The sequence below is a fragment of the Podarcis vaucheri genome (assembly GCF_965113315.1).
Source record: "Podarcis vaucheri genome assembly, chromosome: 5".
Lineage (NCBI taxonomy): Eukaryota > Metazoa > Chordata > Lepidosauria > Squamata > Lacertidae > Podarcis > Podarcis vaucheri.
The window spans coordinates 92,410,806-92,482,894 of NC_138763.1; positions in this window are offsets into that span (position 1 = coordinate 92,410,806).

Consider the following 72,089-nt stretch of genomic DNA (forward strand, 5'->3'; position numbering starts at 1 on the left):
TTGCAAATTCTCCCCTGAAAGGTTTGGCGGTGGAAACAGAAGGCTTTTTATCATAGGACATGAAATCAGCCCTCGACAACTTAACCTGTGGAAAAAAAAATTTCTAAGCCCCGGGGTCACAACTTCAGCAAAAATCTGAAATTCTCCAATTCAATCAAAAATGGTGCCAAACTGTTGCACATTCTTCCTGGAAAGGTTTGGCGGTGGAAATAGACGGCTTTTTATCATAGGACATGAAATCAGCCCTCGACAACTTAACCTGTGGGGAAAAAAATTTCTAACCCCCGGGGTAACAACTTCAGCAAAAATCTGAAATTCTCCAATTCACTCAAAAATGGTGCCAAAGTTTTGCAAATACTCCCCTGAACGTTTTGGCGGTGGAAACAGAAGGCTTTTTATCATAGGACATGAAATCAGCCCTCGACAAATTAACCTGTGGGGAAAAAAAATTTCTAAGCCCCGGGGTCACAACTTCAGCAAAAATCTGAAATTCTCAAATTCAATCAAAAATGGTGCCAAAGTTTTGCAAATACTCCCCTGAAAGGTTTGGCGGTGGAAACAGAAGGCTTTTTATCATAGAACATGAAATCAGCCCTCGACAACTTAACCTGTGGGGAAAAAAAATTCTAAGCCCCGGGGTCACAATTTCAGCAAAAATCTGAAATTCTCCAATTCACTCAAAAATGGTGCCAAACTGTTGCACATTCATCCTGGGTAGGTTTGGCGGTGGAAACAGACGGCTTTTTATCATAGGACACGAAATCAGCCCTCGACAACTTAACCTGTGAAAAAAAAAATTCTAAGCCCCGGGGTCACAATTTCAGCAAAAATCTGAAATTCTCCAATTCACTCAAAAATCGTGCTAAACTATTGCAAATTCTCCCCTGAAAGTTTTGACGTTGGAAACAGAAGGCTTTATATCATAGGCCAAGAAATTAACCCTCGACAACTTAGCCCGAGAAAAAAAAAATTCTAAACCCCGGCCGGGGTCACAACTTCAGCAAAAATCTGAAATTCTCCAATTCACTCAAAAATACTGCCAAAGTTTTGCAAATACTCTCCTGAAAGTTTTGTCGGTGGAAACAGAAGGCTTTTTATCATAGGACATGAAATCAGCCCTCGACAACTTAACCTGTGGGGAAAAAAATTTCTAAGCCCCGGGGTCACAATTTCAGCAAAAATCTGAAATTCTCCAATTCACTCAAAAATGGTGCTAAACTGTTGCACATTCTTCCTGGAAAGGTTTGGCAGTGGAAACAGATGGCTTTTTATCATAGGACATGAAATCAGCCCTCAACAACTTAACCTGTGAAAAAAAAAATTTCTAAGCCCCGGGGTCACAACTTCAGCAAAAATCTGAAATTCTCCAATTCACTCAAAAATACTGCCAAAGTTTTGCAAATACTGCCAAAGTTTTGCAAATACAAAGTTTTGGCGGTGGAAACAGAAGGCTTTTTATCATAGGACATGAAATCAGCCCTCGACAACTTAACCTGTGGGGAAAAAAATTTCTAAGCCCCGGGGTCACAATTTCTGCAAAAATCTGAAATTCTCCAATTCACTCAAAAATGGTGCTAAACTGTTGCACATTCTTCCTGGAAAGGTTTGGCAGTGGAAACAGATGGCTTTTTATCATAGGACATGAAATCAGCCCTCGACAACTTAACCTGTGAAAAAAAAAATTTCTAAGCCCCGGGGTCACAACGTCAGCAAAAATCTGAAATTCTCCAATTCACTCAAAAATGGTGCCAAAGTTTTGCAAATACTCCCCTAAAAGTTTTGGCGGTGGAAACAGAAGGCTTTTTATCATAGGATATGAAATCAGCCCTCGACAACTTAACCTGTGAAAAAAAAAATTCTAAGCCCCGGGGTCACAACTTCAGCAAAAATCTGAAATTCTCCAATTCACTCAAAAATGGTGCCAAAGTTTTGCAAATACTCCCTGAAAGGTTTGGCGGTGGAAACAGAAGGCTTTTTATCATAGGCCAAGAAATCAACCCTCGACAACTTAACCTGTGAAAAAAAAAAATTCTAAGCCCCGGGGTCACAACTTCAGCAAAAATCTGAAATTCTCCAATTCACTCAAAGATGGTGCCAAAGTTTTGCAAATACTCCCTGAAAGGTTTGGCGGTGGAAACAGAAGGCTTTTTATCATAGGCCAAGAAATCAACCCTTGACAACTTAACCTGTGGGAAAAAAAATTTCTAAGCCCCGGGGTCACAATTTCAGCAAAAATCTGAAATTCTCCAATTTACTCAAAAATGGCGCTAAACTGTTGCAAATTCTCCCCTGAAAGGATTGGCGGTGGAAACAGAAGGCTTTTTATCATAGGCCAAGAAATCAGCCCTCGACAACTTAACCTGTGAAAAAAAAAATTTCTAAGCCCCGGGGTCACAACGTCAGCAGAAATCTGAAATTCTCCAATTCACTCAAAAATGGTGCCAAAGTTTTGCAAATACTCCCCTGAAAGTTTTGGCGGTGGAAACAGAAGGCTTTTTATCATAGGACATGAAATCAGCCCTCGACAAATTAACCTGTGGGGAAAAAAAAATTCTAAGCCCCGGGGTCACAACTTCAGCAAAAATCTGAAATTCTCAAAATCACTCAAAAATGGTGCCAAAGTTTTGCAAATACTCCCCTGAAAGGTTTGGCGGTGGAAACAGAAGGCTTTTTATCATAGGACATGAAATCAGCCCTCGACAACTTAACCTGTGAAAAAAAAAATTTCTAAGCCCCGGGGTCACAATTTCAGCAAAAATCTGAAATTCTCCAATTCACTCAAAAATGGTGCTAAACTGTTGCACATTCTTCCTGGAAAGGTTTGGCAGTGGAAACAGATGGCTTTTTATCATAGGACATGAAATCAGCCCTCGACAACTTAACCTGTGAAAAAAAAAAATTCTAAGCCCCGGGGTCACAACTTCAGCAAATATCTGAAATTCTCCAATTCACTCAAAAATGGTGCTAAACTGTTGCAAATTTTCCCCTGAAAGGTTTGGCGGTGGAAACAGAAGGCTTTTTATCATAGGACATGAAATCAGCCCTCGACAACTTAACCTGTGGAAAAAAAAATTTCTAAGCCCCGGGGTCACAACTTCAGCAAAAATCTGAAATTCTCCAATTCAATCAAAAATGGTGCCAAAGTTTTGCAAATACTCCCCTGAAAGGTTTGGCGGTGGAAACAGAAGGCTTTTTATCATAGGACATGAAATCAGCCCTCGACAACTTAACCTGTGAAAAAAAAAATTTCTAAGCCCCGGGGTCACAATTTCAGCAAAAATCTGAAATTCTCCAATTCACTCAAAAATGGTGCTAAACTGTTGCACATTCTTCCTGGAAAGGTTTGGCGGTGGAAACAGACGGCTTTTTATCATAGGACATGAAATCAGCCCTCGACAACTTAACCTGTGGGGAAAAAAATTTCTAAGCCCCGGGGTCACAATTTCAGCAAAAATCTGAAATTCTCCAATTCACTCAAAAATGGTGCTAAACTGTTGCACATTCTTCCTGGAAAGGTTTGGCGGTGGAAACAGACGGCTTTTTATCATAAGACATGAAATCAGCCCTCGACAACTTAACCTGTGGAAAAAAAAAATTTCTAAGCCCCGGGGTCACAATTTCAGCAAAAATCTGAAATTCTCCAATTCACTCAAAAATGGTGCTAAACTGTTGCACATTCTTCCTGGAAAGGTTTGGCGGTGGAAACAGACGGCTTTTTATCATAGGACATGAAATCAGCCCTCGACAACTTAACCTGTGGAAAAAAAAATTCTAAGCCCCGGGGTCTCAATTTCAGCAAAAATCTAAAATTCTCCAATTCACTCAAAAATGGTGCTAAACTGTTGTAAATTCTCCCCTGAAAGTTTTGGCGGTGGAAACAGAAGGCTTTATATCATAGGCCAAGAAATCAACCCTCGACAACTTAGCCCGAGAAAAAAAAAATTTCTAGGCCCCGGGGTCACAACTTCAGCAAAAATCTGAAATTCTCCAATTCACTCAAAAATACTGCCAAAGTTTTGCAAATACTCTCCTGAAAGTTTTGGCGGTGGAAACAGAAGGCTTTTTATCATAGGAAATGAAATCAGCCCTCGACAACTTAACCTGTGGGGAAAAAAATTTCTAAGCCCCGGGGTCACAATTTCAGCAAAAATCTGAAATTCTCCAATTCACTCAAAAATGGTGCTAAACTGTTGCACATTCTTCCTGGAAAGGTTTGGCAGTGGAAACAGATGGCTTTTTATCATAGGACATGAAATCAGCCCTCGACAACTTAACCTGTGAAAAAAAAAATTTCTAAGCCCCGGGGTCACAATTTCAGCAGAAATCTGAAATTCTCCAATTCACTCAAAAATGGTGCTAAACTGTTGCACATTCTTCCTGGAAAGGTTTGGCGGTGGAAACAGACGGCTTTTTATCATAGGACATGAAATCAGCCCTCGACAACTTAACCTGTGGGGAAAAAAATTTCTAAGCCCCGGGGTCACAATTTCAGCAAAAATCTGAAATTCTCCAATTCACTCAAAAATGGTGCTAAACTGTTGCACATTCTTCCTGGAAAGGTTTGGCGGTGGAAACAGACGGCTTTTTATCATAAGACATGAAATCAGCCCTCGACAACTTAACCTGTGGAAAAAAAAAATTCTAAGCCCCGGGGTCACAATTTCAGCAAAAATCTGAAATTCTCCAATTCACTCAAAAATGGTGCTAAACTGTTGCACATTCTTCCTGGAAAGGTTTGGCGGTGGAAACAGACGGCTTTTTATCATAGGACATGAAATCAGCCCTCGACAACTTAACCTGTGAAAAAAAAAATTCTAAGCCCCGGGGTCTCAATTTCAGCAAAAATCTAAAATTCTCCAATTCACTCAAAAATGGTGCTAAACTGTTGTAAATTCTCCCCTGAAAGTTTTGGCGGTGGAAACAGAAGGCTTTATATCATAGGCCAAGAAATCAACCCTCGACAACTTAGCCCGAGAAAAAAAAAAATTCTAGGCCCCGGGGTCACAACTTCAGCAAAAATCTGAAATTCTCCAATTCACTCAAAAATACTGCCAAAGTTTTGCAAATACTCTCCTGAAAGTTTTGGCGGTGGAAACAGAAGGCTTTTTATCATAGGACATGAAATCATCCCTCGACAACTTAACCTGTGGGGAAAAAAATTTCTAAGCCCCGGGGTCACAATTTCAGCAAAAATCTGAAATTCTCCAATTCACTCAAAAATGGTGCTAAACTGTTGCACATTCTTCCTGGAAAGGTTTGGCAGTGGAAACAGATGGCTTTTTATCATAGGACATGAAATCAGCCCTCGACAACTTAACCTGTGAAAAAAAAAATTTCTAAGCCCCGGGGTCACAATTTCAGCAGAAATCTGAAATTCTCCAATTCACTCAAAAATGGTGCTAAACTGTTGCACATTCTTCCTGGAAAGGTTTGGCGGTGGAAACAGACGGCTTTTTATCATAGGACATGAAATCAGCCCTCGACAACTTAACCTGTGAAAAAAAAAATTCTAAGCCCCGGGGTCACAATTTCAGCAAAAATCTGAAATTCTCCAATTCACTCAAAAATGGTGCTAAACTGTTGTAAATTCTCCCCTGAAAGTTTTGGCGGTGGAAACAGAAGGCTTTATATCATAGGCCAAGAAATTAGCCCTCGACAAATTAACCTGTGGGAAAAAAAAATTTCTAAGCCCCGGGGTCACAACTTCAGCAAAAATCTGAAATTCTCAAATTCAATCAAAAATGGTGCCAAAGTTTTGCAAATACTCCCCTGAAAGGTTTGGCGGTGGAAACAGAAGGCTTTTTATCATAGGACATGAAATCAGCCCTCGACAACTTAGCCTGTGAAAAAAAAAATTTCTAAGCCCCGGGGTCACAACTTCAGCAAAAATCTGAAATTCTCCAATTCACTCAAAGATGGTGCCAAAGTTTTGCAAATACTCCCTGAAAGGTTTGGCGGTGGAAACAGACGGCTTTTTATCATAGGACATGAAATCAGCCCTCGACAACTTAACCTGTGGGGGAAAAAATTTCTAAGCCCCGGGGTCACAATTTCAGCAAAAATCTGAAATTCTCCAATTCACTCAAAAATGGTGCTATACTGTTGTAAATTCTCCCCTGAAAGTTTTGGCGGTGGAAACAGAAGGCTTTATATCATAGGCCAAGAAATCAACCCTCGACAACTTAGCCCGAGAAGAAAAAAATTTCTAAGCCCCGGGGTCACAACTTCAGCAAAAATCTGAAATTCTCCAATTCACTCAAAAATACTGCCAAAGTTTTGCAAATACTCTCCTGAAAGTTTTGGCGGTGGAAACAGAAGGCTTTTTATCATAGGACATGAAATCAGCCCTCGACAACTTAACCTGTGGGGAAAAAAATTTCTAAGCCCCGGGGTCACAATTTCAGCAAAAAGCAGAAATTCTCCAATTCACTCAAAAATGGTGCTAAACTGTTGCACATTTTTCCTGGAAAGGTTTGGCAGTGGAAACAGATGGCTTTTTATCATAGGACATGAAATCAGCCCTCGACAACTTAACCTGTGAAAAAAAAATTTCTAAGCCCCGGGGTCACAACTTCAGCAAATATCTGAAATTCTCCAATTCACTCAAAAATGGTGCTAAACTGTTGCAAATTCTCCCCTGAAAGGTTTGGCGGTGGAAACAGAAGGCTTTTTATCATAGGACATGAAATCAGCCCTCGACAACTTAACCTGTGAAAAAAAAAATTCTAAGCCCCGGGGTCACAACGTCAGCAAAAATCTGAAATTCTCCAATTCACTCAAAAATGGTGCCAAAGTTTTGCAAATACTCCCCTGAAAGTTTTGGCGGTGGAAACAGAAGGCTTTTTATCATAGGACATGAAATCAGCCCTCGACAACTTAACCTGTGAAAAAAAAAATTTCTAAGCCCCGGGGTCACAATTTCAGCAAAAATCTGAAATTCTCCAATTTACTCAAAAATGGTGCTAAACTGTTGCACATTCTTACTGGAAAGGTTTGGCGGTGGAAACAGACGGCTTTTTATCATAGGCCAAGAAATCAGCCCTCAACAACTTAACCTGTGAAAAAAAAAAAATTCTAAGCCCCGGGGTCACAATTTCAGCAAAAATCTGAAATTCTACAATTCACTCAAAAATGGTGCTAAACTGTTGCACATTCTTACTGGAAAGGTTTGGCGGTGGAAACAGACGGCTTTTTATCATAGGACATGAAATCAGCCCTCGACAACTTAACCTGTGAAAAAAAAATTTCTAAGCCCCGGGGTCACAACTTCAGCAAAAATCTGAAATTCTCCAATTCACTCAAAGATGGTGCCAAAGTTTTGCAAATACTCCCTGAAAGGTTTGGCGGTGGAAACAGAAGGCTTTTTATCATAGGCCAAGAAATCAACCCTCGACAACTTAACCTGTGGGAAAAAAAATTTCTAAGCCCCGGGGTCACAATTTCAGCAAAAATCTGAAATTCTCCAATTTACTCAAAAATGGTGCTAAACTGTTGCAAATTCTCCCCTGAAAGGATTGGCGGTGGAAACAGAAGGCTTTTTATCATAGTCCAAGAAATCAGCCCTCAACAACTTAACCTGTGAAAAAAAAAATTTCTAAGCCCCGGGGTCACAACTTCAGCAAATATCTGAAATTCTCCAATTCACTCAAAAATTGTGCTAAACTGTTGCAAATTCTCCCCTGAAAGGTTTGGCGGTGGAAACAGAAGGCTTTTTATCAAAAGACATGAAATCAGCCCTCGACAACTTAACCTGTGAAAAAAAAAATTTCTAAGCCCCGGGGTCACAACGTCAGCAAAAATCTGAAATTCTCCAATTCACTCAAAAATGGTGCCAAAGTTTTGCAAATACTCCCCTGAAAGTTTTGGCGGTGGAAACAGAAGGCTTTTTATCATAGGACATGAAATCAGCCCTCGACAAATTAACCTGTGGGAAAAAAAAAATTCTAAGCCCCGGGGTCACAATTTCAGCAAAAATCTGAAATTCTCCAATTCACTCAAAAATGGTGATAAACTGTTGCACATTCTTCCTGGAAAGGTTTGGCGGTGGAAACAGATGGCTTTTTATCATAGGACATGAAATCAGCCCTCGACAACTTAACCTGTGGGGAAAAAAATTTCTAAGCCCCGGGGTCGCAACTTCAGCAAAAATCTGAAATTCTCCATTTCACTCAAAGACGGTGCTAAACTGTTGCAAATTCTCCCCTGAAAGGTTTGGCGGTGGAAACAGAAGGCTTTTTATCATAGGACATGAAATCAGCCCTCGACAACTTAACCTGTGGAAAAAAAAATTTCTAAGCCCCGGGGTCACAACTTCAGCAAAAATCTGAAATTCTCCAATTCAATCAAAAATGGTGCCAAAGTTTTGCAAATACTCCCCTGAAAGGTTTGGCGGTGGAAACAGAAGGCTTTTTATCATAGGACATGAAATCAGCCCTCGACAACTTAACCTGTGAAAAAAAAAATTTCTAAGCCCCGGGGTCACAATTTCAGCAAAAATCTGAAATTCTCCAATTCACTCAAAAATGGTGCTAAACTGTTGCACATTCTTCCTGGAAAGGTTTGGCGGTGGAAATAGACGGCTTTTTATCATAGGACATGAAATCAGCCCTCGACAACTTAACCTGTGGGGAAAAAAATTTCTAAGCCCCGGGGTAACAACTTCAGCAAAAATCTGAAATTCTCCAATTCACTCAAAAATGGTGCCAAAGTTTTGCAAATACTCCCCTGAACGTTTTGGCGGTGGAAACAGAAGGCTTTTTATCATAGGACATGAAATCAGCCCTCGACAAATTAACCTGTGGGGAAAAAAAATTTCTAAGCCCCGGGGTCACAACTTCAGCAAAAATCTGAAATTCTCAAATTCAATCAAAAATGGTGCCAAAGTTTTGCAAATACTCCCCTGAAAGGTTTGGCGGTGGAAACAGAAGGCTTTTTATCATAGGACATGAAATCAGCCCTCGACAACTTAACCTGTGAAAAAAAAAATTTCTAAGCCCCGGGGTCACAATTTCAGCAAAAATCTGAAATTCTCCAATTCACTCAAAAATGGTGCTAAACTGTTGCACATTCATCCTGGGTAGGTTTGGCGGTGGAAACAGACGGCTTTTTATCATAGGACACGAAATCAGCCCTCGACAACTTAACCTGTGAAAAAAAAAATTCTAAGCCCCGGGGTCACAATTTCAGCAAAAATCTGAAATTCTCCAATTCACTCAAAAATCGTGCTAAACTATTGCAAATTCTCCCCTGAAAGTTTTGACGTTGGAAACAGAAGGCTTTATATCATAGGCCAAGAAATTAACCCTCGACAACTTAGCCCGAGAAAAAAAAAATTCTAAACCCCGGGGTCACAACTTCAGCAAAAATCTGAAATTCTCCAATTCACTCAAAAATACTGCCAAAGTTATGAAAATACTCTCCTGAAAGTTTTGTCGGTGGAAACAGAAGGCTTTTTATCATAGGACATGAAATCAGCCCTCGACAACTTAACCTGTGGGGAAAAAAATTTCTAAGCCCCGGGGTCACAATTTCAGCAAAAATCTGAAATTCTCCAATTCACTCAAAAATGGTGCTAAACTGTTGCACATTCTTCCTGGAAAGGTTTGGCAGTGGAAACAGATGGCTTTTTATCATAGGACATGAAATCAGCCCTCAACAACTTAACCTGTGAAAAAAAAAATTTCTAAGCCCCGGGGTCACAACTTCAGCAAAAATCTGAAATTCTCCAATTCACTCAAAAATACTGCCAAAGTTTTGCAAATACTGCCAAAGTTTTGCAAATACAAAGTTTTGGCGGTGGAAACAGAAGGCTTTTTATCATAGGACATGAAATCAGCCCTCGACAACTTAACCTGTGGGGAAAAAAATTTCTAAGCCCCGGGGTCACAACGTCAGCAAAAATCTGAAATTCTCCAATTCACTCAAAAATGGTGCCAAAGTTTTGCAAATACTCCCCTGAAAGTTTTGGCGGTGGAAACAGAAGGCTTTTTATCATAGGATATGAAATCAGCCCTCGACAACTTAACCTGTGAAAAAAAAAATTCTAAGCCCCGGGGTCACAACTTCAGCAAAAATCTGAAATTCTCCAATTCACTCAAAGATGGTGCCAAAGTTTTGCAAATACTCCCTGAAAGGTTTGGCGGTGGAAACAGAAGGCTTTTTATCATAGGCCAAGAAATCAACCCTCGACAACTTAACCTGTGGGAAAAAAAATTTCTAAGCCCCGGGGTCACAATTTCAGCAAAAATCTGAAATTCTCCAATTCACTCAAAAATGGCGCTAAACTGTTGCAAATTCTCCCCTGAAAGGATTGGCGGTGGAAACAGAAGGCTTTTTATCATAGGCCAAGAAATCAGCCCCCGACAACTTAACCTGTGAAAAAAAAAATTTCTAAGCCCCGGGGTCACAACTTCAGCAAATATCTGAAATTCTCCAATTCACTCAAAAATGGTGCTAAACTGTTGCAAATTCTCCCCTGAAAGGTTTGGCGGTGGAAACAGAAGGCTTTTTATCATAGGACATGAAATCAGCCCTCGACAACTTAACCTGTGAAAAAAAAAATTTCTAAGCCCCGCGGTCACAACGTCAGCAGAAATCTGAAATTCTCAAATTCACTCAAAAATGGTGCCAAAGTTTTGCAAATACTCCCCTGAAAGTTTTGGCGGTGGAAACAGAAGGCTTTTTATCATAGGACATGAAATCAGCCCTCGACAAATTAACCTGTGGGGAAAAAAAAATTCTAAGCCCCGGGGTCACAACTTCAGCAAAAATCTGAAATTCTCAAAATCAATCAAAAATGGTGCCAAAGTTTTGCAAATACTCCCCTGAAAGGTTTGGCGGTGGAAACAGAAGGCTTTTTATCATAGGACATGAAATCAGCCCTCGACAATTTAACCTGTGAAAAAAAAAATTTCTAAGCCCCGGGGTCACAATTTCAGCAAAAATCTGAAATTCTCCAATTCACTCAAAAATGGTGCTAAACTGTTGCACATTCTTCCTGGAAAGGTTTGGCAGTGGAAACAGATGGCTTTTTATCATAGGACATGAAATCAGCCCTCGACAACTTAACCTGTGAAAAAAAAAATTTCTAAGCCCCGGGGTCACAACTTCAGCAAATATCTGAAATTCTCCAATTCACTCAAAAATGGTGCTAAACTGTTGCAAATTCTCCCCTGAAAGGTTTGGCGGTGGAAACAGAAGGCTTTTTATCATAGGACATGAAATCAGCCCTCGACAACTTAACCTGTGGAAAAAAAAATTTCTAAGCCCCGGGGTCACAACTTCAGCAAAAATCTGAAATTCTCCAATTCAATCAAAAATGGTGCCAAAGTTTTGCAAATACTCCCCTGAAAGGTTTGGCGGTGGAAACAGAAGGCTTTTTATCATAGGACATGAAATCAACCCTCGACAACTTAGCCCGAGAAAAAAAAAATTTCTAGGCCCCGGGGTCACAACTTCAGCAAAAATATGAAATTCTCCAATTCACTCAAAAATACTGCCAAAGTTTTGCAAATACTCTCCTGAAAGTTTTGGCGGTGGAAACAGAAGGCTTTTTATCATAGGACATGAAATCAGCCCTCGACAACTTAACCTGTGGGGAAAAAAATTTCTAAGCCCCGAGGTCACAATTTCAGCAAAAATCTGAAATTCTCCAATTCACTCAAAAATGGTGCTAAACTGTTGCACATTCTTCCTGGAAAGGTTTGGCAGTGGAAACAGATGGCTTTTTATCATAGGACATGAAATCAGCCCTCGACAACTTAACCTGTGAAAAAAAAAAAATTCTAAGCCCCGGGGTCACAACTTCAGCAAAAATCTGAAATTCTCCAATTCACTCAAAGATGGTGCCAAAGTTTTGCAAATACTCCCTGAAAGGTTTGGCGGTGGAAACAGAAGGCTTTTTATCATAGGATATGAAATCAGCCCTCGACAACTTAACCTGTGAAAAAAAAAAATTCTAAGCCCCGGGGTCACAACTTCAGCAAAAATCTGAAATTCTCCAATTCACTCAAAGATGGTGCCAAAGTTTTGCAAATACTCCCTGAAAGGTTTGGCGGTGGAAACAGAAGGCTTTTTATCATAGGCCAAGAAATCAACCCTTGACAACTTAACCTGTGGGAAAAAAAATTTCTAAGCCCCGGGGTCACAATTTCAGCAAAAATCTGAAATTCTCCAATTTACTCAAAAATGGCGCTAAACTGTTGCAAATTCTCCCCTGAAAGGATTGGCGGTGGAAACAGAAGGCTTTTTATCATAGGCCAAGAAATCAGCCCTCGACAACTTAACCTGTGAAAAAAAAAATTTCTAAGCCCCGGGGTCACAACGTCAGCAGAAATCTGAAATTCTCCAATTCACTCAAAAATGGTGCCAAAGTTTTGCAAATACTCCCCTGAAAGTTTTGGCGGTGGAAACAGAAGGCTTTTTATCATAGGACATGAAATCAGCCCTCGACAAATTAACCTGTGGGAAAAAAAAATTTCTAAGCCCCGGGGTCACAACTTCAGCAAAAATCTGAAATTCTCAAAATCAATCAAAAATGGTGCCAAAGTTTTGCAAATACTCCCCTGAAAGGTTTGGCGGTGGAAACAGAAGGCTTTTTATCATAGGACATGAAATCAGCCCTCGACAACTTAACCTGTGAAAAAAAAAATTTCTAAGCCCCGGGGTCACAATTTCAGCAAAAATCTGAAATTCTCCAATTCACTCAAAAATGGTGCTAAACTGTTGCACATTCTTCCTGGAAAGGTTTGGCAGTGGAAACAGATGGCTTTTTATCATAGGACATGAAATCAGCCCTCGACAACTTAACCTGTGAAAAAAAAAAATTCTAAGCCCCGGGGTCACAACTTCAGCAAATATCTGAAATTCTCCAATTCACTCAAAAATGGTGCTAAACTGTTGCAAATTTTCCCCTGAAAGGTTTGGCGGTGGAAACAGAAGGCTTTTTATCATAGGACATGAAATCAGCCCTCGACAACTTAACCTGTGGAAAAAAAAATTTCTAAGCCCCGGGGTCACAACTTCAGCAAAAATCTGAAATTCTCCAATTCACTCAAAAATGGTGCCAAAGTTTTGCAAATACTCCCCTGAAAGGTTTGGCGGTGGAAACAGAAGGCTTTTTATCATAGGACATGAAATCAGCCCTCGACAACTTAACCTGTGAAAAAAAAAATTTCTAAGCCCCGGGGTCATAATTTCAGCAAAAATCTGAAATTCTCCAATTCACTCAAAAATGGTGCTAAACTGTTGCACATTCTTCCTGGAAAGGTTTGGCGGTGGAAACAGACGGCTTTTTATCATAGGACATGAAATCAGCCCTCGACAACTTAACCTGTGGGGAAAAAAATTTCTAAGCCCCGGGGTCACAATTTCAGCAAAAATCTGAAATTCTCCAATTCACTCAAAAATGGTGCTAAACTGTTGCACATTCTTCCTGGAAAGGTTTGGCGGTGGAAACAGACGGCTTTTTATCATAAGACATGAAATCAGCCCTCGACAACTTAACCTGTGGAAAAAAAAATTTCTAAGCCCCGGGGTCACAATTTCAGCAAAAATCTGAAATTCTCCAATTCACTCAAAAATGGTGCTAAACTGTTGCACATTCTTCCTGGAAAGGTTTGGCGGTGGAAACAGACGGCTTTTTATCATAGGACATGAAATCAGCCCTCGACAACTTAACCTGTGGAAAAAAAAATTCTAAGCCCCGGGGTCTCAATTTCAGCAAAAATCTAAAATTCTCCAATTCACTCAAAAATGGTGCTAAACTGTTGTAAATTCTCCCCTGAAAGTTTTGGCGGTGGAAACAGAAGGCTTTATATCATAGGCCAAGAAATCAACCCTCGACAACTTAGCCCGAGAAAAAAAAATTTCTAAGCCCCGGGGTCACAACTTCAGCAAAAATCTGAAATTCTCCAATTCACTCAAAAATACTGCCAAAGTTTTGCAAATACTCTCCTGAAAGTTTTGGCGGTGGAAACAGAAGGCTTTTTATCATAGGAAATGAAATCAGCCCTCGACAACTTAACCTGTGGGGAAAAAAATTTCTAAGCCCCGGGGTCACAATTTCAGCAGAAATCTGAAATTCTCCAATTCACTCAAAAATGGTGCTAAACTGTTGCACATTCTTCCTGGAAAGGTTTGGCGGTGGAAACAGACGGCTTTTTATCATAGGACATGAAATCAGCCCTCGACAACTTAACCTGTGGGGAAAAAAATTTCTAAGCCCCGGGGTCACAATTTCAGCAAAAATCTGAAATTCTCCAATTCACTCAAAAATGGTGCTAAACTGTTGCACATTCTTCCTGGAAAGGTTTGGCGGTGGAAACAGACGGCTTTTTATCATAAGACATGAAATCAGCCCTCGACAACTTAACCTGTGGAAAAAAAAATTTCTAAGCCCCGGGGTCACAATTTCAGCAAAAATCTGAAATTCTCCAATTCACTCAAAAATGGTGCTAAACTGTTGCACATTCTTCCTGGAAAGGTTTGGCGGTGGAAACAGACGGCTTTTTATCATAGGACATGAAATCAGCCCTCGACAACTTAACCTGTGAAAAAAAAAATTCTAAGCCCCGGGGTCTCAATTTCAGCAAAAATCTAAAATTCTCCAATTCACTCAAAAATGGTGCTAAACTGTTGTAAATTCTCCCCTGAAAGTTTTGGCGGTGGAAACAGAAGGCTTTATATCATAGGCCAAGAAATCAACCCTCGACAACTTAGCCCGAGAAAAAAAAAATTTCTAGGCCCCGGGGTCACAACTTCAGCAAAAATCTGAAATTCTCCAATTCACTCAAAAATACTGCCAAAGTTTTGCAAATACTCTCCTGAAAGTTTTGGCGGTGGAAACAGAAGGCTTTTTATCATAGGACATGAAATCATCCCTCGACAACTTAACCTGTGGGGAAAAAAATTTCTAAGCCCCGGGGTCACAATTTCAGCAAAAATCTGAAATTCTCCAATTCACTCAAAAATGGTGCTAAACTGTTGCACATTCTTCCTGGAAAGGTTTGGCAGTGGAAACAGATGGCTTTTTATCATAGGACATGAAATCAGCCCTCGACAACTTAACCTGTGAAAAAAAAAATTTCTAAGCCCCGGGGTCACAATTTCAGCAGAAATCTGAAATTCTCCAATTCACTCAAAAATGGTGCTAAACTGTTGCACATTCTTCCTGGAAAGGTTTGGCGGTGGAAACAGACGGCTTTTTATCATAGGACATGAAATCAGCCCTCGACAACTTAACCTGTGAAAAAAAAAATTCTAAGCCCCGGGGTCACAATTTCAGCAAAAATCTGAAATTCTCCAATTCACTCAAAAATGGTGCTAAACTGTTGTAAATTCTCCCCTGAAAGTTTTGGCGGTGGAAACAGAAGGCTTTATATCATAGGCCAAGAAATTAGCCCTCGACAAATTAACCTGTGGGAAAAAAAAATTTCTAAGCCCCGGGGTCACAACTTCAGCAAAAATCTGAAATTCTCAAATTCAATCAAAAATGGTGCCAAAGTTTTGCAAATACTCCCCTGAAAGGTTTGGCGGTGGAAACAGAAGGCTTTTTATCATAGGACATGAAATCAGCCCTCGACAACTTAACCTGTGAAAAAAAAAATTTCTAAGCCCCGGGGTCACAACTTCAGCAAAAATCTGAAATTCTCCAATTCACTCAAAAATGGTGCTAAACTGTTGTAAATTCTCCCCTGAAAGTTTTGGCGTTGGAAACAGAAGGCTTTATATCATAGGCCAAGAAATCAACCCTCGACAACTTAGCCCGAGAAAAAAAAAATTTCTAAGCCCCGGGGTCACAACTTCAGCAAAAATCTGAAATTCTCCAATTCACTCAAAAATACTGCCAAAGTTTTGCAAATACTCTCCTGAAAGTTTTGGCGGTGGAAACAGAAGGCTTTTTATCATAGGACATGAAATCAGCCCTCGACAACTTAACCTGTGGGGAAAAAAATTTCTAAGCCCCGGGGTCACAATTTCAGCAAAAATCTGAAATTCTCCAATTCACTCAAAAATGGTGCTAAACTGTTGCACATTCTTCCTGGAAAGGTTTGGCAGTGGAAACAGATGGCTTTTTATCATAGGACATGAAATCAGCCCTCGACAACTTAACCTGTGAAAAAAAAAATTTCTAAGCCCCGGGGTCACAACTTCAGCAAATATCTGAAATTCTCCAATTCACTCAAAAATGGTGCTAAACTGTTGCAAATTCTCCCCTGAAAGGTTTGCCGGTGGAAACAGAAGGCTTTTTATCATAGGACATGAAATCAGCCCTCGACAACTTAACTTGTGAAAAAAAAAATTTCTAAGCCCCGGGGTCACAACGTCAGCAAAAATCTGAAATTCTCCAATTCACTCAAAAATGGTGCCAAAGTTTTGCAAATACTCCCCTGAAAGTTTTGGCGGTGGAAACAGAAGGCTTTTTATCATAGGATATGAAATCAGCCCTCGACAACTTAACCTGTGAAAAAAAAAATTCTAAGCCCCGGGGTCACAACTTCAGCAAAAATCTGAAATTCTCCAATTCACTCAAAGATGGTGCCAAAGTTTTGCAAATACTCCCTGAAAGGTTTGCCGGTGGAAACAGAAGGCTTTTTATCATAGGCCAAGAAATCAGCCCTCGACAACTTAACCTGTGAAAAAAAAAATTTCTAAGCCCCGGGGTCACAACTTCAGCAAATATCTGAAATTCTCCAATTCACTCAAAAATGGTGCTAAACTGTTGCAAATTCTCCCCTGAAAGGTTTGGCGGTGGAAACAGAAGGCTTTTTATCATAGGACATGAAATCAGCCCTCGACAACTTAACCTGTGAAAAAAAAAATTTCTAAGCCCCGGGGTCACAACGTCAGCAGAAATCTGAAATTCTCCAATTCACTCAAAAATGGTGCCAAAGTTTTGCAAATACTCCCCTGAAAGTTTTGGCGGTGGAAACAGAAGGCTTTTTATCATAGGACATGAAATCAGCCCTCGACAAATTAATCTGTGGGAAAAAAAAATTTCTAAGCCCCGGGGTCACAACTTCAGCAAAAATCTGAAATTCTCAAAATCAATCAAAAATGGTGCCAAAGTTTTGCAAATACTCCCCTGAAAGGTTTGGCGGTGGAAACAGAAGGCTTTTTATCATAGGACATGAAATCAGCCCTCGACAACTTAACCTGTGAAAAAAAAAATTTCTAAGCCCCGGGGTCACAACTTCAGCAAAAATCTGAAATTCTCCAATTCACTCAAAAATACTGCCAAAGTTTTGCAAATACTGCCAAAGTTTTGCAAATACAAAGTTTTGGCGGTGGAAACAGAAGGCTTTTTATCATAGGACATGAAATCAGCCCTCGACAACTTAACCTGTGGGGAAAAAAATTTCTAAGCCCCGGGGTCACAATTTCTGCAAAAATCTGAAATTCTCCAATTCACTCAAAAATGGTGCTAAACTGTTGCACATTCTTCCTGGAAAGGTTTGGCAGTGGAAACAGATGGCTTTTTATCATAGGACATGAAATCAGCCCTCGACAACTTAACCTGTGAAAAAAAAAATTTCTAAGCCCCGGGGTCACAACTTCAGCAAATATCTGAAATTCTCCAATTCACTCAAAAATGGTGCTAAACTGTTGCAAATTCTCCCCTGAAAGGTTTGGCGGTGGAAACAGAAGGCTTTTTATCATAGGACATGAAATCAGCCCTCGACAACTTAACTTGTGAAAAAAAAAATTTCTAAGCCCCGGGGTCACAACGTCAGCAGAAATCTGAAATTCTCCAATTCACTCAAAAATGGTGCCAAAGTTTTGCAAATACTCCCCTGAAAGTTTTGGCGGTGGAAACAGAAGGCTTTTTATCATAGGACATGAAATCAGCCCTCGACAAATTAACCTGTGGGAAAAAAAAATTTCTAAGCCCCGGGGTCACAACTTCAGCAAAAATCTGAAATTCTCCAATTCACTCAAAGATGGTGCCAAAGTTTTGCAAATACTCCCCTGAAAGGTTTGGCGGTGGAAACAGAAGGCTTTTTATCATAGGACATGAAATCAGCCCTCGACAACTTAACCTGTGAAAAAAAAAATTTCTAAGCCCCGGGGTCACAATTTCAGCAAAAATCTGAAATTCTCCAATTCACTCAAAAATGGTGCCAAAGTTTTTCAAATACTCCCCTGAAAGTTTTGGCGGTGGAAACAGAAGGCTTTTTATCATAGGATATGAAATCAGCCCTCGACAACTTAACCTGTGAAAAAAAAAATTCTAAGCCCCGGGGTCACAACTTCAGCAAAAATCTGAAATTCTCCAATTCACTCAAAGATGGTGCCAAAGTTTTGCAAATACTCCCTGAAAGGTTTGGCGGTGGAAACAGAAGGCTTTTTATCATAGGCCAAGAAATCAACCCTCGACAACTTAACCTGTGGGGAAAAAAATTTCTAAGCCCCGGGGTCACAATTTCAGCAAAAATCTGAAATTCTCCAATTCACTCAAAAATGGTGCTAAACTGTTGCACATTCTTCCTGGAAAGGTTTGGCGGTGGAAACAGACGGCTTTTTATCATAGGACATGAAATCAGCCCTCGACAACTTAACCTGTGAAAAAAAAAATTCTAAGCCCCGGGGTCTCAATTTCAGCAAAAATCTAAAATTCTCCAATTCACTCAAAAATGGTGCTAAACTGTTGTAAATTCTCCCCTGAAAGTTTTGGCGGTGGAAACAGAAGGCTTTATATCATAGGCCAAGAAATCAACCCTCGACAACTTAGCCCGAGAAAAAAAAAATTTCTAAGCCCCGGGGTCACAACTTCAGCAAAAATCTGAAATTCTCCAAATCACTCAAAAATGGTGCTAAACTGTTGCAAATTCTCCCCTGCAAGGTTTGGCGGTGGAAACAGAAGGCTTTTTATCATAGGACATGAAATCAGCCCTTGACAACTTAACTTGTGGGAAAAAAAATTTCTAAGCCCCGGGGTCACAATTTCAGCAAAAATCTGAAATTCTCCAATTCACTCAAAAATGGTGCTAAACTGTTGCAAATTCTCCCCTGAAAGGATTGGCGGTGGAAACAGAAGGCTTTTTATCATAGGCCAAGAAATCAACGCTAGACAACTTAACCTGTGGGGAAAAAAATTTCTAAGCCCCGGGGTCACAATTTCAGCAAAAATCTGAAATTCTCCAATTCACTCAAAGATGGTGCCAAAGTTTAGCAAATACTCCCCTGAAAGGTTTGGCGGTGGAAACAGAAGGCTTTTTATCATAGAACATGAAATCAGCCCTCGACAACTTAACCTGTGGGGAAAAAAATTTCTAAGCCCCGCGTCACAACTTCAGCAAAAATCTGAAATTCTCCAATTCAATCAAAAATGGTGCCAAAGTTTTGCAAATACTCCCCTGAAAGGTTTGGCGGTGGAAACAGAAGGCTTTTTATCATAGGACATGAAATCAGACCTCGACAACTTAACCTGTGGGGATAAAAATTTCTAAGCCCCGGGGTCACAATTTCAGCAAAAATCTGAAATTCTCCAATTCACTCAAAAATGGTGCTAAACTGTTGCACATTCTTCCTGGAAAGGTTTGGCAGTGGAAACAGATGGCTTTTTATCATAGGACATGAAATCAGCCCTCGACAACTTAACCTGTGAAAAAAAAAATTTCTAAGCCCCGGGGTCACAATTTCAGCAAAAATCTGAAATTCTCCAATTCACTCATAAATGGTGCCAAAGTTTTGCAAATACTCCCCTGAAAGGTTTGGCGGTGGAAACAGAAGGCTTTTTATCATAGGCTAAGAAATCAACCCTCGACAACTTAACCTGTGAAAAAAAAATTTTCTAAGCCCCGGAGTCACAACGTCAGCAAAAATCTGAAATTCTCCAATTCACTCAAAAATGGTGCCAAAGTTTTGCAAATACTCCCCTGAACGGTTTGGCGGTGGAAACAGAAGGCTTTTTATCATAGGACATGAAATCAGCCCTCGACAACTTAACCTGTGGGGAAAAAAATTTCTAAGCCCCGGGGTCACAATTTCAACAAAAATCTGAAATTCTCCAATTCACTCATAAATGGTGCCAAAGTTTTGCAAATACTCCCCTGAAAGGTTTGGCGGTGGAAACAGAAGGCTTTTTATCATAGGACATGAAATCAGCCCTCGACAACTTAACCTGTGGGGAAAAAAATTTCTAAGCCCCGCGTCACAACTTCAGCAAAAATCTGAAATTCTCCAATTCAATCAAAAATGGTGCCAAAGTTTTGCAAATACTCCCCTTAAAGGTTTGGCGGTGGAAACAGAAGGCTTTTTATCATAGGACATGAAATCAGACCTCGACAACTTAACCTGTGGGGAAAAAAATTTCTAAGCCCCGGGGTCACAATTTCAGCAAAAATCTGAAATTCTCCAATTCACTCAAAAATGGTGCTAAACTGTTGCACATTCTTCCTGGAAAGGTTTGGCAGTGGAAACAGATGGCTTTTTATCATAGGACATGAAATCAGCCCTCGACAACTTAACCTGTGAAAAAAAAAATTTCTAAGCCCCGGGGTCACAACTTCAGCAAATATCTGAAATTCTCCAATTCACTCAAAAATGGTGCTAAACTGTTGCAAATTCTCCCCTGAAAGGTTTGGCGGTGGAAACAGAAGGCTTTTTATCATAGGCCAAGAAATCAACGCTAGACAACTTAACCTGTGGGGAAAAAAATTTCTAAGCCCCGGGGTCACAATTTCAGCAAAAATCTGAAATTCTCCAATTCACTCAAAGATGGTGCCAAAGTTTAGCAAATACTCCCCTGAAAGGTTTGGCGGTGGAAACAGACGGCTTTTTATCATAGGACATGAAATCAGCCCTCGACAACTTAACCTGTGAAAAAAAATTTCTAAGCCCCGGGGTCACAACTTCAGCAAAAATCTGAAATTCTCCAAATCACTCAAAAATGGTGCTAAACTGTTGCAAATTCTCCCCTGCAAGGTTTGGCGGTGGAAACAGAAGGCTTTTTATCATAGGACATGAAATCAGCCCTCGACAACTTAACTTGTGAAAAAAAAAATTTCTAAGCCCCGGGGTCACAATTTCAGCAAAAATCTGAAATTCTCCAATTCACTCAAAAATGGTGCTAAACTGTTGCAAATTCTCCCCTGAAAGGATTGGCGGTGGAAACAGAAGGCTTTTTATCATAGGCCAAGAAATCAACGCTAGACAACTTAACCTGTGGGGAAAAAAATTTCTAAGCCCCGGGGTCACAATTTCAGCAAAAATCTGAAATTCTCCAATTCACTCAAAGATGGTGCGAAAGTTTAGCAAATACTCCCCTGAAAGGTTTGGCGGTGGAAACAGAAGGCTTTTTATCATAGGACATGAAATCAGCCCTCGACAACTTAACCTGTGAAAAAAAAAATTTCTAAGCCCCGGGGTCACAACTTCAGCAAAAATCTGAAATTCTCCAATTCACTCATAAATGGTGCCAAAGTTTTGCAAATACTCCCCTGAAAGGTTTGGTGGTGGAAACAGAAGGCTTTTCATCATAGGACATGAAATCAGCCCTCGACAACTTAACCTGTGGAAAAAAAAATTTCTAAGCCCCGGGTTCACAATTTCAGCAAAAATCTGAAATTCTCCAATTCACTCAAAAATGGTGCTAAACTTTTGCAAATTCTCCCCTGAAAGGTTTGGCGGTGGAAACAGAAGGCTTTTTATCATAGGACATGAAATCAGCCCTCGACAACTTAACCTGTGAAAAAAAAAATTTCTAAGCCCCGGGGTCACAACATCAGCAAAAATCTGAAATTCTCCAATTCACTCAAAAATGGTGCCAAAGTTTTGCAAATACTCCCCTGAAAGGTTTGGCGGTGGAAACAGAAGGCTTTTTATCATAGGACATGAAATCAGCCCTCGACAACTTAACCTGTGGGGAAAAAAATTTCTAAGCCCCGCGTCACAACTTCAGCAAAAATCTGAAATTCTCCAATTCAATCAAAAATGGTGCCAAAGTTTTGCAAATACTCCCCTTAAAGGTTTGGCGGTGGAAACAGAAGGCTTTTTATCATAGGACATGAAATCAGACCTCGACAACTTAACCTGTGGGGAAAAAAATTTCTAAGCCCCGGGGTCACAATTTCAGCAAAAATCTGAAAGTCTCCAATTCACTCAAAAATGGTGCTAAACTGTTGCACATTCTTCCTGGAAAGGTTTGGCAGTGGAAACAGATGGCTTTTTATCATAGGACATGAAATCAGCCCTCGACAACTTAACCTGTGAAAAAAAAAATTTCTAAGCCCCGGGGTCACAACTTCAGCAAATATCTGAAATTCTCCAATTCACTCAAAAATGGTGCTAAACTGTTGCAAATACTCCCCTGAAAGGTTTGGTGGTGGAAACAGAAGGCTTTTCATCATAGGACATGAAATCAGCCCTCGACAACTTAACCTGTGGAAAAAAAAATTTCTAAGCCCCGGGTTCACAATTTCAGCAAAAATCTGAAATTCTCCAATTCACTCAAAAATGGTGCTAAACTTTTGCAAATTCTCCCCTGAAAGGTTTGGCGGTGGAAACAGAAGGCTTTTTATCATAGGACATGAAATCAGCCCTCGACAACTTAACCTGTGAAAAAAAAAATTTCTAAGCCCCGGGGTCACAATTTCAACAAAAATCTGAAATTCTCCAATTCACTCATAAATGGTGCCAAAGTTTTGCAAATACTCCCCTGAAAGGTTTGGCGGTGGAAACAGAAGGCTTTTTATCATAGGACATGAAATCAGCCCTCGACAACTTAACCTGTGGGAAAAAAAATTTCTAAGCCCCGGGGTCACAATTTCAGCAAAAATCTGAAATTCTCCAATTCACTCAAAGATGGTGCCAAAGTTTTGCAAATACTCCCCTGAAAGGTTTGGCGGTGGAAACAGAAGGCTTTTTATCATAGGCCAAGAAATCAACCCTCGACAACTTAACTTGTGAAAAAAAAAATTTCTAAGCCCCGGGGTCACAATTTCAGCAAAAATCTGAAATTCTCCAATTCACTCAAAAATGGTGCTAAACTGTTGCACATTCTTCCTGGAAAGGTTTGGCGGTGGAAACAGACGGCTTTTTATCATAGGACATGAAATCAGCCCTCGACAACTTAACCTGTGAAAAAAAAATTTCTAAGCCCCGGGGTCACAATTTCAGCAAAAATCTGAAATTCTCCAATTCACTCAAAAATGGTGCTAAACTGTTGCAAATTCTCCCCTGAAAGGATTGGCGGTGGAAACAGAAGGCTTTTTATCATAGGCCAAGAAATCAACGCTAGACAACTTAACCTGTGGGGAAAAAAATTTCTAAGCCCCGGGGTCACAATTTCAGCAAAAATCTGAAATTCTCCAATTCACTCAAAGATGGTGCCAAAGTTTAGCAAATACTCCCCTGAAAGGTTTGGCGGTGGAAACAGAAGTCTTTTTATCATAGGCCAAGAAATCAACCCTCGACAACTTAACCTGTGGAAAAAAAAATTTCTAATCCCCGGGGTCACAATTTCAGCAAAAATCTGAAATTCTCCAATTCACTCAAAAATGGTGCTAAACTGTTGCACATTCTTCCTGGAAAGGTTTGGCGGTGGAAACAGACGGCTTTTTATCATAGGACATGAAATCAGCCCTCGACAACTAAACCTGTCAAAAAAAAAATTTCTAAGCCCCGGGGTCACAACTTCAGCAAATATCTGAAATTCTCCAATTCACTTAAAAATGGTGCTAAACTGTTGCAAATTCTCCCCTGAAAGGTTTGGCGGTGGAAACAGAAGGCTTTTTATCATAGGACATGAAATCAGCCCTCGACAACTTAACCTGTGAAAAAAAAAAATTCTAAGCCCCGGGGTCACAATTACAGCAAAAATCTGAAATTCTCCAATTCACTCAAAGATGGTGCCAAAGTTTAGCAAATACTCCCCTGAAAGTTTTGGCGGTGGAAACAGAAGGCTTTTTATCATAGGCCAAGAAATCAACCCTCGACAACTTAACCTGTGAAAAAAAAAATTTCTAAGCCCCGGGGTCACAACTTCAGCAAAAATCTGAAATTCTGCAATTCACTCATAAATGGTGCCAAAGTTTTGCAAATCCTCCCCTGAAAGGTTTGGCGGTGGAAACAGAAGGCTTTTTATCATAGGACATGAAATCAGCCCTCGACAACTTAACCTGTGAAAAAAAAATTTCTGAGCCCCGTGGTCACAACTTCAGCAAAAATCTGAAATTCTCCAATTCACTCAAAGATGGTGCCAACGTGTTACAAATACTCCCCTGAAAGGTTTGGCGGTGGAAACAGAAGGCTTTTTATCATAGGACATGAAATCAGCCCTCGACAACTTAACCTGTGGAAAAAAAAATTTCTAAGCCCCGGGTTCACAATTTCAGCAAAAATCTGAAATTCTCCATTTCACTCAAAAATGGTGCTAAACTGTTGCAAATTCTCCCCTGAAAGGTTTGGTGGTGGAAACAGAAGGCTTTTTATCATAGGACATGAAATCAGCCCTCGACAACTTAACCTGTGGGAAAAAAAATTTCTAAGCCCCGGGGTCACAATTTCAGCAAAAATCTGAAATTCTCCAATTCACTCAAAAATGGTGCTAAACTGTTGCAAATTCTCCCCTGAAAGGTTTGGCGGTGGAAACAAAAGGCTTTTTATCATAGGACATGAAATCAGCCCTCGACAACTTAACCTGTGGGAAAAAAAATTTCTAAGCCCCGGGGTCACAATTACAGCAAAAATCTGAAATTCTCCAATTCACTCAAAGATGGTGCCAAAGTTTAGCAAATACTCCCCTGAAAGTTTTGGCGGTGGAAACAGAAGGCTTTTTATCATAGGCCAAGAAATCAACCCTCGACAACTTAACCTGTGGAAAAAAAAATTTCTAAGCCCCAGGGTCACAACTTCAGCAAAAATCTGAAATTCTCCAATTCACTCAAAAATGGTGCCAAAGTTTTGCAAATCCTCCCCTGAAAGGTTTGGCGGTGGAAACAGAAGGCTTTTTATCATAGGACATGAAATCAGCCCTCGACAACTTAACCTGTGAAAAAAAAATTTCTGAGCCCCGGGGTCACAACTTCAGCAAAAATCTGAAATTCTCCAATTCACTCAAAGATGTTGCCAACGTGTTACAAATACTCCCCTGAAAGGTTTGGCGGTGGAAACAGAAGGCTTTTTATCATAGGACATGAAATCAGCCCTCGACAACTTAACCTGTGAAAAAAAAAAATTCTAAGCCCCGGGGTCACAACTTCAGCAAAAATCTGAAATTCTCCAATTCACTCATAAATGGTGCCAAAGTTTTGCAAATACTCCCCTGAACGGTTTGGCGGTGGAAACAGATGGCTTTTTATCATAGGACATGAAATCAGCCCTCGACAACTTAACCTGTGGGAAAAAAAATTTCTAAGCCCCGGGGTCACAATTTCAGCAAAAATCTGAAATTCTCCAATTCACTCAAAAATGGTCCTAAACTGTTGCAAATTCTCCCCTGAAAGGATTGGCGGTGGAAACAGAAGGCTTTTTATCATAGGCCAAGAAATCAACCCTCGACAACTTAACCTGTGGGGAAAAAAATTTCTAAGCCCCGGGGTCACAATTTCAGCAAAAAACTGAAATTCTCCAATTCACTCAAAGATGGTGCCAAAGTTTAGCAAATACTCCCCTGAAAGGCTTGGCGGTGGAAACAGAAGGCTTTTTATCATAGGACATGAAATCAGCCCTCGACAACTTAACCTGTGGGGAAAAAAAATTTCTAAGCCCCGGGGTCACAATTTCTGCAAAAATCTGAAATTCTCCAATTCACTCAAAAATGGTGCTAAACTGTTGCACATTCTTCCTGGAAAGGTTTGGCGGTGGAAACAGACGGCTTTTTATCATAGGACATGAAATCAGCCCTCGACAACTTAACGTGTGGGAAAAAAAATTTCTAAGCCCCGGTGTCACAATTTCAGCAAAAATCTGAAATTCTCCAATTCACTCAAAAATGGTGCTAAACTGTTGCACATTCTTCCTGGAAAGGTTTGGCGGTGGAAACAGACTGCTTTTTATCATAGGACATGAAATCAGCCCTTGACAACTTAACCTGTCAAAAAAAAAAATTTCTAAGCCCCGGGGTCACAACTTCAGCAAATATCTGAAATTCTCCAATTCACTCAAAAATGGTGCTAAACTGTTGCAAATTCTCCCCTGAAAGGTTTGGCGGTGGAAACAGAAGGCTTTTTATCATAGGACATGAAATCAGCCCTCGACAACTTAACCTGTGGGAAAAAAAATTTCTAAGCCCCGGGGTCACAATTACAGCAAAAATCTGAAATTCTCCAATTCACTCAAAGATGGTGCCAAAGTTTAGCAAATACTCCCCTGAAAGTTTTGGCGGTGGAAACAGAAGGCTTTTTATCATAGGCCAAGAAATCAACCCTCGACAACTTAACCTGTGGAAAAAAAAATTTCTAAGCCCCAGGGTCACAACTTCAGCAAAAATCTGAAATTCTCCAATTCACTCAAAAATGGTGCCAAAGTTTTGCAAATCCTCCCCTGAAAGGTTTGGCGGTGGAAACAGAAGGCTTTTTATCATAGGACATGAAATCAGCCCTCGACAACTTAACCTGTGAAAAAAAAATTTCTGAGCCCCGGGGTCACAACTTCAGCAAAAATCTGAAATTCTCCAATTCACTCAAAGATGTTGCCAACGTCTTACAAATACTCCCCTGAAAGGTTTGGCGGTGGAAACAGAAGGCTTTTTATCATAGGACATGAAATCAGCCCTCGACAACTTAACCTGTGAAAAAAAAAAATTCTAAGCCCCGGGGTCACAACTTCAGCAAAAATCTGAAATTCTCCAATTCACTCATAAATGGTGCCAAAGTTTTGCAAATACTCCCCTGAACGGTTTGGCGGTGGAAACCGAAGGCTTTTTATCATAGGACATGAAATCAACCCTCGACAACTTAACCTGTGAAAAAAAAAATTTCTGAGCCCCGGGGTCACAACTTCAGCAAAAATCTGAAATTCTCCAATTCACTCATAAATGGTGCCAAAGTTTTGCAAATACTCCCCTGAAAGGTTTGGCGGTGGAAACAGAAGGCTTTTTATCATAGGCCATGAAATCAGCCCTCGACAACTTAACCTGTGGGGAAAAAAATTTCTAAGCCCCGGGTTCACAATTTCAGCAAAAATCTGAAATTCTCCAATTCACTCAAAAATGGTGCTAAACTGTTGCAAATTCTCCCCTGAAAGGTTTGGAGGTGGAAACAGAAGGCTTTTTAACATAGGACATGAAATCAGCCCTCGACAACTTAACCTGTGGGAAAAAAAATTTCTAAGCCCCGGGGTCACAATTTCAGCAAAAATCTGAAATTCTCCAATTCACTCAAAAATGGTGCTAAACTGTTGCAAATTCTCCCCTGAAAGGTTTGGCGGTGGAAACAAAAGGCTTTTTATCATAGGACATGAAATCAGCCCTCGACAACTTAACCTGTGGGGAAAAAAATTTCTAAGCCCCGGGGTCACAATTTCAGCAAAAATCTGAAATTCTCGATTTCACTCAAAAATGGTGCCAAAGTTTTGCAAATACTCCCCTGAAAGGTTTGGCGGTGGAAACAGAAGGCTTTTTATCATAGGACATGAAATTAGCCCTCGACAACTTAACCTGTGAAAGAAAAAATTTCTAAGCCCCGGGGTCACAACTTCACCAAAAATCTGAAATTCTCGATTTCACTCAAAAATGGTGCCAAAGTTTTGCAAATACTCCCTGAAAGGTTTGGCGGTGGAAACAGACGGCTTTTTATCATAGGACATGAAATCAGCCCTCGACAACTTAACCTGTGGGAAAAAAAATTTCTAAGCCCCGGGGTCACAATTTCAGCAAAAATCTGAAATTCTCCAATTCACTCAAAGATGTTGCCAACGTGTTACAAATACTCCCCTGAAAGGTTTGGCGGTGGAAACAGAAGGCTTTTTATCATAGGACATGAAATCAGCCCTCGACAACTTAACCTGTGAAAAAAAAAAATTCTAAGCCCCGGGGTCACAACTTCAGCAAAAATCTGAAATTCTCCAATTCACTCATAAATGGTGCCAAAGTTTTGCAAATACTCCCCTGAACGGTTTGGCGGTGGAAACCGAAGGCTTTTTATCATAGGACATGAAATCAACCCTCGACAACTTAACCTGTGAAAAAAAAAATTTCTGAGCCCCGGGGTCACAACTTCAGCAAAAATCTGAAATTCTCCAATTCACTCATAAATGGTGCCAAAGTTTTGCAAATACTCCCCTGAAAGGTTTGGCGGTGGAAACAGAAGGCTTTTTATCATAGGCCATGAAATCAGCCCTCGACAACTTAACCTGTGGGGAAAAAAATTTCTAAGCCCCGGGTTCACAATTTCAGCAAAAATCTGAAATTCTCCAATTCACTCAAAAATGGTGCTAAACTGTTGCAAATTCTCCCCTGAAAGGTTTGGAGGTGGAAACAGAAGGCTTTTTAACATAGGACATGAAATCAGCCCTCGACAACTTAACCTGTGGGAAAAAAAATTTCTAAGCCCCGGGGTCACAATTTCAGCAAAAATCTGAAATTCTCCAATTCACTCAAAAATGGTGCTAAACTGTTGCAAATTCTCCCCTGAAAGGTTTGGCGGTGGAAACAAAAGGCTTTTTATCATAGGACATGAAATCAGCCCTCGACAACTTAACCTGTGGGGAAAAAAATTTCTAAGCCCCGGGGTCACAATTTCAGCAAAAATCTGAAATTCTCGATTTCACTCAAAAATGGTGCCAAAGTTTTGCAAATACTCCCCTGAAAGGTTTGGCGGTGGAAACAGAAGGCTTTTTATCATAGGACATGAAATTAGCCCTCGACAACTTAACCTGTGAAAGAAAAAATTTCTAAGCCCCGGGGTCACAACTTCACCAAAAATCTGAAATTCTCGATTTCACTCAAAAATGGTGCCAAAGTTTTGCAAATACTCCCCTAAAAGGTTTGGCGGTGGAAACAGACGGCTTTTTATCATAGGACATGAAATCAGCCCTCGACAACTTAACCTGTGAAAAAAAAAATTCTAAGCCCCGGGGTCACAACTTCAGCAAAAATCTGAAATTCTCCAATTCACTCAAAGATGGTGCCAAAGTTTTGCAAATACTCCCTGAAAGGTTTGGCGGTGGAAACAGACGGCTTTTTATCATAGGACATGAAATCAGCCCTCGACAACTTAACCTGTGGGAAAAAAAATTTCTAAGCCCCGGGGTCACAATTTCAGCAAAAATCTGAAATTCTCCAATTCACTCAAAAATGGTGCTAAACTGTTGCAAATTCTCCCCTGAAAGGTTTGGCGGTGGAAACAAAAGGCTTTTTATCATAGGACATGAAATCAGCCCTCGACAACTTAACCTGTGAAAAAAAAATTTCTGAGCCCCGGGGTCAAAACTTCAGCAAAAATCTGAAATTCTCCAATTCACTCAAAGATGGTGCCAACGTGTGACAAATACTCCCCTGAAAGGTTTGGCAGTGGAAACAGAAGGCTTTTTATCATAGGACATGAAATCAGCCCTCGACAACTTAACCTGTGGAAAAAAAAATTTCTAAGCCCCGGGTTCACAATTTCAGCAAAAATCTGAAATTCTCCATTTCACTCAAAAATGGTGCTAAACTGTTGCAAATTCTTCCCTGAAAGGTTTGGTGGTGGAAACAGAAGGCTTTTTATCATAGGACATGAAATCAGCCCTCGACAACTTAACCTTTGAAAAAAAAATTTCTAAGCCCCGGGGTCACAATTTCAGCAAAAATCTGAAATTCTCCAATTCACTCATAAATGGTGCCAACGTTTTGCAAATACTCCCCTGAAAGGTTTGGCGGTGGAAACAGAAGGCTTTTTATCATAGGACATGAAATCAGCCCTCGACAACTTAACCTGTGGGAAAAAAAATTTCTAAGCCCCGGGGTCACAATTTCAGCAAAAATCTGAAATTCTCCAATTCACTCAAAAATGGTGCTAAACTGTTGTAAATTCTCCCCTGAAAGTTTTGGCGGTGGAAACAGAAGGCTTTTTATCATAGGCCAAGAAATCAACCCTCGACAACTTAACCTGTGAAAAAAAAAAATTCTAAGCCCCGGGGTCACAATTTCAGCAAAAATCTGAAATTCTCCAATTCACTCAAAGATGGTGCCAAAGTTTTGCAAATACTCCCCTGAAAGGTTTGGCGGTGGAAACAGAAGGCTTTTTATCATAGGCCAAGAAATCAACCCTCGACAACTTAACCTGTGAAAAAAAAAAATTTCTAAGCCCCGGGGTCACAACTTCAGCAAAAATCTGAAATTCTCCAATTCACTCAAAAATGGTGCCAAACTTTTGCAAATACTCCCCTGAACGGTTTGGCGGTGGAAACAGAAGGCTTTTTTATCATAGGAAATGAAATCAGACCTCGACAACTTAACCTGTGGAAAAAAAAATTTCTAAGCCCCGGGGTCACAATTTCAGTAAAAATCTGAAATTCTCCAATTCACTCAAAAATGGTGCTAAACTGTTGCAAATTCTCCCCTGAAAGGTTTGGCGGTGGAAACAAAAGGCTTTCTATCATAGGACATGAAATCAGCCCTCGACAACTTAACCTGTGAAAAAAAAAATTTCTAAGCCCCGGGGTCACAACTTCAGCAAAAATCTGAAATTCTCAAATTCAATCAAAAATGGTGCCAAAGTTTTGCAAATACTCCCCTGAAAGGTTTGGCGGTGGAAACAGAAGGCTTTTTATCATAGGACATGAAATTAGCCCTCGACAACTTAACCTGTGAAAGAAAAAATTTCTAAGCCCCGGGGTCACAACTTCACCAAAAATCTGAAATTCTTGATTTCACTCAAAAATGGTGCCAAAGTTTTGCAAATACTCCCCTAAAAGGTTTGGCGGTGGAAACAGACGGCTTTTTATCATAGGACATGAAATCAGCCCTCGACAACTTAACCTGTGGAAAAAAAAAATTCTAAGCCCCGGGGTCACAACTTCAGCAAAAATCTGAAATTCTCCAATTCACTCAAAGATGGTGCCAAAGTTTTGCAAATACTCCCTGAAAGGTTTGGCGGTGGAAACAGACGGCTTTTTATCATAGGACATGAAATCAGCCCTCGACAACTTAACCTGTGGGAAAAAAAATTTCTAAGCCCCGGGGTCACAATTTCAGCAAAAATCTGAAATTCTCCAATTCACTCAAAAATGGTGCTAAACTGTTGCAAATTCTCCCCTGAAAGGATTGGCGGTGGAAACAGAAGGCTTTTTATCATAGGCCAAGAAATCAACCCTCGACAACTTAACCTGTGGGGAAAAAAATTTCTAAGCCCCGGGGTCACAATTTCAGCAAAAATCTGAAATCCTCCAATTCATTCAAAAATGGTGCCAACGTGTTACAAATACTCCTCTGAAAGGTTTGGCGGTGGAAACAGAAGGCTTTTTATCATAGGACATGAAATCAGCCCTCGACAACTTAACCTGTGGGAAAAAAAATTTCTAAGCCCCGGGGTCACAATTTCAGCAAAAATCTGAAATTCTCCAATTCACTCAAAAATGGTGCTAAACTGTTGTAAATTCTCCCCTGAAAGTTTTGGCGGTGGAAACAGAAGGCTTTTTATCATAGGCCAAGAAATCAACCCTCGACAACTTAACCTGTGAAAAAAAAAAATTCTAAGCCCCGGGGTCACAATTTCAGCAAAAATCTGAAATTCTCCAATTCACTCAAAAATGGTGCCAAACTTTTGCAAATACTCCCCTGAACGGTTTGGCGGTGGAAACAAAAGGCTTTCTATCATAGGACATGAAATCAGCCCTCGACAACTTAACCTGTGAAAAAAAAAATTTCTAAGCCCCGGGGTCACAACTTCAGCAAAAATCTGAAATTCTCAAATTCAATCAAAAATGGTGCCAAAGTTTTGCAAATACTCCCCTGAAAGGTTTGGCGGTGGAAACAGAAGGCTTTTTATCATAGGACATGAAATTAGCCCTCGACAACTTAGAATCATAGAATCATAGAATCATAGAGTTGGAAGAGACCACAAGGGCCATCGAGTCCAACCCCCTGCCAAGCAGGAAACACCATCAGAGCACTCCTGACATATGGTTGTCAAGCCTCTGCTTAAAGACCTCCAAAGTAGGAGACTCCACCACACTCCTTGGCAGCAAATTCCACTGTCGAACAGCTCTTACTGTCAGGAAGTTCTTCCTAATGTTTAGGTGGAATCTTCTTTCTTGTAGTTTGGATCCATTGCTCCGTGTCCGCTTCTCTGGAGCAGTAGAAAACAACCTTTCTCCCTCCTCTATGTGACATCCTTTTATATATTTGAACATGGCTATCATATCACCCCTTAACCTCCTCTTCTCCAGGCTAAACATGCCCAGCTCCCTTAGCCGTTCCTCATAAGGCATCGTTTCCAGGCCTTTGACCATTTTGGTTGCCCTCCTCTGGACACGTTCCAGTTTGTCAGTGTCCTTCTTGAATTGTGGTGCCCAGAACTGGACACAGTACTCCAGGTGTGGTCTGACCAGAGCAGAATACAGTGGCACTATTACTTCCCTTGATCTAGATGCTATACTCCTATTGATGCAGCCCAGAATTGCATTGGCTTTTTTAGCTGCCGCGTCACACTGTTGGCTCATGTCAAGTTTGTGGTCAACCAAGACTCCTAGATCCTTTTCACATGTACTGCTCTCAAGCCAGGTGTCACCCATCTTGTATTTGTGCCTCTCATTTTTTTTGCCCAAGTGCAATACTTTACATTTCTCCCTGTTAAAATTCATCTTGTTTGTTTTTGCCCAGTTCTCTAATCTGTCAAGGTCGTTTTGAAGTGTGATCCTGTCCTCTGGGGTGTTAGCCACCCCTCCCAGTTTGGTGTCATCTGCAAATTTGATCAGGATGCCCTTGAGTCCATCATCCAAGTCGTTGATAAAGATGTTGAATAAGACCGGGCCCAAGACAGAACCCTGTGGCACCCCACTAGTCACTCTTCTCCAGGATGAAGAGGAACCATTGATGAGCACCCTTTGGGTTCGGTCAGTCAGCCAGTTACAAATCCACTGAGTGGTAGCATAGTCAAGACCGCATTTTACCAGCTTCTTTACAAGAATATCATGGGGCACCTTGTCAAATGCCTTGCTGAAATCAAGGTAGGCTACATCCACTGCGTTCCCTTCATCTACCAGGCTTGTAATTCTGTCAAAAAACGAGATCAGGTTAGTCTGACATGACTTATTTTTCAGAAATCCATGCTGACTATTGGTGATCACAGCATTCCTTTCTAGGTGCTCACAGACTGTTTGCTTAATGATCTGCTCCAGAATCTTCCCTGCTATTGATGTCAGACTGACTGGGCGGTAATTATTTGGGTCCTCTCTTTTCCCCTTTTTGAAAATAGGAACAACATTTGCCCTCCTCCAGTCTGCCGGGACTTCGCCTGTTCTCCAGGAATTCTCAAAGATGACTGCCAGTGGTTCTGAGATCACATCTGCCAGTTCTTTTAATACTCTTGGATGCAGTTCATCTGGCCCTGGAGACTTGAATACATCTAATCTAGCCAAATATTCTTGTACTATCTCCTTAGTTATTCTGGGCTGTGTTTCCTTTGCTGAATCATTTGCTTCAAATTCTTCAGGTCGGGCATTGTCTTCTTTATCGGAGAAGACTGAGGCAAAGAAGGCATTGAGGAGTTCAGCCCTTTCTGTGTCCCCTGTTTGCATTTCACCATCTTCTCCTCTGAGTGACCCCACTGTTTCTTTGTTCTTCCTTTTGCTACGAACATACCCATAAAAGCCTTTTTTGTTGCTTTTAACCTCTCTAGCAAGCCTGAGTTCATTCTGTGCTTTAGCTTTTCTGACTTTGTGTCTACACGTGCTGGCTATTTGTTTGAATTCCTCTTTGGTGGTTTCACTTAACCTGTGAAAGAAAAAATTTCTAAGCCCCGGGGTCACAACTTCACCAAAAATCTGAAATTCTCGATTTCACTCAAAAATGGTGCCAAAGTTTTGCAAATACTCCCCTAAAAGGTTTGGCGGTGGAAACAGACGGCTTTTTATCATAGGACATGAAATCAGCCCTCGACAACTTAACCTGTGGAAAAAAAAAATTCTAAGCCCCGGGGTCACAACTTCAGCAAAAATCTGAAATTCTCCAATTCACTCAAAGATGGTGCCAAAGTTTTGCAAATACTCCCTGAAAGGTTTGGCGGTGGAAACAGACGGCTTTTTATCATAGGACATGAAATCAGCCCTCGACAACTTAACCTGTGGGAAAAAAAATTTCTAAGCCCCGGGGTCACAATTTCAGCAAAAATCTGAAATTCTCCAATTCACTCAAAAATGGTGCTAAACTGTTGCAAATTCTCCCCTGAAAGGATTGGCGGTGGAAACAGAAGGCTTTTTATCATAGGCCAAGAAATCAACCCTCGACAACTTAACCTGTGGGGAAAAAAATTTCTAAGCCCCGGGGTCACAATTTCAGCAAAAATCTGAAATCCTCCAATTCATTCAAAAATGGTGCCAACGTGTTACAAATACTCCTCTGAAAGGTTTGGCGGTGGAAACAGAAGGCTTTTTATCATAGGACATGAAATCAGCCCTCGACAACTTAACCTGTGAAAAAAAAAATTTCTGAGCCCCGGGGTCACAACTTCAGCAAAAATCTGAAATTCTCCAATTCACTCATAAATGGTGCCAAAGTTTTGCAAATACTCCCCTGAAAGGTTTGGCGGTGGAAACAGAAGGCTTTTTATCATAGGACATGAAATCAGCCCTCGACAACTTAACCTGTGGAAAAAAAAATTTCTAAGCCCCGGGTTCACAATTTCAGCAAAAATCTGAAATTCTCCAATTCACTCAAAAATGGTGCTAAACTGTTGCACATTCTTCCTGGAAAGGTTTGGCGGTGGAAACAGAAGGCTTTTTATCATAGGACATGAAATCAGCCCTCGACAACTTAACCTGTGAAAAAAAAAATTTCTAAGCCCCGGGGTCACAATTTCAGCAAAAATCTGAAATCCTCCAATTCACTCAAAAATGGTGCCAAAGTTTTGCAAATACTCCCCTGAAAGTTTTGGCGGTGGAAACAGAAGGCTTTTTATCATAGGACATGAAATCAGCCCTCGACAACTTAACCTGTGGAAAAAAAAAATTCTAAGCCCCGGGGTCACAACTTCAGCAAAAATCTGAAATTCTCAAATTCAATCAAAAATGGTGCCAAAGTTATGCAAATACTCCCCTGAAAGGTTTGGCGGTGGAAACAGAAGGCTTTTTATCATAGGACATGAAATTAGCCCTCGACAACTTAACCTGTGAAAAAAAAAATTTCTAAGCCCCGGGGTCACAATTTCACCAAAAATCTGAAATTCTCCAAGTCACTCAAAAATGGTGCTAAACTGTTGCACATTCTTCCTGGAAAGGTTTGGCGGTGGAAACAGACGGCTTTTTATCATAGGACATGAAATCAGCCCTCAACAACTTAACCTGTGAAAAAAAAAATTTCTAAGCCCCGGGGTCACAACTTCAGCAAAAATCTGAAATTCTCCAATTCACTCAAAGATGGTGCCAAAGTTTTGCAAATACTCCCTGAAAGGTTTGGCGGTGGAAACAGACGGCTTTTTATCATAGGACATGAAATCAGCCCTCGACAACTTAACCTGTGGGAAAAAAAATTTCTAAGCCCCGGGGTCACAATTTCAGCAAAAATCTGAAATTCTCCAATTTACTCAAAAATGGTCCTAAACTGTTGCAAATTCTCCCCTGAAAGGATTGGCGGTGGAAACAGAAGGCTTTTTATCATAGGCCAATAAATCAACCCTCGACAACTTAACCTGTGGGGAAAAAAATTTCTAAGCCCCGGGGTCACAATTTCAGCAAAAAACTGAAATTCTCCAATTCACTCAAAACTGGTGCTAAACTGTTGCACATTCTTCCTGGAAAGGTTTGGCGGTGGAAACAGACGGCTTTTTATCATAGGACATGAAATCAGCCCTCGACAACTTAACCTGTGGGGAAAAAAAATTTCAAAGCCCCGGGGTCACAATTTCTGCAAAAATCTGAAATTCTCCAATTCACTCAAAACTGGTGCTAAACTGTTGCACATTCTTCCTGGAAAGGTTTGGCGGTGGAAACAGACGGCTTTTTATCATAGGACATGAAATCAGCCCTCGACAACTTAACCTGTCAAAAAAAAAAATTCTAAGCCCCGGGGTCACAACTTCAGCAAATATCTGAAATTCTCCAATTCACTCAAAAATGGTGCTAAACTGTTGCAAATTCTCCCCTGAAAGGTTTGGCGGTGGAAACAGAAGGCTTTTTATCATAGGACATGAAATCAGCCCTCGACAACTTAACCTGTGGGGAAAAAAATTTCTAAGCCCCGGGGTCACAATTACAGCAAAAATCTGAAATTCTCCAATTCACTCAAAGATGGTGCCAAAGTTTAGCAAATACTCCCCTGAAAGTTTTGGCGGTGGAAACAGAAGGCTTTTTATCATAGGACATGAAATCAGCCCTCGACAACTTAACCTGTGGGGAAAAAAATTTCTAACCCCCGGGGTCACAACTTCAGCAAAAATCTGAAATTCTCCAATTCACTCAAAAATGGTGCCAAAGTTTTGCAAATCCTCCCCTGAAAGGTTTGGCGGTGGAAACAGAAGGCTTTTTATCATAGGACATGAAATCAGCCCTCGACAACTTAACCTGTGAAAAAAAAAATTCTGAGCCCCGGGGTCACAAGTTCAGCAAAAATCTGAAATTCTCCAATTCACTCAAAGATGTTGCCAACGTCTTACAAATACTCCCCTGAAAGGTTTGGCGGTGGAAACAGAAGGCTTTTTATCATAGGACATGAAATCAGCCCTCGACAACCTAACCTGTGAAAAAAAAAATTTCTAAGCCCCGGGGTCACAACTTCAGCAAAAATCTGAAATTCTCCAATTCACTCTTGAATGGTGCCAAAGTTTTGCAAATACTCCCCTGAACGGTTTGGCGGTGGAAACCGAAGGCTTTTTATCACAGGACATGAAATCAACCCTCGACAACTTAACCTGTGAAAAAAAAAATTTCTGAGCCCCGGGGTCACAACTTCAGCAAAAATCTGAAATTCTCCAATTCACTCATAAATGGTGCCAAAGTTTTGCAAATACTCCCCTGAAAGGTTTGGCGGTGGAAACAGAAGGCTTTTTATCATAGGACATGAAATCAGCCCTCGACAACTTAACCTGTGGGGAAAAAAATTTCTAAGCCCCGGGGTCACAATTTCAGCAAAAATCTGAAATTCTCCAATTCACTCAAAGATGGTGCCAAAGTTTTGCAAATACTCCCCTGAAAGGTTTGGTGGTGGAAACAGAAGGCTTTTTATCATAGGCCAAGAAATCAACCCTCGACAACTTAACCTGTGAAAAAAAAAAATTTCTAAGCCCCGGGGTCACAACGTCAGCAAATATCTGAAATTCTCCAATTCACTCAAAAATGGTGCCAAAGTTTTGCAAATACTCCCCTGAACGGTTTGGCGGTGGAAACAGAAGGCTTTTTATCATAGGACATGAAATCAGACCTCGACAACTTAACCTGTGGAAAAAAAAATTTCTAAGCCCCGGGGTCACAATTTCAGCAAATATCTGAAATTCTCCAATTCACTCAAAGATGGTGCCAAAGTTTTGCAAATACTCCCCTGAAAGGTTTGGCGGTGGAAACAGAAGGCTTTTTATCATAGGACATGAAATCAGACCTCGACAACTTAACCTGTGGAAAAAAAAATTTCTAAGCCCCGGGGTCACAATTTCAGCAAAAATCTGAAATTCTCCAATTCACTCAAAAATGGTGCTAAACTGTTGCAAATTCTCCCCTGAAAGGTTTGGAGGTGGAAACAAAAGGCTTTTCATCATAGGACATGAAATCAGCCCTCGACAACTTAACCTGTGAAAAAAAAATTTCTGAGCCCCGGGGTCAAAACTTCAGCAAAAATCTGAAATTCTCCAATTCACTCAAAGATGGTGCCAACGTGTTACAAATACTCCCCTGAAAGGTTTGGCGGTGGAAACAGAAGGCTTTTTATCATAGGACATGAAATCAGCCCTCAACAACTTAACCTGTGAAAAAAAAAATTTCTAAGCCCCGGGGTCACAACTTCAGTAAAAATCTGAAACTCTCCAATTCACTCATAAATGGTGCCAAAGTTTTGCAAATACTCCCCTGAACGGTTTGGCGGTGGAAACCGAAGGCTTTTTATCATAGGACATGAAATCAACCCTCGACAACTTAACCTGTGAAAAAAAAAATTTCTGAGCCCCGGGGTCACAACTTCAGCAAAAATCTGAAATTCTCCAATTCACTCATAAATGGTGCCAAAGTTTTGCAAATACTCCCCTGAAAGGTTTGGCGGTGGAAACAGAAGGCTTTTTATCATAGGACATGAAATCAGCCCTCGACAACTTAACCTGTGGGAAAAAAAATTTCTAAGCCCCGGGTTCACAATTTCAGCAAAAATCTGAAATTCTCCAATTCACTCAAAAATGGTGCTAAACTGTTGCAAATTCTCCCCTGAAAGGTTTGGCGGTGGAAACAGAAGGCTTTTTATCATAGGACATGAAATCAGCCCTCGACAACTTAACCTGTGAAAAAAAAAATTTCTAAGCCCCGGGGTCACAATTTCAGCAAAAATCTGAAATTCTCCAATTCACTCATAAATGGCGCCAAAGTTTTGCAAATACTCCCCTGAAAGGTTTGGCGGTGGAAACAGAAGGCTTTTTATCATAGGCCAAGAAATCAACCCTCGACAACTTAACCTGTGAAAAAAAAAATTTCTAAGCCCCGGGGTCACAACTTCAGCAAAAATCTGAAATTCTCCAATTCACTCAAAAATGGTGCCAAAGTTTTGCAAATCCTCCCCTGAAAGGTTTGGCGGTGGAAACAGAAGGCTTTTTATCATAGGACATGAAATCAGCCCTCGACAACTTAACCTGTGAAAAAAAAAATTCTGAGCCCCGGGGTCACAACTTCAGCAAAAATCTGAAATTCTCCAATTCACTCAAAGATGTTGCCAACGTGTTACAAATACTCCCCTGAAAGGTTTGGCGGTGGAAACAGAAGGCTTTTTATCATAGGACATGAAATCAGCCCTCGACAACTTAACCTGTGAAAAGAAAAATTTCTAAGCCCCGGGGTCACAACTTCAGCAAAAATCTGAAATTCTCCAATTCACTCTTGAATGGTGCTAAACTGTTGCAAATTCTCCCCTGAAAGGTTTGGCGGTGGAAACAAAAGGCTTTTCATCATAGGACATGAAATCAGCCCTCGACAACTTAACCTGTGAAAAAAAAATTTCTGAGCCCCGGGGTCACAACTTCAGTAAAAATCTGAAATTCTCCAATTCACTCATAAATGGTGCCAAAGTTTTGCAAATACTCCCCTGAACGGTTTGGCGGTGGAAACCGAAGGCTTTTTATCATAGGACATGAAATCAACCCTCGACAACTTAACCTGTGAAAAAAAAAATTTCTGAGCCCCGGTGTCACAACTTCGCAAAAATCTGAAATTCTCCAATTCACTCATAAATGGTGCCAAAGTTTTGCAAATACTCCCCTGAAAGGTTTGGCGGTGGAAACAGAAGGCTTTTTATCATAGGACATGAAATCAGCCCTCGACAACTTAACCTGTGGGGAAAAAAATTTCTAAGCCCCGGGTTCACAATTTCAGCAAAAATCTGAAATTCTCCAATTCACTCAAAACTGGTGCTAAACTGTTGCACATTCTTCCTGGAAAGGTTTGGCGGTGGAAACAGACGGCTTTTTATCATAGGACATGAAATCAGCCCTCGACAACTTAACCTGTCAAAAAAAAAAAATTCTAAGCCCCGGGGTCACAACTTCAGCAAATATCTGAAATTCTCCAATTCACTCAAAAATGGTGCTAAACTGTTGCAAATTCTCCCCTGAAAGGTTTGGCGGTGGAAACAGAAGGCTTTTTATCATAGGACATGAAATCAGCCCTCGACAACTTAACCTGTGGGGAAAAAAATTTCTAAGCCCCGGGGTCACAATTACAGCAAAAATCTGAAATTCTCCAATTCACTCAAAGATGGTGCCAAAGTTTAGCAAATACTCCCCTGAAAGTTTTGGCGGTGGAAACAGAAGGCTTTTTATCATAGGACATGAAATCAGCCCTCGACAACTTAACCTGTGGGGAAAAAAATTTCTAACCCCCGGGGTCACAACTTCAGCAAAAATCTGAAATTCTCCAATTCACTCAAAAATGGTGCCAAAGTTTTGCAAATCCTCCCCTGAAAGGTTTGGCGGTGGAAACAGAAGGCTTTTTATCATAGGACATGAAATCAGCCCTCGACAACTTAACCTGTGAAAAAAAAAATTCTGAGCCCCGGGGTCACAAGTTCAGCAAAAATCTGAAATTCTCCAATTCACTCAAAGATGTTGCCAACGTCTTACAAATACTCCCCTGAAAGGTTTGGCGGTGGAATCAGAAGGCTTTTTATCATAGGACATGAAATCAGCCCTCGACAACTTAACCTGTGAAAAAAAAAATTTCTAAGCCCCGGGGTCACAACTTCAGCAAAAATCTGAAATTCTCCAATTCACTCTTGAATGGTGCCAAAGTTTTGCAAATACTCCCCTGAACGGTTTGGCGGTGGAAACCGAAGGCTTTTTATCATAGGACATGAAATCAACCCTCGACAACTTAACCTGTGAAAAAAAAAATTCTGAGCCCCGGGGTCACAACTTCAGCAAAAATCTGAAATTCTCCAATTCACTCAAAGATGTTGCCAACGTGTTACAAATACTCCCCTGAAAGGTTTGGCGGTGGAAACAGAAGGCTTTTTATCATAGGACATGAAATCAGCCCTCGACAACTTAACCTGTGAAAAGAAAAATTTCTAAGCCCCGGGGTCACAACTTCAGTAAAAATCTGAAACTCTCCAATTCACTCATAAATGGTGCCAAAGTTTTGCAAATACTCCCCTGAACGGTTTGGCGGTGGAAACCGAAGGCTTTTTATCATAGGACATGAAATCAACCCTCGACAACTTAACCTGTGAAAAAAAAAATTTCTGAGCCCCGGGGTCACAACTTCAGCAAAAATCTGAAATTCTCCAATTCACTCATAAATGGTGCCAAAGTTTTGCAAATACTCCCCTGAAAGGTTTGGCGGTGGAAACAGAAGGCTTTTTATCATAGGACATGAAATCAGCCCTCGACAACTTAACCTGTGGGAAAAAAAATTTCTAAGCCCCGGGTTCACAATTTCAGCAAAAATCTGAAATTCTCCAATTCACTCAAAAATGGTGCTAAACTGTTGCAAATTCTCCCCTGAAAGGTTTGGCGGTGGAAACAGAAGGCTTTTTATCATAGGACATGAAATCAGCCCTCGACAACTTAACCTGTGAAAAAAAAAATTTCTAAGCCCCGGGGTCACAATTTCAGCAAAAATCTGAAATTCTCCAATTCACTCATAAATGGTGCCAAAGTTTTGCAAATACTCCCCTGAAAGGTTTGGCGGTGGAAACAGAAGGCTTTTTATCATAGGCCAAGAAATCAACCCTCGACAACTTAACCTGTGAAAAAAAAAATTTCTAAGCCCCGGGGTCACAACTTCAGCAAAAATCTGAAATTCTCCAATTCACTCAAAAATGGTGCCAAAGTTTTGCAAATCCTCCCCTGAAAGGTTTGGCGGTGGAAACAGAAGGCTTTTTATCATAGGACATGAAATCAGCCCTCGACAACTTAACCTGTGAAAAAAAAAATTCTGAGCCCCGGGGTCACAACTTCAGCAAAAATCTGAAATTCTCCAATTCACTCAAAGATGTTGCCAACGTGTTACAAATACTCCCCTGAAAGGTTTGGAGGTGGAAACAGAAGGCTTTTTATCATAGGACATGAAATCAGCCCTCGACAACTTAACCTGTGAAAAGAAAAATTTCTAAGCCCCGGGGTCACAACTTCAGCAAAAATCTGAAATTCTCCAATTCACTCTTGAATGGTGCTAAACTGTTGCAAATTCTCCCCTGAAAGGTTTGGCGGTGGAAACAAAAGGCTTTTCATCATAGGACATGAAATCAGCCCTCGACAACTTAACCTGTGAAAAAAAAATTTCTGAGCCCCGGGGTCACAACTTCAGTAAAAATCTGAAATTCTCCAATTCACTCATAAATGGTGCCAAAGTTTTGCAAATACTCCCCTGAACGGTTTGGCGGTGGAAACCGAAGGCTTTTTATCATAGGACATGAAATCAACCCTCGACAACTTAACCTGTGAAAAAAAAAATTTCTGAGCCCCGGGGTCACAACTTCGCAAAAATCTGAAATTCTCCAATTCACTCATAAATGGTGCCAAAGTTTTGCAAATACTCCCCTGAAAGGTTTGGCGGTGGAAACAGAAGGCTTTTTATCATAGGACATGAAATCAGCCCTCGACAACTTAACCTGTGGGGAAAAAAATTTCTAAGCCCCGGGTTCACAATTTCAGCAAAAATCTGAAATTCTCCAATTCACTCAAAACTGGTGCTAAACTGTTGCACATTCTTCCTGGAAAGGTTTGGCGGTGGAAACAGACGGCTTTTTATCATAGGACATGAAATCAGCCCTCGACAACTTAACCTGTCAAAAAAAAAAAATTCTAAGCCCCGGGGTCACAACTTCAGCAAATATCTGAAATTCTCCAATTCACTCAAAAATGGTGCTAAACTGTTGCAAATTCTCCCCTGAAAGGTTTGGCGGTGGAAACAGAAGGCTTTTTATCATAGGACATGAAATCAGCCCTCGACAACTTAACCTGTGGGGAAAAAAATTTCTAAGCCCCGGGGTCACAATTACAGCAAAAATCTGAAATTCTCCAATTCACTCAAAGATGGTGCCAAAGTTTAGCAAATACTCCCCTGAAAGTTTTGGCGGTGGAAAAAGAAGGCTTTTTATCATAGGACATGAAATCAGCCCTCGACAACTTAACCTGTGGGGAAAAAAATTTCTAACCCCCGGGGTCACAACTTCAGCAAAAATCTGAAATTCTCCAATTCACTCAAAAATGGTGCCAAAGTTTTGCAAATCCTCCCCTGAAAGGTTTGGCGGTGGAAACAGAAGGCTTTTTATCATAGGACATGAAATCAGCCCTCGACAACTTAACCTGTGAAAAAAAAAATTCTGAGCCCCGGGGTCACAAGTTCAGCAAAAATCTGAAATTCTCCAATTCACTCAAAGATGTTGCCAACGTCTTACAAATACTCCCCTGAAAGGTTTGGCGGTGGAAACAGAAGGCTTTTTATCATAGGACATGAAATCAGCCCTCGACAACTTAACCTGTGAAAAAAAAAATTTCTAAGCCCCGGGGTCACAACTTCAGCAAAAATCTGAAATTCTCCAATTCACTCTTGAATGGTGCCAAAGTTTTGCAAATACTCCCCTGAACGGTTTGGCGGTGGAAACCGAAGGCTTTTTATCATAGGACATGAAATCAACCCTCGACAACTTAACCTGTGAAAAAAAAAATTCTGAGCCCCGGGGTCACAACTTCAGCAAAAATCTGAAATTCTCCAATTCACTCAAAGATGTTGCCAACGTGTTACAAATACTCCCCTGAAAGGTTTGGCGGTGGAAACAGAAGGCTTTTTATCATAGGACATGAAATCAGCCCTCGACAACTTAACCTGTGAAAAGAAAAATTTCTAAGCCCCGGGGTCACAACTTCAGCAAAAATCTGAAATTCTCCAATTCACTCTTGAATGGTGCTAAACTGTTGCAAATTCTCACCTGAAAGGTTTGCCGGTGGAAACAAAAGGCTTTTCATCATAGGACATGAAATCAGCCCTCGACAACTTAACCTGTGAAAAAAAAATTTCTGAGCCCCGGGGTCACAACTTCAGTAAAAATCTGAAATTCTCCAATTCACTCATAAATGGTGCCAAAGTTTTGCAAATACTCCCCTGAACGGTTTGGCGGTGGAAACCGAAGGCTTTTTATCATAGGACATGAAATCAACCCTCGACAACTTAACCTGTGAAAAAAAAAATTTCTGAGCCCCGGGGTCACAACTTCAGCAAAAATCTGAAATTCTCCAATTCACTCATAAATGGTGCCAAAGTTTTGCAAATACTCCCCTGAAAGGTTTGGCGGTGGAAACAGAAGGCTTTTTATCATAGGACATGAAATCAGCCCTCGACAACTTAACCTGTGGGGAAAAAAATTTCTAAGCCCCGGGTTCACAATTTCAGCAAAAATCTGAAATTCTCCAATTCACTCAAAACTGGTGCTAAACTGTTGCACATTCTTCCTGGAAAGGTTTGGCGGTGGAAACAGACGGCTTTTTATCATAGGACATGAAATCAGCCCTCGACAACTTAACCTGTCAAAAAAAAAAATTCTAAGCCCCGGGGTCACAACTTCAGCAAATATCTGAAATTCTCCAATTCACTCAAAAATGGTGCTAAACTGTTGCAAATTCTCCCCTGAAAGGTTTGGCGGTGGAAACAGAAGGCTTTTTATCATAGGACATGAAATCAGCCCTCGACAACTTAACCTGTGGGGAAAAAAATTTCTAAGCCCCGGGGTCACAATTACAGCAAAAATCTGAAATTCTCCAATTCACTCAAAGATGGTGCCAAAGTTTAGCAAATACTCCCCTGAAAGTTTTGGCGGTGGAAACAGAAGGCTTTTTATCATAGGACATGAAATCAGCCCTCGACAACTTAACCTGTGGGGAAAAAAATTTCTAACCCCCGGGGTCACAACTTCAGCAAAAATCTGAAATTCTCCAATTCACTCAAAAATGGTGCCAAAGTTTTGCAAATCCTCCCCTGAAAGGTTTGGCGGTGGAAACAGAAGGCTTTTTATCATAGGACATGAAATCAGCCCTCGACAACTTAACCTGTGAAAAAAAAAATTCTGAGCCCCGGGGTCACAAGTTCAGCAAAAATCTGAAATTCTCCAATTCACTCAAAGATGTTGCCAACGTCTTACAAATACTCCCCTGAAAGGTTTGGGGGTGGAAACAGAAGGCTTTTTATCATAGGACATGAAATCAACCCTCGACAACTTAACCTGTGAAAAAAAAAATTTCTGAGCCCCGGGGTCACAACTTCAGCAAAAATCTGAAATTCTCCAATTCACTCATAAATGGTGCCAAAGTTTTGCAAATACTCCCCTGAAAGGTTTGGCGGTGGAAACAGAAGGCTTTTTATCATAGGACATGAAATCAGCCCTCGACAACTTAACCTGTGGGGAAAAAAATTTCTAAGCCCCGGGTTCACAATTTCAGCAAAAATCTGAAATTCTCCAATTCACTCAAAACTGGTGCTAAACTGTTGCACATTCTTCCTGGAAAGGTTTGGCGGTGGAAACAGACGGCTTTTTATCATAGGACATGAAATCAGCCCTCGACAACTTAACCTGTCAAAAAAAAAAATTCTAAGCCCCGGGGTCACAACTTCAGCAAATATCTGAAATTCTCCAATTCACTCAAAAATGGTGCTAAACTGTTGCAAATTCTCCCCTGAAAGGTTTGGCGGTGGAAACAGAAGGCTTTTTATCATAGGACATGAAATCAGCCCTCGACAACTTAACCTGTGGGGAAAAAAATTTCTAAGCCCCGGGGTCACAATTACAGCAAAAATCTGAAATTCTCCAATTCACTCAAAGATGGTGCCAAAGTTTAGCAAATACTCCCCTGAAAGTTTTGGCGGTGGAAACAGAAGGCTTTTTATCATAGGACATGAAATCAGCCCTCGACAACTTAACCTGTGGGGAAAAAAATTTCTAACCCCCGGGGTCACAACTTCAGCAAAAATCTGAAATTCTCCAATTCACTCAAAAATGGTGCCAAAGTTTTGCAAATCCTCCCCTGAAAGGTTTGGCGGTGGAAACAGAAGGCTTTTTATCATAGGACATGAAATCAGCCCTCGACAACTTAACCTGTGAAAAAAAAAATTCTGAGCCCCGGGGTCACAAGTTCAGCAAAAATCTGAAATTCTCCAATTCACTCAAAGATGTTGCCAACGTCTTACAAATACTCCCCTGAAAGGTTTGGGGGTGGAAACAGAAGGCTTTTTATCATAGGACATGAAATCAGCCCTCGACAACTTAACCTGTGAAAAAAAAAATTTCTAAGCCCCGGGGTCACAACTTCAGCAAAAATCTGAAATTCTCCAATTCACTCTTGAATGGTGCCAAAGTTTTGCAAATACTCCCCTGAACGGTTTGGCGGTGGAAACCGAAGGCTTTTTATCATAGGACATGAAATCAACCCTCGACAACTTAACCTGTGAAAAAAAAAATTTCTGAGCCCCGGGGTCACAACTTCAGCAAAAATCTGAAATTCTCCAATTCACTCATAAATGGTGCCAAAGTTTTGCAAATACTCCCCTGAAAGGTTTGGCGGTGGAAACAGAAGGCTTTTTATCATAGGACATGAAATCAGCCCTCGACAACTTAACCTGTGGGAAAAAAAATTTCTAAGCCCCGGGGTCACAATTTCAGCAAAAATCTGAAATTCTCCAATTCACTCAAAGATGGTGCCAAAGTTTTGCAAATACTCCCCTGAAAGGTTTGGCGGTGGAAACAGAAGGCTTTTTATCATAGGCCAAGAAATCAACCCTCGACAACTTAACCTGTGAAAAAAAAAAATTTCTAAGCCCCGGGGTCACAACGTCAGCAAATATCTGAAATTCTCCAATTCACTCAAAAATGGTGCCAAAGTTTTGCAAATACTCCCCTGAACGGTTTGGCGGTGGAAACAGAAGGCTTTTTATCATAGGACATGAAATCAGACCTCGACAACTTAACCTGTGGAAAAAAAAATTTCTAAGCCCCGGGGTCACAATTTCAGCAAATATCTGAAATTCTCCAATTCACTCAAAGATGGTGCCAAAGTTTTGCAAATACTCCCCTGAAAGGTTTGGCGGTGGAAACAGAAGGCTTTTTATCATAGGACATGAAATCAGACCTCGACAACTTAACCTGTGGAAAAAAAAATTTCTAAGCCCCGGGGTCACAATTTCAGCAAAAATCTGAAATTCTCCAATTCACTCAAAAATGGTGCTAAACTGTTGCAAATTCTCCCCTGAAAGGTTTGGAGGTGGAAACAAAAGGCTTTTCATCATAGGACATGAAATCAGCCCTCGACAACTTAACCTGTGAAAAAAAAATTTCTGAGCCCCGGGGTCAAAACTTCAGCAAAAATCTGAAATTCTCCAATTCACTCAAAGATGGTGCCAACGTGTTACAAATACTCCCCTGAAAGGTTTGGCGGTGGAAACAGAAGGCTTTTTATCATAGGACATGAAATCAGCCCTCAACAACTTAACCTGAGAAAAAAAAAAATTTCTAAGCCCCGGGGTCACAACTTCAGTAAAAATCTGAAATTCTCCAATTCACTCATAAATGGTGCCAAAGTTTTGCAAATACTCCCCTGAACGGTTTGGCGGTGGAAACCGAAGGCTTTTTATCATAGGACATGAAATCAACCCTCGACAACTTAACCTGTGAAAAAAAAAAATTCTGAGCCCCGGGGTCAAAACTTCAGCAAAAATCTGAAATTCTCCAATTCACTCATAAATGGTGCCAAAGTTTTGCAAATACTCCCCTGAAAGGTTTGGCGGTGGAAACAGAAGGCTTTTTATCATAGGACATGAAATCAGCCCTCGACAACTTAACCTGTGGAAAAAAAAATTTCTAAGCCCCGGGTTCACAATTTCAGCAAAAATCTGAAATTCTCCAATTCACTCAAAAATGGTGCTAAACTGTTGCAAATTCTCCCCTGAAAGGTTTGGCGGTGGAAACAGAAGGCTTTTTATCATAGGACATGAAATCAGCCCTCGACAACTTAACCTGTGAAAAAAAAAATTTCTAAGCCCCGGGGTCACAATTTCAGCAAAAATCTGAAATTCTCCAATTCACTCATAAATGGTGCCAAAGTTTTGCAAATACTCCCCTGAAAGGTTTGGCGGTGGAAACAGAAGGCTTTTTATCATAGGCCAAGAAATCAACCCTCGACAACTTAACCTGTGAAAAAAAAAATTTCTAAGCCCCGGGGTCACAACTTCAGCAAAAATCTGAAATTCTCCAATTCACTCAAAAATGGTGCCAAAGTTTTGCAAATCCTCCCCTGAAAGGTTTGGCGGTGGAAACAGAAGGCTTTTTATCATAGGACATGAAATCAGCCCTCGACAACTTAACCTGTGGGAAAAAAAAATTTCTAAGCCCCGGGGTCACAACTTCAGCAAAAATCTGAAATTCTCCAAGTCACTCAAAAATGGTGCCAAAGTTTTGCAAATACTCCCCTGAAAGGTTTGGCGGTGGAAACAGAAGGCTTTTTATCATAGGACATTAAATCAGCCCTCGACAACTTAACCTGTGAAAAAAAAAATTTCTAAGCCCCGGGGTCACAATTTCTGCAAAAATCTGAAATTCTCCAATTCACTCAAAAATGGTGCTAAACTGTTGCACATTCTTCCTGGAAAGGTTTGGCGGTGGAAACAGACGGCTTTTTATCATAGGACATGAAATCAGCCCTCGACAACTTAACCTGTGAAAGAAAAAATTTCTAAGCCCCGGGGTCACAACTTCACCAAAAATCTGAAATTCTCCAAGTCACTCAAAAATGGTGCTAAACTGTTGCACATTCTTCCTGGAAAGGTTTGGCGGTGGAAACAGACGGCTTTTTATCATAGGACATGAAATCAGCCCTCGACAACTTAACCTGTCAAAAAAAAAATTTCTAAGCCCCGGGGTCACAACTTCAGCAAAAATCTGAAATTCTCCAATTCACTCAAAAATGGTGCTAAACTGTTGCAAAGTCTCCCCTGAATGGTTTGGCGGTGGAAACAGAAGGCTTTTTATCATAGGACATGAAATCAGCCCTCGACAACTTAACCTGTGAAAAAAAAAATTTCTAAGCCCCAGGGTCACAACTTCAGCAAATATCTGAAATTCTCCAATTCACTCAAAAATGGTGCTAAACTGTTGCAAATTCTCCCCTGAAAGGTTTGGCGGTGGAAACAGAAGGCTTTTTATCATAGGACATGAAATCAGCCCTCGACAACTTAACCTGTGGGAAAAAAAATTTCTAAGCCCCGGGGTCACAATTACAGCAAAAATCTGACATTCTCCAATTCACTCAAAGATGGTGCCAAAGTTTAGCAAATACTCCCCTGAAAGTTTTGGCGGTGGAAACAGAAGGCTTTTTATCATAGGCCATGAAATCAACCCTCGACAACTTAATCTGTGAAAAAAAAAAATTTCTAAGCCCCGGGGTCACAACTTCAGCAAAAATCTGAAATTCTCCAATTCACTCAAAAATGGTGCTAAACTGTTGCACATTCTTCCTGGAAAGGTTTGGCGGTGGAAACAGACGGCTTTTTATCATAGGACATGAAATTAGCCCTCGACAACTTAACCTGTGAAAAAAAAAATTTCTAAGCCCCGGGGTCACAATTTCACCAAAAATCTGAAATTCTCCAAGTCACTCAAAAATGGTGCTAAACTGTTGCACATTCTTCCTGGAAAGGTTTGGCGGTGGAAACAGACGGGTTTTTATCATAGGACATGAAATCAGCCCTCAACAACTTAACCTGTGAAAAAAAAAATTTCTAAGCCCCGGGGTCACAATTTCAGCAAAAATCTGAAATTCTCCAATTCACTCAAAAATGGTCCTAAACTGTTGCAAATTCTCCGCTGAAAGGATTGGCGGTGGAAACAGAAGGCTTTTTATCATAGGCCAAGAAATCAACCCTCGACAACTTAACCTGTGGGGGAAAAAATTTCTAAGCCCCGGGGTCACAATTTCAGCAAAAAACTGAAATTCTCCAATTCACTCAAAGATGGTGCCAAAGTTTAGCAAATACTCCCCTGAAAGGCTTGGCGGTGGAAACAGAAGGCTTTTTATCATAGGACATGAAATCAGCCCTCGACAACTTAACCTGTGGGGAAAAAAAATTTATAAGCCCCGGGGTCACAATTTCTGCAAAAATCTGAAATTCTCCAATTCACTCAAAACTGGTGCTAAACTGTTGCACATTCTTCCTGGAAAGGTTTGGCGGTGGAAACAGACGGCTTTTTATCATAGGACATGAAATCAGCCCTCGACAACTTAACCTGTGGAAAAAAAAAATTTCTAAGCCCCGGGGTCACAATTACAGCAAAAATCTGAAATTCTCCAATTCACTCAAAGATGGTGCCAAAGTTTAGCAAATACTCCCCTGAAAGTTTTGGCAGTGGAAACAGAAGGCTTTTTATCATAGGCCAAGAAATCAACCCTCGACAACTTAACCTGTGGAAAAAAAAAATTCTAAGCCCCGGGGTCACAACATCAGCAAAAATCTGAAATTCTCCAATTCACTCAAAAATGGTGCCAAAGTTTTGCAAATACTCCCCTGAACGGTTTGGCGGTGGAAAAAGAAGGCTTTTTATCATAGGACATGAAATCAGACCTCGACAACTTAACCTGTGGAAAAAAAAATTTCTAAGCCCCGGGGTCACAACTTCAGCAAAAATCTGAAATTCTCCAATTCACTCAAAGATGGTGCCAAAGTTTTGCAAATACTCCCCTGAACGGTTTGGCGGTGGAAACCGAAGGCTTTTTATCATAGGACATGAAATCAACCCTCGACAACTTAACCTGTGAAAAAAAAAATTTCGGAGCCCCGGGGTCACAACTTCAGCAAAAATCTGAAATTCTCCAATTCACTCATATATGGTGCCAAAGTTTTGCAAATACTCCCCTGAAAGGTTTGGCGGTGGAAACCGAAGGCTTTTTATCATAGGACATGAAATCAGCCCTCGACAACTTAACCTGTGGAAAAAAAAATTTCTAAGCCCCGGGGTCACAATTTCAGCAAAAATCTGAAATTCTCCAATTCACTCAAAGATGGTGCCAAAGTTTTGCAAATACTCCCCTGAAAGGTTTGGCGGTGGAAACAGAAGGCTTTTTATCATAGGCCAAGAAATCAACCCTCGACAACTTAACCTGTGAAAAAAAAAATTTCTAAGCCCCGGGGTCACAACATCAGCAAAAATCTGAAATTCTCCAATTCACTCAAAAATGGTGCCAAAGTTTTGCAAATACTCCCCTGAACGGTTTGGCGGTGGAAACAGAAGGCTTTTTATCATAGGACATGAAATCAGACCTCGACAACTTAACCTGTGGAAAAAAAAATTTCTAAGCCCCGGGGTCACAATTTCAGCAAAAATCTGAAATTCTCCAATTCACTCAAAGATGGTGCCAAGGTTTTGCAAATACTCCCCTGAAAGGTTTGGCGGTGGAAACAGAAGGCTTTTTATCATAGGCCAAGAAATCAAGCCTCGACAACTTAACCTGTGAAAAAAAAAATTTCTAAGCCCCGGGGTCACAACGTCAGCAAAAATCTGAAATTCTCCAATTCACTCAAAAATGGTGCCAAAGTTTTGCAAATACTCCCCTGAACGGTTTGGCGGTGGAAACAGAAGGCTTTTTATCATAGGACATGAAATCAGACCTCGACAACTTAACCTGTGGAAAAAAAAATTTCTAAGCCCCGGGGTCACAATTTCAGCAAAAATCTGAAATTCTCCAATTCACTCAAAAATGGTGCTAAACTGTTGCAAATTCTCCCCTGAAAGGTTTGGCGGTGGAAACAAAAGGCTTTTTATAATAGGACATGAAATCAGCCCTCGACAACTTAACCTGTGAAAAAAAAAATTCTGAGCCCCGGGGTCAAAACTTCAGCAAAAATCTGAAATTCTCCAATTCACTCAAAGATGGTGCCAACGTGTTACAAATACTCCCCTGAAAGGTTTGGCGGTGGAAACAGAAGGCTTTTTATCATAGGACATGAAATCAGCCCTCGACAACTTAACCTGTGAAAAAAAAAATTTCTAAGCCCCGGGGTCACAACTTCAGTAAAAATCTGAAATTCTCCAATTCACTCATAAATGGTGCCAAAGTTTTGCAAATACTCCCCTGAACGGTTTGGCGGTGGAAACCGAAGGCTTTTTATCATAGGACATGAAATCAACCCTCGACAACTTAACCTGTGAAAAAAAAAATTTCTGAGCCCCGGGGTCACAACTTCAGCAAAAATCTGAAATTCTCCAATTCACTCATAAATGGTGCCAAAGTTTTGCAAATACTCCCCTTAAAGGTTTGGCGGTGGAAACAGAAGGCTTTTTATCATAGGACATGAAATCAGCCCTCGACAACTTAACCTGTGGAAAAAAAAATTTCTAAGCCCCGGGTTCACAATTTCAGCAAAAATCTGAAATTCTCCAATTCACTCAAAAATGGTGCTAAACTGTTGCAAATTCTCCCCTGAAAGGTTTGGCGGTGGAAACAGAAGGCTTTTTATCATAAGACATGAAATCAGCCCTCGACAACTTAACCTGTGAAAAAAAAAATTTCTAAGCCCCGGGGTCACAATTTCAGCAAAAATCTGAAATTCTCCAATTCACTCATAAATGGTGCCAAAGTTTTGCAAATACTCCCCTGAAAGGTTTGGCGGTGGAAACAGAAGGCTTTTTATCATAGGACATGAAATCAGCCCTCGACAACATAACCTGTGGAAAAAAAAATTTCTAAGCCCCGGGGCCACAATTTCAGCAAAAATCTGAAATTCTCCAATTCACTCAAAGATGGTGCCAAAGTTTTGCAAATACTCCCCTGAAAGGTTTGGCGGTGGAAACAGAAGGCTTTTTATCATAAGACATGAAATCAGCCCTCGACAACTTAACCTGTGAAAAAAAAAATTTCTAAGCCCCGGGGTCACAACTTCAGCAAAAATCTGAAATTCTCAAATTCAATCAAAAATGGTGCCAAGGTTTTGCAAATACTCCCCTGAAAGGTTTGGCGGTGGAAAGAGAAGGCTTTTTATCATAGGACATGAAATTAGCCCTCGACAACTAAACCTGTGAAAGAAAAAATTCTCTAACCCCGGGCTCACAACATCACCAAAAATCTGAAATTCTCCAAGTCACTCAAAAATGGTGCTAAACTGTTGCACATTCTTCCTGGAAAGGTTTGGCGGTGGAAACAGACGGCTTTTTATCATAGGACATGAAATCAGCCCTCGACAACTTAACCTGTGAAAAAAAAAAATTCTAAGCCCCAGGGTCACAACTTCAGCAAAAATCTGAAATTCTCCAATTCACTCAAAGATGGTGCCAAAGTTTTGCAAATACTCCCTGAAAGGTTTGGCGGTGGAAACAGACGGCTTTTTATCATAGGACATGAAATCAGCCCTCGACAACTTAACCTGTGGGAAAAAAAATTTCTAAGCCCCGGGGTCACAATTTCAGCAAAAATCTGAAATTCTCCAATTCACTCAAAAATGGTGCTAAACTGTTGCAAATTCTCCCCTGAAAGGATTAGCGGTGGAAACAGACGGCTTTTTATCATAGGACATGAAATCAGCCCTCGACAACTTAACCTGTCAAAAAAAAAATTTCTAAGCCCCGGGGTCACAACTTCAGCAAATATCTGAAATTCTCCAATTCACTCAAAAATGGTGCCAAAGTTTAGCAAATACTCCCCTGAAAGGCTTGGCGGTGGAAACAGAAGGCTTTTTATCATAGGACATGAAATCAGCCCTCGACAACTTAACCTGTGGAAAAAAAAATTTCTAAGCCCCGGGTTCACAATTTCAGCAAAAATCTGAAATCCTCCAATTCATTCAAAAATGGTGCTAAACTGTTGCAAATTCTCCCCTGAAAGTTTTGGCCGTGGAAACAGAAGGCTTTTTATCATAGGACATGAAATCAGCCCTCGACAACTTAACCTGTGAAAAAAAAATCTCTGAGCCCCGGGGTCACAACTTCAGCAAAAATCTGAAATTCTCCAATTCACTCAAAAATGGTGCTAAACTGTTGCACATTCTTCCTGGAAAGGTTTGGCGGTGGAAACAGACGGCTTTTTATCATAGGACATGAAATCAGCCCTCGACAACTTAACCTGTGAAAAAAAAAATTCTGAGCCCCGGGGTCACAACTTCAGCAAAAATCTGAAATTCTCCAATTCACTCAAAGATGGTGCCAACGTGTTACAAATACTCCCCTGAAAGGTTTGGCGGTGGAAACAGAAGGCTTTTTATCATAGGACATGAAATCAGCCCTCGACAACTTAACCTGTGGAAAAAAAAATTTCTAAGCCCCGGGGTCACAACTTCAGCAAAAATCTGAAATTCTCCAATTCACTCATAAATGGTGCCAAAGTTTTGCAAATACTCCCCTGAACGGTTTGGGGGTGGAAACCGAAGGCTTTTTATCATAGGACATGAAATCAACCCTCGACAACTTAACCTGTGGAAAAAAAAATTTCTGAGCCCCGGGGTCACAACTTCAGCAAAAATCTGAAATTCTCCAATTCACTCATAAATGGTGCCAAATTTTTGCAAATACTCCCCTGAAAGGTTTGGCGGTGGAAACAGAAGGCTTTTTATCATAGGACATGAAATCAGCCCTCGACAACTTAACCTGTGGGAAAAAAATTTCTAAGCCCCGGGTTCACAATTTCAGCAAAAATCTGAAATTCTCCAATTCACTCAAAAATGGTGCTAAACTGTTGCAAATTCTCCCCTGAAAGGTTTGGTGGTGGAAACAGAAGGCTTTTTATCATAGGACATGAAATCAGCCCTCGACAACTTAACCTGTGAAAAAAAAAATTTCTAAGCCCCAGAGTCACAACGTCAGCAAAAATCTGAAATTCTCCAATTCACTCAAAAATGGTGCCAAAGTTTTGCAAATACTCCCCTGAACGGTTTGGCGGTGGAAACAGAAGGCTTTTTATCATAGGACATGAAATCAGCCCTCGACAACTTAACCTGTGAAAAAAAAAATTTCTAAGCCCCGGGGTCACAATTTCAGCAAAAATCTGAAATTCTCCAATTCACTCAAAAATGGTGCTAAACTGTTGCACATTCTTCCTGGAAAGGTTTGGCGGTGGAAACAGACGGCTTTTTATCATAGGACATGAAATCAGCCCTCGACAACTTAACCTGTCAAAAAAAAAATTTCTAAACCCCGGGGTCACAACTTCAGCAAATATCTGAAATTCTCCAATTCACTCAAAAATGGTGCTAAACTGTTGCAAATTCTCCCCTGAATGGTTTGGCGGTGGAAACAGAAGGCTTTTTATCATAGGACATGAAATCAGCCCTCGACAACTTAACCTGTGAAAAAAAAAATTTCTAAGCCCCAGGGTCACAACTTCAGCAAATATCTGAAATTCTCCAATTCACTCAAAAATGGTGCTAAACTGTTGCAAATTCTCCCCTGAAAGGTTTGGCGGTGGAAACAGAAGGCTTTTTATCATAGGACATGAAACCAGCCCTCGACAACTTAACCTGTGGGGAAAAAAAATTTCTAAGCCCCGGGGTCACAACGTCAGCAGAAATCTGAAATTCTCCAATTCACTCAAAAATGGTGCCAAAGTTTTGCAAATACTCCCCTGAAAGTTTTGGCGGTGGAAACAGAAGGCTTTTTATCATAGGACATGAAATCAGCCCTCGACAACTTAACCTGTGAAAAAAAAAATTCTAAGCCCCGGGGTCACAATTTCAGCAAAAAACTGAAATTCTCCAATTCACTCAAAAATGGTGCTAAACAGTTGCACATTCTTCCTGGAAAGGTTTGGCGGTGGAAACAGACGGCTTTTTATCATAGGACATGAAATCAGCCCTCGACAACTTAACCTGTGGAAAAAAAAATTTCTAAGCCCCGGGGTCACAATTTCAGCAAAAATCTGAAATTCTCCAATTCACTCATAAATGGTGCAAAAGTTTTCCAAATACTCCCCTGAAAGGTTTGGCGGTGGAAACAGAAGGCTTTTTATCATAGGACATGAAATCAGCCCTTGACAACTTAACCTGTGAAAAAAAAAAATTCTAAGCCCCGGGGTCACAACTTCAGCAAAAAACTGAAATTCTCCAATTCACTCAAAAATGGTGCTAAACAGTTGCACATTCTTCCTGGAAAGGTTTGGCGGTGGAAACAGACGGCTTTTTATCATAGGACATGAAATCAGCCCTTTACAACTTAACCTGTGAAAAAAAAAAATTCTAAGCCCCGGGGTCACAACTTTAGCAAAAATCTGAAATTCTCCAATTCACTCAAAAATGGTGCCAAAGTTTTGCAAATACTCCCCTGAAAGGTTTGGCGGTGGAAACAGAAGGCTTTTTATCATAGGACATGAGATCAGCCCTCGATAACTTAACCTGTGAAAAAAAAAAATTTCTAAGCCCCGGGGTCACAACTTCAGCAAAAATCTGAAATTCTCCAATTCACTCAAAGATGGTGCCAACGTGTTGCAAATACTCCCCTGAAAGGTTTGGCGGTGGAAACAGAAGGCTTTTTATCATAGGACATGAAATCAGCCCTCGACAACTTAACCTGTGAAAAAAAAAAAATTCTAAGCCCCGGGGGTCACAATTTCAGCAAAAAACTTAAATTCTCCAATTCAATCAAAAATGGTGCTAAACTGTTGCACGTTCTTCCTGGAAAGGTTTGGCGGTGGAAACAGACGGCTTTTTATCATAGGACATGAAATCCGCCCTTTACAAATTAACCTGTGGGAAAAAAAAATTCTAAGCCCCGGGGTCACAACTTCAGCAAAAATCTGAAATTCTCCAATTCACTCAAAGATGGTGCCAAAGTTTTGCAAATACTCCCTGAAAGGTTTGGCGGTGGAAACAGACGGCTTTTTATCATAGGACATGAAATCAGCCCTCGACAACTTAACCTGTGGGAAAAAAAATTTCTAAGCCCCGGGGTCACAATTTCAGCAAAAATCTGAAATTCTCCAATTCACTCAAAAATGGTGCTAAACTGTTGCAAATTCTCCCCTGAAAGGATTGGCGGTGGAAACAGAAGGCTTTTTATCATAGGCCAAGAAATCAACCCTCGACAACTTAACCTGTGGGGAAAAAAATTTCTAAGCCCCGGGTTCACAATTTCAGCAAAAATCTGAAATCCTCCAATTCATTCAAAAATGGTCCCAAATTTTTGCAAATACTCCCCTGAAAGTTTTGGCCGTGGAAACAGAAGGCTTTTTATCATAGGACATGAAATCAGCCCTCGACAACTTAACCTGTGGGGAAAAAAAATTTCTAAGCCCCGGGGTCACAACTTCAGCAAAAATCTGAAATTCTCCAAGTCACTCAAAGATGGTGCCAACGTGTTGCAAATACTCCCCTGAAAGGTTTGGCGGTGGAAACAGAAGGCTTTTTATCATAGGACATGAAATCAGCCCTCGACAACTTAACCTGTGAAAAAAAAAAAATTCTAAGCCCCGGGGGTCACAATTTCAGCAAAAAACTTAAATTCTCCAATTCAATCAAAAATGGTGCTAAACTGTTGCACGTTCTTCCTGGAAAGGTTTGGCGGTGGAAACAGACGGCTTTTTATCATAGGACATGAAATCCGCCCTTTACAAATTAACCTGTGGGAAAAAAAAATTCTAAGCCCCGGGGTCACAACTTCAGCAAAAATCTGAAATTCTCCAATTCACTCAAAGATGGTGCCAAAGTTTTGCAAATACTCCCTGAAAGGTTTGGCGGTGGAAACAGACGGCTTTTTATCATAGGACATGAAATCAGCCCTCGACAACTTAACCTGTGGGAAAAAAAATTTCTAAGCCCCGGGGTCACAATTTCAGCAAAAATCTGAAATTCTCCAATTCACTCAAAAATGGTGCTAAACTGTTGCAAATTCTCCCCTGAAAGGATTGGCGGTGGAAACAGAAGGCTTTTTATCATAGGCCAAGAAATCAACCCTCGACAACTTAACCTGTGGGGAAAAAAATTTCTAAGCCCCGGGTTCACAATTTCAGCAAAAATCTGAAATCCTCCAATTCATTCAAAAATGGTCCCAAATTTTTGCAAATACTCCCCTGAAAGTTTTGGCCGTGGAAACAGAAGGCTTTTTATCATAGGACATGAAATCAGCCCTCGACAACTTAACCTGTGGGGAAAAAAAATTTCTAAGCCCCGGGGTCACAACTTCAGCAAAAATCTGAAATTCTCCAAGTCACTCAAAAATGGTGCCAAAGTTTTGCAAATACTCCCCTGAAAGGTTTGGCGGTGGAAACAGAAGGCTTTTTATCATAGGACATGAAATCAGCCCTCGACAACTTAACCTGTGAAAAAAAAAATTTCTAAGCCCCGGGGTCACAATTTCTGCAAAAATCTGAAATTCTCCAATTCACTCAAAAATGGTGCTAAACTGTTGCACATTCTTCCTGGAAAGGTTTGGCGGTGGAAACAGACGGCTTTTTATCATAGGACATGAAATCAGCCCTCGACAACTTAACCTGTGAAAAAAAAAATTTCTAAGCCCCGGGGTCACAATTTCAGCAAAAATCTGAAATTCTCCAATTCACTCAAAAATGGTGCTAAACTGTTGCACATTCTTCCTGGAAAGGTTTGGCGGTGGAAACAGACGGCTTTTTATCATAGGACATGAAATCAGCCCTCGACAACTTAACCTGTCAAAAAAAAAATTTCTAAGCCCCGGGGTCACAACTTCAGCAAATATCTGAAATTCTCCAATTCACTCAAAAATGATGCTAAACTGTTGCAAATTCTCCCCTGAATGGTTTGGCGGTGGAAACAGAAGGCTTTTTATCATAGGACATGAAATCAGCCCTCGACAACTTAACCTGTGAAAAAAAAAATTTCTAAGCCCCAGGGTCACAACTTCAGCAAATATCTGAAATTCTCCAATTCACTCAAAAATGGTGCTAAACTGTTGCAAATTCTCCCCTGAAAGGTTTGGCGGTGGAAACAGAAGGCTTTTTATCATAGGACATGAAACCAGCCCTCGACAACTTAACCTGTGGGAAAAAAAAATTCTAAGCCCCGGGGTCACAATTACAGCAAAAATCTGAAATTCTCCAATTCACTCAAAGATGGTGCCAAAGTTTAGCAAATACTCCCCTGAAAGTTTTGGCGGTGGAAACAGAAGGCTTTTTATCATAGGCCATGAAATCAACCCTCGACAACTTAACCTGTGAAAAAAAAAATTTCTAAGCCCCGGGGTCACAACTTCAGCAAAATTCTGAAATTCTCCAATTCACTCAAAAATGGTGCTAAACTGTTGCACATTCTTCCTGGAAAGGTTTGGCGGTGGAAACAGACGGCTTTTTATCATAGGACATGAAATCAGCCCTCAACAACTTAACCTGTGAAAAAAAAATCTCTGAGCCCCGGGGTCACAACTTCAGCAAAAATCTGAAATTCTCCAATTCACTCAAAAATGGTGCTAAACTGTTGCACATTCTTCCTGGAAAGGTTTGGCGGTGGAAACAGACGGCTTTTTATCATAGGACATGAAATCAGCCCTCGACAACTTAACCTGTGAAAAAAAAAATTCTGAGCCCCGGGGTCACAACTTCAGCAAAAATCTGAAATTCTCCAATTCACTCAAAGATGGTGCCAACGTGTTACAAATACTCCCCTGAAAGGTTTGGCGGTGGAAACAGAAGGCTTTTTATCATAGGACATGAAATCAGCCCTCGACAACTTAACCTGTGGGAAAAAAAATTTCTAAGCCCCGGGGTCACAACTTCAGCAAAAATCTGAAATTCTCCAATTCACTCATAAATGGTGCCAAAGTTTTGCAAATACTCCCCTGAACGGTTTGGGGGTGGAAACCGAAGGCTTTTTATCATAGGACATGAAATCAACCCTCGACAACTTAACCTGTGAAAAAAAAAAATTTCTGAGCCCCGGGGTCACAACTTCAGCAAAAATCTGAAATTCTCAAATTCACTCATAAATGGTGCCAAATTTTTGCAAATACTCCCCTGAAAGGTTTGGCGGTGGAAACAGAAGGCTTTTTATCATAGGACATGAAATCAGCCCTCGACAACTTAACCTGTGAAAAAAAAAATTTCTAAGCCCCGGGGTCACAACTTCAGCAAAAATCTGAAATTCTCCAATTCACTCAAAAATGGTGCCAAAGTTTTGCAAATACTCCCCTGAAAGTTTTGGCGGTGGAAACAGAAGGCTTTTTATCATAGGCCATGAAATCAACCCTCGACAACTTAACCTGTGAAAAAAAAAAATTTCTAAGCCCCGGGGTCACAACTTCAGCAAAATTCTGAAATTCTCCAATTCACTCAAAAATGGTGCTAAACTGTTGCACATTCTTCCTGGAAAGGTTTGGCGGTGGAAACAGACGGCTTTTTATCATAGGACATGAAATCAGCCCTCAACAACTTAACCTGTGAAAAAAAAATCTCTGAGCCCCGGGGTCACAACTTCAGCAAAAATCTGAAATTCTCCAATTCACTCAAAAATGGTGCTAAACTGTTGCACATTCTTCCTGGAAAGGTTTGGCGGTGGAAACAGACGGCTTTTTATCATAGGACATGAAATCAGCCCTCGACAACTTAACCTGTGAAAAAAAAAATTCTGAGCCCCGGGGTCACAACTTCAGCAAAAATCTGAAATTCTCCAATTCACTCAAAGATGGTGCCAACGTGTTACAAATACTCCCCTGAAAGGTTTGGCGGTGGAAACAGAAGGCTTTTTATCATAGGACATGAAATCAGCCCTCGACAACTTAACCTGTGGGAAAAAAAATTTCTATGCCCCGGGGTCACAACTTCAGCAAAAATCTGAAATTCTCCAATTCACTCATAAATGGTGCCAAAGTTTTGCAAATACTCCCCTGAACGGTTTGGGGGTGGAAACCGAAGGCTTTTTATCATAGGACATGAAATCAACCCTCGACAACTTAACCTGTGAAAAAAAAAAATTTCTGAGCCCCGGGGTCACAACTTCAGCAAAAATCTGAAATTCTCAAATTCACTCATAAATGGTGCCAAATTTTTGCAAATACTCCCCTGAAAGGTTTGGCGGTGGAAACAGAAGGCTTTTTATCATAGGACATGAAATCAGCCCTCGACAACTTAACCTGTGAAAAAAAAAATTTCTAAGCCCCGGGGTCACAACTTCAGCAAAAATCTGAAATTCTCCAATTCACTCAAAAATGGTGCAAACTGTTGTAAATTCTCCCCTGAAAGTTTTGGCGGTGGAAACAGAAGGCTTTTTATCATAGGACATGAAATCAGCCCTCGACAACTTAACCTGTGAAAAAAAAATAATTCTAAGCCCCGGGGTCACAACTTCAGCAAAAATCTGAAATTCTCCAATTCACTCAAAAATGGTGCCAACGTGTTAAAAATATTCCCCGGAAAGGTTTGGCGGTGGAAACAGAAGGCTTTTTATCATAGGACATGAAATCAGCCCTCGACAACTTAACCTGTGGAAAAAAAAATTTCTAAGCCCCGGGGTCACAACTTCAGCAAAAATCTGAAATTCTCCAATTCACTCAAAGATGGTGCCAACGTGTTGCAAATACTCCCCTGAAAGGTTTGGCGGTGGAAACAGACGGCTTTTTATCATAGGACATGAAATCAGCCCTCGACAACTTAACCTGTGAAAAAAAAAAATTCTAAGCCCCGGGGTCACAATTTCAGCAAAAATCTGAAATTCTCCAATTCACTCAAAAATGATGCTAAACTTTTGCACATTCTTCCTGGAAAGTTTGGCAGTGGAAACAGAAGGCTTTTTATCATAGGACATGAAATCAGCCCTCGACAACTTAACCTGTGAAAAAAAAAATTTCTAAGCCCCGGGGTCACAACTTCAGCAAAAATCTGAAATTCTCCAATTCACTCAAAAATGGTGCTAAACTGTTGTAAATTCTCCCCTGAAAGGTTCGGCGGTGGAAACAGAAGGCTTTTTATCACAGGACATGGAATCAGCCCTCGACAACTTAACCTTTGGAAAAAAAAATTTCTAAGCCCCGGGGTCACAACTTCAGCAAAAATCTGAAATTCTCCAATTCACTCAAAAATGGTGCAAACTGTTGTAAATTCTCCCCTGAAAGTTTTGGCGGTGGAAACAGAAGGCTTTTTATCATAGGACATGAAATCAGCCCTCGACAACTTAACCTGTGAAAAAAAAATAATTCTAAGCCCCGGGGTCACAACTTCAGCAAAAATCTGAAATTCTCCAATTCAGTCAAAAATGGTGCCAACGTGTTAAAAATATTCCCCTGAAAGGTTTGGCGGTGGAAACAGAATGCTTTTTATCATAGGACATGAAATCAGCCCTCGACAACTTAACCTGTGAAAAAAAAAATTCTAAGCCCCGGGGTCACAACTTCAGCAAAAATCTGAAATTCTCCAATTCACTCAAAGATGGTGCCAACGTGTTGCAAATACTCCCCTGAAAGGTTTGGCGGTCGAAACAGACGGCTTTTTATCATAGGACATGAAATCAGCCCTCGACAACTTAACCTGTGAAAAAAAAAATTTCTAAGCCCCGGGATCACAACTTCAGCAAAAATCTGAAATTCTCCAATTCACTCAAAGATGGTGCCAACGTGTTGCAAATACTCCCCTGAAAGGTTTGGCGGTGGAAACAGACGGCTTTTTATCATAGGACATGAAATCAGCCCTCGACAACTTAACTTGTGAAAAAAAAATTTTCTAAGCCCCGGGGTCACAATTTCAGCAAAAAACTGAAATTCTCCAATTCACTCAAATATGGTGCCAACGTGTTGCAAATACTCCCCTGAAAGGTTTGGCGGTGGAAATAGAAGGCTTTTTATCATAGGACATGAAATCAGCCCTCGACAACTTAACCTGTGAAAAAAAAAAATTTCTAAGCCCCGGGGTCACAATTTCAGCAAAAAACTGAAATTCTCCAATTCACTCAAAAATGGTGCTAAACTGTTGCACAATCTTCCTGGAAAGGTTTGGCGGTGGAAAGAGACGGCTTTTTATCATAGGACATGACATCAGCCCTTTACAACTTAACCTGTTGAAAAAAAAAATTCTAAGCCCCGGGGTCACAACTTCAGCAAAAATCTGAAATTCTCCAATTCACTCAAAAATGGAGCAAACTGTTGTAAATTCTCCCCTGAAAGGTTTGGCAGTGGAAACAGAAGGCTTTTTATCATAGGACATGAAATCAGCCCTCGACAACTTAACCTGTGAAAAAAAAAATTTCTAAGCCCCGGGGTCACAACTTCAGCAAAAATCTGAAATTCTCCAATTCACTCAAAAATGGTGCCAAAGTTTTGCAAATAGTCCCCTGAAAGGTTTGGCGGTGGAAACAGAAGGGTTTTTATCATAGGACATGAAATCAGCCCTCGACAACTTAACCTGTGAAAAAAAAAATTTTTAAACCCCGGGGTCACAATTTCAGCAAAAATCTGAAATTCTCCAATTCACTCAAAAATGCTGCTAAACTGTTGCACATTCTTCCTGGAAAGTTTGGCGGTGGAAACAGAAGGCTTTTTATCATAGGACATGAAATCAGCCCTCGACAACTTAACCTTTGAAAAAAAAAATTTCTAAGCCCCGGGGTCACAATTTCAGCAAAAATCTGAAATTCTCCAATTCACTCAAAAATGGTGCTAAACTTTTGCACATTCTTCCTGGAAAGTTTGGCGGTGGAAACAGAAGGCTTTTTATCATAGGACATGAAATCAGCCCTCGACAACTTAACGTGTGAAAAAAAAATTCTAAGCCCCGGGGTCACAACTTCAGCAAAAATCTGAAATTCTCCAATTCACTCAAAAATGGTGCTAAACTGTTGTAAATTCTCCCCTGAAAGGTTTGGCGGTGGAAACAGACAGCTTTTTATCATAGGACATGAAATCAGCCCTCGACAACTTAACCTGTGAAAAAAAATATTCTAAGGTCACAACTTGAGCAAAAATCTGAAATTCTCCAATTCACTCAAAGATGGTGCCAACGTGTTGCAAATACTCCCCTGAAAGGTTTGGCGGTGGAAACAAAAGGCTTTTTATCATAGGACATGAAATCAACCCTCGACAACTTAACCTGTGAAAAAAAAAATTTCTAAGCCCCGGGGTCACAACTTCAGCAAAAATCTGAAATTCTCCAATTCACTCAAAAATGGTGCCAAAGTTTTGCAAATACTCCTCTGAAAGGTTTGGCGGTGGAAACAGAAGGCTTTTTATCATAGGACATGAAATCAGCCCTCGATAACTTAACCTGTGAAAAAAAAAAATTCTAAGCCCCGGGGTCACAATTTCAGCAAAAAACTGAAATTCTCCAATTCACTCAAAAATGGTGCTAAACTGTTGCACATACTTCCTGGAAAGGTTTGGCGGTGGAAACAGACGGCTTTTTATCATAGGACATGAAATCAGCCCTTTACAAATTAACCTGTGGAAAAAAAAATTTCTAAGCCCCGGGGTCACAACTTCAGCAAAAATCTGAAATTCTCCAATTCACTCAAAAATGGTGCAAACTGTTATAAATTCTCCCCTGAAAGTTTTGGCGGTGGAAACAGAAGGCTTTTTATCATAGGACATGAAATCAGCCCTCGACAACTTAACCTTTGAAAAAAAAAATTTCTAAGCCCCGGGGTCACAATTTCAGCAAAAATCTGAAATTCTCCAATTCACTCAAAAATGGTGCTAAACTTTTGCACATTCTTCCTGGAAAGGTTTGGCGGTGGAAACAGACGGCTTTTTATCATAGGACATGAAATCAGCCCTCGACAACTTAACCTGTGAAAAAAAAAATTCTAAGCCCCGGGGTCACAACTTCAGCAAAAATCTGAAATTCTCCAATTCACTCAAAAATGGTGCAAACTGTTGTAAATTCTCCCCTGAAAGTTTTGGCGGTGGAAACAGAAGGCTTTTTATCATAGGACATGAAATCAGCCCTCGACAACTTAACCTGTGAAAAAAAAATAATTCTAAGCCCCGGGGTCACAACTTCAGCAAAAATCTGAAATTCTCCAATTCACTCAAAAATGGTGCTAAACTGTTGCCCATTCTTCCTGGAAAGGTTTGGCGGTGGAAACAGACGGCTTTTTATCATAGGACATGAAATCAGCCCTCGACAACTTAACCTGTGAAAAAAAAAATTCTAAGCCCCGGGGTCACAACTTCAGCAAAAATCTGAAATTCTCCAATTCACTCAAAGATGGTGCCAACGTGTTGCAAATACTCCCCTGAAAGGTTTGGCGGTGGAAACAGACGGCTTTTTATCATAGGACATGAAATCAGCCCTCGACAACTTAACCTGTGGAAAAAAAAAATTCTAAGCCCCGGGGTCACAACTTCAGCAAAAATCTGAAATTCTCCAATTCACTCAAAAATGGTGCCAACGTGTTGCAAATACTCCCCTGAAAGGTTTGGCGGTGGAAACAGACGGCTTTTTATCATAGGACATGAAATCAGCCCTAGACAACTTAACCTGTGGAAAAAAAAATTTCTAAACCCCGGGGTCACAATTTCAGCAAAAATCTGAAATTCTCCAATTCACTCAAAAATGCTGCTAAACTGTTGCACATTCTTCCTGGAAAGTTTGGCGGTGGAAACAGACGGCTTTTTATCATAGGACATGAAATCAGCCCTCGACAACTTAACCTGTGAAAAAAAAATAATTCTAAGCCCCGGGGTCACAATTTCAGCAAAAATCTGAAATTCTCCAATTCACTCAAAAATGGTGCTAAACTGTTGCACATTCTTCCTGGAAAGGTTTGGCGGTGGAAACAGACGGCTTTTTATCATAGGACATGAAATCAGCCCTCGACAACTTAACCTTTGAAAAAAAAAATTTCTAAGCCCCGGGGTCACAACTTCAGCAAAAACCTGAAATTCTCCAATTCACTAAAAATGGTGGCAAAGTTTTGCAAATACTCCCCTGAAAGGTTTGACGGTGGAAACAGACGGCTTTTTATCATAGGACATGAGATCAGCCCTTTACAACTTAACCTGTGAAAAAAAAAATTTCTAAGCCCCGGGATCACAACTTCAGCAAAAATCTGAAATTCTCCAATTCACTCAAAGATGGTGCCAACGTGTTGCAAATACTCCCCTGAAAGGTTTGGCGGTGGAAACAGACGGCTTTTTATCATAGGACATGAAATCAGCCCTCGACAACTTAACCTGTGAAAAGAAAAATTTCTAAGCCCCGGGGTCACAATTTCAGCAAAAATCTGAAATTCTCCAATTCACTCAAAGATGGTGCAAACTGTTGTAAATTCTCCCCTGAAAGTTTTGGCGGTGGAAACAGAAGGCTTTTTATCATAGGACATGAAATCAGCCCTCGACAACTTAACCTGTGAAAAAAAAAATTCTAATCCCCGGGGTCACAACTTCAGCAAAAATCTGAAATTCTCCAATTCACTCAAAAATGGTGCCAAAGTTTTGCAAATAGTCCCCTGAAAGGTTTGGCGGTGGAAACAGAAGGGTTTTTATCATAGGACATGAAATCAGCCCTCGACAACTTAACCTGTGGGAAAAAAAATTCTAAGCCCCGGGGTCACAACTTCAGCAAAAATCTGAAATTCTCCAATTCACTCAAAAATGGTGCTAAACTGTTGCACATTCTTCCTGGAAAGGTTTGGCGGTGGAAACAGACGGCTTTTTATCATAGGACATGAAATCAGCCCTCGACAACTTAACCTGTGAAAAAAAAAATTCTAAGCCCCGGGGTCACAACTTCAGCAAAAATCTGAAATTCTCCAATTCACTCAAAGATGGTGCCAACGTGTTGCAAATACTCCCCTGAAAGGTTTGGCGGTGGAAACAGACGGCTTTTTATCATAGGACATGAAATCAGCCCTCGACAACTTAACCTGTGAAAAAAAAAAATTCTAAGCCCCGGGGTCACAATTTCAGCAAAAATCTGAAATTCTCCAATTCACTCAAAGATGGTGCCAACGTGTTGCAAATACTCCCCTGAAAGGTTTGGCGGTGGAAACAGAAGGCTTTTTATCATAGGACATGAAATCAGCCCTCGACAACTTAACCTTTGAAAAAAAAAATTTCTAAGCCCCGGGGTCACAACTTCAGCAAAAACCTGAAATTCTCCAATTCACTAAAAATGGTGGCAAAGTTTTGCAAATACTCCCCTGAAAGGTTTGACGGTGGAAACAGACGGCTTTTTATCATAGGACATGAGATCAGCCCTTTACAACTTAACCTGTGAAAAAAAAAATTTCTAAGCCCCGGGATCACAACTTCAGCAAAACTCTGAAATTCTCCAATTCACTCAAAAATGGTGCTAAACTGTTGCACATTCTTCCTGGAAAGGTTTGGCGGTGGAAACAGACGGCTTTTTATCATAGGACATGAAATCAGCCCTCGACAACTTAACCTGTGAAAAAAAAAATTTCTAAACCCCGGGGTCACTATTTCAGCAAAAATCTGAAATTCTCCAATTCACTCAAAAATGCTGCTAAACTGTTGCACATTCTTCCTGGAAGGTTTGGCGGTGGAAACAGAAGGCTTTTTATCATAGGACATGAAATCAGCCCTCGACAACTTAACCTGTGAAAAAAAAAATTCTAAGCCCCGGGGTCACAACTTCAGCAAAAATCTGAAATTCTCCAATTCACTCAAAAATGGTGCCAAAGTTTTGCAAATAGTCCCCTGAAAGGTTTGGCGGTGGAAACAGAAGGGTTTTTATCATAGGACATGAAATCAGCCCTCGACAACTTAACCTGTGGAAAAAAAAATTCTAAGCCCCGGGGTCACAACTTCAGCAAAAATCTGAAATTCTCCAATTCACTCAAAAATGGTGACAACGTGTTGCAAATACTCCCCTGAAAGGTTTGGCGGTGGAAACATACGGCTTTTTATCATAGGACATGAAATCAGCCCTAGACAACTTAACCTGTGGAAAAAAAAAATTCTAAACCCCGGGGTCACAATTTCAGCAAAAATCTGAAATTCTCCAATTCACTCAAAAATGGTGCTAAACTGTTGCACATTCTTCCTGGAAAGGTTTGGCGGTGGAAACAGACGGCTTTTTATCATAGGACATGAAATCAGCCCTAGACAACTTAACCTGTGAAAAAAAAAATTTCTAAACCCCGGGGTCACAATTTCAGCAAAAATCTGAAATTCTCCAATTCACTCAAAAATGGTGCTAAACTGTTGCACATTCTTCCTGGAAAGGTTTGGCGGTGGAAACAGACGGCTTTTTATCATAGGACATGAAATCAGCCCTCGACAACTTAACCTGTGAAAAAAAAAATTCTAAGCCCCGGGGTCACAACTTCAGCAAAAATCTGAAATTCTCCAATTCACTCAAAGATGGTGCCAACGTGTTGCAAATACTCCCCTGAAAGGTTTGGCGGTGGAAACAGACGGCTTTTTATCATAGGACATGAAATCAGCCCTCGACAACTTAACCTGTGAAAAAAAAAATTCTAAGCCCCGGGGTCACAATTTCAGCAAAAATCTGAAATTCTCCAATTCACTCAAAGATGGTGCCAACGTGTTGCAAATACTCCCCTGAAAGGTTTGGCGGTGGAAACAGAAGGCTTTTTATCATAGGACATGAAATCAGCCCTCGACAACTTAACCTTTGAAAAAAAAAATTTCTAAGCCCCGGGGTCACAACTTCAGCAAAAACCTGAAATTCTCCAATTCACTAAAAATGGTGGCAAAGTTTTGCAAATACTCCCCTGAAAGGTTTGACGGTGGAAACAGACGGCTTTTTATCATAGGACATGAGATCAGCCCTTTACAACTTAACCTGTGAAAAAAAAAATTTCTAAGCCCCGGGATCACAACTTCAGCAAAACTCTGAAATTCTCCAATTCACTCAAAAATGGTGCTAAACTGTTGCACATTCTTCCTGGAAAGGTTTGGCGGTGGAAACAGACGGCTTTTTATCATAGGACATGAAATCAGCCCTCGACAACTTAACCTGTGAAAAAAAAAATTTCTAAACCCCGGGGTCACTATTTCAGCAAAAATCTGAAATTCTCCAATTCACTCAAAAATGCTGCTAAACTGTTGCACATTCTTCCTGGAAGGTTTGGCGGTGGAAACAGAAGGCTTTTTATCATAGGACATGAAATCAGCCCTCGACAACTTAACCTGTGAAAAAAAAAATTCTAAGCCCCGGGGTCACAACTTCAGCAAAAATCTGAAATTCTCCAATTCACTCAAAAATGGTGCCAAAGTTTTGCAAATAGTCCCCTGAAAGGTTTGGCGGTGGAAACAGAAGGGTTTTTATCATAGGACATGAAATCAGCCCTCGACAACTTAACCTGTGGAAAAAAAAATTCTAAGCCCCGGGGTCACAACTTCAGCAAAAATCTGAAATTCTCCAATTCACTCAAAAATGGTGACAACGTGTTGCAAATACTCCCCTGAAAGGTTTGGCGGTGGAAACATACGGCTTTTTATCATAGGACATGAAATCAGCCCTAGACAACTTAACCTGTGGGAAAAAAAAATTCTAAACCCCGGGGTCACAATTTCAGCAAAAATCTGAAATTCTCCAATTCACTAAAAAATGGTGCTAAACTGTTGCACATTCTTCCTGGAAAGGTTTGGCGGTGGAAACAGACGGCTTTTTATCATAGGACATGAAATCAGCCCTCGACAACTTAACCTGTGAAAAAAAAAATTCTAAGCCCCGGGGTCACAACTTCAGCAAAAATCTGAAATTCTCCAATTCACTCAAAGATGGTGCTAACGTGTTGCAAATACTCCCCTGAAAGGTTTGGCGGTGGAAACAGACGGCTTTTTATCATAGGACATGAAATCAGCCCTCGACAACTTAACCTGTGAAAAAAAAAATTCTAAGCCCCGGGGTCACAATTTCAGCAAAAATCTGAAATTCTCCAATTCACTCAAAGATGGTGCCAACGTGTTGCAAATACTCCCCTGAAAGGTTTGGCGGTGGAAACAGAAGGCTTTTTATCATAGGACATGAAATCAGCCCTCGACAACTTAACCTTTGAAAAAAAAAATTTCTAAGCCCCGGGGTCACAACTTCAGCAAAAACCTGAAATTCTCCAATTCACTAAAAATGGTGGCAAAGTTTTGCAAATACTCCCCTGAAAGGTTTGACGGTGGAAACAGACGGCTTTTTATCATAGGACATGAGATCAGCCCTTTACAACTTAACCTGTGAAAAAAAAAATTTCTAAGCCCCGGGATCACAATTTCAGCTAAAATCTGAAATTCTCCAATTCACTCAAAGATGGTGCCAACGTGTTGCAAATACTCCCCTGAAAGGTTTGGCGTTGGAAACAGAAGGCTTTTTATCATAGGACATGAAATCAGCCCTCGACAACTTAACCTGTGAAAAAAAAAATTTCTAAGCCCCGGGGTCACAATTTCAGCAAAAAACTGAAATTCTCCAATTCACTCAAAAATGGTGCTAAACTGTTGCACATTCTTCCTGGAAAGGTTTGGCGGTGGAAACAGACAGCTTTTTATCATAGGACATGAAATCAGCCCTCGACAACTTAACCTGTGAAAAAAAAAATTCTAAGCCCCGGGGTCACAATTTCAGCAAAAATCTGAAATTCTCCAATTCACTCAAAGATGGTGCCAACGTGTTGCAAATACTCCCCTGAAAGGTTTGGCGTTGGAAACAGAAGGCTTTTTATCATAGGACATGAAATCAGCCCTCGACAACTTAACCTTTGAAAAAAAAAATTTCTAAGCCCCGGGGTCACAACTTCAGCAAAAACCTGAAATTCTCCAATTCACTAAAAATGGTGGCAAAGTTTTGCAAATACTCCCCTGAAAGGTTTGACGGTGGAAACAGACGGCTTTTTATCATAGGACATGAGATCAGCCCTTTACAACTTAACCTGTGAAAAAAAAAATTTCTAAGCCCCGGGATCACAACTTCAGCAAAACTCTGAAATTCTCCAATTCACTCAAAAATGGTGCTAAACTGTTGCACATTCTTCCTGGAAAGGTTTGGCAGTGGAAACAGACGGCTTTTTATCATAGGACATGAAATCAGCCCTCGACAACTTAACCTGTGAAAAAAAAAAATTCTAAACCCCGGGGTCACTATTTCAGCAAAAATCTGAAATTCTCCAATTCACTCAAAAATGCTGCTAAACTGTTGCACATTCTTCCTGGAAGGTTTGGCGGTGGAAACAGAAGGCTTTTTATCATAGGACATGAAATCAGCCCTCGACAACTTAACCTGTGAAAAAAAAAATTCTAAGCCCCGGGGTCACAACTTCAGCAAAAATCTGAAATTCTCCAATTCACTCAAAAATGGTGCCAAAGTTTTGCAAATAGTCCCCTGAAAGGTTTGGCGGTGGAAACAGAAGGGTTTTTATCATAGGACATGAAATCAGCCCTCGACAACTTAACCTGTGGAAAAAAAAATTCTAAGCCCCGGGGTCACAACTTCAGCAAAAATCTGAAATTCTCCAATTCACTCAAAAATGGTGACAACGTGTTGCAAATACTCCCCTGAAAGGTTTGGCGGTGGAAACATACGGCTTTTTATCATAGGACATGAAATCAGCCCTAGACAACTTAACCTGTGGGAAAAAAAAATTCTAAACCCCGGGGTCACAATTTCAGCAAAAATCTGAAATTCTCCAATTCACTCAAAAATGGTGCTAAACTGTTGCACATTCTTCCTGGAAAGGTTTGGCGGTGGAAACAGACGGCTTTTTATCATAGGACATGAAATCAGCCCTCGACAACTTAACCTGTGAAAAAAAAAATTCTAAGCCCCGGGGTCACAACTTCAGCAAAAATCTGAAATTCTCCAATTCACTCAAAGATGGTGCTAACGTGTTGCAAATACTCCCCTGAAAGGTTTGGCGGTGGAAACAGACGGCTTTTTATCATAGGACATGAGATCAGCCCTTTACAACTTAACCTGTGAAAAAAAAAATTTCTAAGCCCCGGGATCACAACTTCAGCAAAAATCTGAAATTCTCCAATTCACTCAAAGATGGTGCCAACGTGTTGCAAATACTCCCCTGAAAGGTTTGGCGGTGGAAACAGATGGCTTTTTATCATAGGACATGAAATCAGCCCTCGACAACTTAACCTGTGAAAAGAAAAATTTCTAAGCCCCGGGGTCACAATTTCAGCTAAAATCTGAAATTCTCCAATTCACTCAAAGATGGTGCCAACGTGTTGCAAATACTCCCCTGAAAGGTTTGGCGTTGGAAACAGAAGGCTTTTTATCATAGGACATGAAATCAGCCCTCGACAACTTAACCTGTGAAAAAAAAAATTTCTAAGCCCCGGGGTCACAATTTCAGCAAAAAACTGAAATTCTCCAATTCACTCAAAAATGGTGCTAAACTGTTGCACATTCTTCCTGGAAAGGTTTGGCGGTGGAAACAGACAGCTTTTTATCATAGGACATGAAATCAGCCCTCGACAACTTAACCTG